Source organism: Trachemys scripta, chromosome 13 (genome assembly GCF_013100865.1).
Source record: "Trachemys scripta elegans isolate TJP31775 chromosome 13, CAS_Tse_1.0, whole genome shotgun sequence".
Classification (NCBI taxonomy): Eukaryota; Metazoa; Chordata; order Testudines; family Emydidae; genus Trachemys; species Trachemys scripta.
The window spans coordinates 26911450-26983538 of NC_048310.1; the positions used below are offsets into that span (position 1 = coordinate 26911450).

Sequence of the window (72089 nt, forward strand, 5' to 3'; positions counted from 1 at the left end):
CTATCCAGCTAGAGTCTTTAAAAGAGAAGATTAACTAAAAGGCATTCGTTTCCATAATGTGCTTGTAATGGATCTTGTATAGCTATTAAAATGTTATTTTACTCCTATAGCTACTACTATATTCCAAAACATGTTATCCTTAGTGCAACTTTAATTAACAATGATCAGTGCAAACAGAAGCAAACAGTTAGCAAACACATACTGCATCTTTGTTCTTCCATTACAGTGAATTTACAGAAAAAAAGTATATCATACTATACTGTTACCTTTTAAATGCTAAACACAGCAGGTCACATCCTGCCATGTTTACTCAGACGATTCATTCTCCCTAATATACATTGTCCCAGTGACTTGAGAGTGGCAGCAGGGAGAATGTACAGTCCTCTCTGCCACCTGCATGTCAGTGTGGGAATGACCTCATTTGGTCCTGTTAAAATCTTTAGTATACTGAGCAGGTTCAGAAGAGATCTTCTCCCAGACGCTTACGAGTGGTTTTAGTGCTTACTACTATGAGTAATCTCATGCATTTTTAAACTAAGTTAAAACAGACATAGAAGCACCAATCAGGTTAGACCCACTGACTTTAAATTTTAAAATAAATATCTGTTGCTTGAAATTTTCCAGCTGAACTAACATTGGCTATGATGTCAATGGGACTACTAATAGCAGTTAGCACTATGCATGGTAGTAAGCATTTGTAGGATTGGATCTCTAGCTAAAAGATTGTTCCTCATGGAGGACTAGCCACATTCTAAGTTTGAAATGTTTTTTGTTTAGTTATTTCTCAGTTATTAGTTAGCAAAAAAATAAAAGAAGAAACTGTATTTCCCACCTTCCCCCTCCACTCTCACATAATCAGGGTGAATAAACTTCACTCGACCTTTGGACCTAAGCATGGGAAATTTTGGCCTCAAAAAATGAAGCATTTTCAGAATGTTACAGACTGGTGTTAAGGTGTTTGAAGGGTACACTCTATATAACATTCATTACACCCAATTTAAAAGCAGAATGCTTGTTGTGAGTGTTTCATCTGTTTAAACATGACATTTATTGATTAATTAATGAGGGAATTCTTTGATGTAACTGCAGGCTAATTTAGTTAGATCTCTCTTCCTTTGCAGCAACAGTTCTCTAACCAGGGCCTGTGGAGTCTTTTCTGGTGGTCTACAGAATACAATGTTTTGAGAGCCACAAAGTGAGGGATAGGGACAGGAGGTGGGCCAATATTTCTCCTGCAAAGTTGTCAGCAGAATAAAAGCTGGAAAACCACTGAATTGGGTTCTTTGAGAAGCACTGATATCTAATAGTTTTAATCACTCCGATTTCATTTTAGCTGTGTAAAATGAGGCACAAGTAATACCTGATACTGTAGAAGCAGCCATGTATACAGTCATACAAGATAAATGTATTCACGACTTCTACACCAATATATATCACAATTGGCTTAAAAAAACCTGTTAGTATTGTGCAATATAACAAGACATACTAATATACCCATAAAACAACCTAGCCCAATATTTGTATTGCTGATTGCCCTCCAAGGCAGGGAGGATTAAATGAGTCTAGAATGCAATTAGAAGCTGTACTGAATCCAGAGCTCAGTAATTAAAATTGTATGCACTGGGAAGGGGTGTACTAGAAGAAGGCTTTTTGCATTTCTGATTTTTAAGATTGTATGATTATAACATTAAAATCAAGAAAGTTTACCATGCCCGCACAAACATCAGCCCTTCCTACACAGCCAAATGACGAGTGACTAGTCCATATATCCTAGCTACCTCTGAGAGATATGAAATTATCCTGGACATGCCTTAACAGATCCTACATTTTATTAGTATTAACAAATAACAAAAAACAAATACAAAGACAACAAGAGACACAGTCAATCCCAGCATTATTTCACACAGTTATCCACACAATGGGCTAGACACAATTATTTGATGCCACATTATAAGTGATCATCTCCTTTGTAAGCCCCTACGTCAACGTTGGTGCTTTACCCAAGTTCGGAAACTGTGTTTATACTGGATAGCCATCTGTCTTGGATGGTTTAGACACAACAAATCTTGCATCTTGGCAGAGGGTTAGGCTAGCTGTCCCTTGTGGTCCCTTGTTCTAACCCTATGATTCTATGAGTCTAGATTACACATGGTTCCAGCTAAAGCGTTTTCTGAGTATATCCGGCTAACAGACATACATGGGGTCAAACCAGCAGAGACAGTGTATGTCTTTACACCATCCCTACCTAGCCTATAATAGGACTCTTAAATGTGGTTCTACATAGTTTGGCCCCGTTGTAGAAACTGGGTTAGCTGGAATGAGGTTTTCAACTACCTTCTCAACTGTGGTCACAGGTCCAGCCTAGATACTTTCAGATTCTTTGCAGCTTCCCCGCCACAATGTCTGTGCTAGGGATGAAGTTTTGCAAATGAAGTTACAGCATCTCTCTGGACCCTGACTAGGGCCGGCTCTAATGTTTTTGCTGCCCCAAGCAGCGCGCGGAATTGCCACCGCGGACGGCAAGGGCAGTCCGTGTGCCGTTAGGGCGGCACGCGCGTTTCTGCGGCGGTGGCAATTCCATGGCAGCTTCTGTCTTCAGCCGGAATTGCCGCCGCAGGCAGCTGAACATAGAAACTGCCGCCAAATTGCCGCTGCCACGGAAATGCGCATGCCACCCTAACGGCACACGGACTGCCCCCACCGTCCACGGCGGCAATTCCGCACGCTGCTCGGGGCGGCAAAAACACACGGACTGCTGCCCCTTGCAGATTGCCGCCCCAAGTACCTGCTTGGAATGCTGGTGCCTGGAGCTGGCCCTGACCCTGGCTTAGGATTTTACTTATCTCCTTGAGCACAGAGGTCAGGCTCCTCTAGTCTCCTTTGAAAAAGGCAGTGGACTGCTTCACACTCAGTTCTGGCCTGATGTTTTGCTTTGGATGTTGGCATTCCCCAGATGATCAAAAGAGCATTTTGGCCATGTATCTTTACAGTTCCCTAAAAATTATTTAAAAAATTGAAGTTAAATAATAGATGGTTGATTAAACAGACCTCTGTGAAAGGTCTTTCTACCTAGAGCTCTAAATCTCCAGCTCTCAGACTGCTTTTCATTTGTTACTACATTTGAATCAATGCCAAGCAACGCAGACTGTTAGTTAAATTTCCTTTGAAACTTCAGGCAGTAACCTGGACAAATTGTGCAATCTTTTAAACTTTTGTCAAGACAAATTTGCATATGGCAAGACACTTTCAATAAAGCAGGTAAAATGTGATAATGTAACAACCTTACTAGGGGACAGATTTTGTAAAGGTACTTAGGCACCTACAGATGCAGAAAGGCACTTAGAGATAGATTCACAAGGTGAACATTTAGGCACCCTATCACCTAGTGGAATTCACAACCCTGAGTTGGGTGCCCAGGTTCCCTGTACAATGCATGAGGATAGTTAGGGATTCACAGAAACCAGCACACTGAGCAGGGAGCCACCTATGCTAGCCACTACAGAATGTGAGTGAGAAGAAGTGGGGTGCTTAACTCTGGACTGGAGGTAGTGGGAGATGCTTCCCTCCATCTGAGATTCTCAGGCATGAACCCCCTCCTGGGTTTAGTGACTAAGCTGGGTCAGCCCTTTCTCATGAATGCCCTAACACTCCCAGAGTAGTTGTTTTTGGACTCCTTTTCTCATTCGTGATTAGCGATTGCAGTTTATGGTGTGACCCGTGGTTTGTCTTTAAAGAGGCATTTGCTAAATCAAAGTGGGTCCAAATTTATCATTGGTGTAATTTCACTGCAGTCAATAAGTTATGTCAAGAATGATTTTGAGCCATACTGTTTGGGAAACTGGTCAAATGTTTTTCGATAGCAAGTGGTACGCACTTAATAAGAAGAACATTCAAAGTACTGTCAGTAGATACTATACATAAGTAAACTTGTTAGCTGTAGTCTATATCATGGATAAGCCAGGCTACTAATGGGCACAATGAAACATGGACAAATTCAGCCCCATTATAAGCTGATATCTCCACTGAGATGAATGAAGTTGCAGCTGCACCTGCTTCCACTAAGGCTGAATTTCCCTCATCACTCCAGTCCAAACCAACTTTCCAAAACTTCAAGCTTTTATTAAAGGCATAAGGATGATGTGTCTTGCTCTTTACACAACATGCATAATAGGAAGGAACCACACCGGCAGAATGGGATTAAAATATCCATGTTTACTATTTACAGCATGCATGGCCTAGCTACGTATACACACTGCTACTTTGGCACAGGTCTGGTGCCTTCTCAAGCCTAGAAGACAGGGATGGCCTCTCAAGTGCTCACAAATTATTTAAAGGGATGCTACTCAATTCCCATGCATGACATATAATAAAGAAGTAAATTACAAAGCTATACAGAATTGCTAACTTTAGTACACAATGAGAATGATCAAACTAATGTGGAATAGCACGGTTTCTGTTCTAGAATGAGTGCCTGGCATGCTGTTTGTGTAGCACTAACACAAAACCAACTGACCAGATAAGTATCCAATACCAATGTGATCACTTTGCATGGACATTACAGCCCTTTCTTTCCTTTGTTCTTTAAGTGTTTGATCTTTGAAGTCAATGGCAAATCTCCCATTGACTTCAGTGGTGCAATATAAGGCTCTAAACTGCATAAATAATAAATACAATAACATTTTCCTGGATTTATATTTGTTTCACATTTAAACAGAATTCCCCGAAATGTTGGTGAGACCTCATTTGGAGTACTGTGTGCAGTTCTGGTCTCCCATGTTTAAAAAAGATGAACTCAAACTGGAACGGGTGCAGAGAAGGGCCACTAGGATGATTAGAGGAATGGAAAACCTGTCGTATGAAAGGAGACTAGAGGAGCTTGGGTTGTTTAGTCTGACAAAGCGAAGGCTGGGGGGGGATATGATTGCTATCTTTAAATATATCAGAGGGATAAATACAAGGGAGGGAGAGGAATTATTCCAGCTTAGTACTAATGTGGACACGAGAACGAATGGATATAAACTGGCCATGGGGAAGTTCAGGCTTGAAATTAGACGACGGTTTCTGACCGTCAGAGGGGTGAAATATTGGAACGGCCTTCCGAGGGAAACGGTGGGGGCGACGGACCTGTCTGGTTTTAAGATTAAGTTAGATAAGTTTATGGAGGGAATGGTTTAATGGTGAAACATAGTAGTCAAGGAATACCAAGCAATGGTAGGTAAATAGTATAATGGCTAACAGGGGTCAGGCTAGAGACTCTTGCCTATATGCTCGGGTTCTTACTGATCGCCATATTTGGGGTCGGGAAGGAATTTTCCTCCAGGGTAGATTGGCTGAGCCTCTGGAGGTTTTTCGCCTTCCTCCGCAGCATGAGGCAGGGATCACTAGCAGGAGGGTCTCTGCTGATTGAAGTCACTAAAACACAGGATTGGGGACTTCAACAGCAGAGTCCAGGGAAGGGGTAGAGACGGTTTTATGGCCTGCAGCATGCAGGGGGTCAGACCAGATGATCATAATGGTCCCTTCTGACCTTAAAGTCTATGAGTCTATGAGTTGCCAAACTAAGGGTATGCGCAGCTTACTTTAATCACTTGCAACTCACAAGGTCCATTTACTCTTCCAGTTCATTTCAGCACACTGTAGATGTCATCTTCTTTATAATATTCATTTCCCAGTAGTGTAATTGATTTACCATAATCATCCAGCTAACCTGTCCCATAGAATTACAACTGGAGTTATTGATTAAGATAACCCACTTAAATGTCCTATCTTGTATGGGAATATGCATGGTGGACTATACTATGCAAAACTTATGACAAGATCACATTCTTAGGCCAGGATATTCTACAGTGCCTCAACATCAGCAAAAATTAGACATTTGTAATATGTAATACATTTGTAATACAAATTCATATTGACCCTGTTACTTTTGTTACTACTCTACAGTAGCTCTTGCAAGGCAAGTAGAATCTCTAAGCTTACCATATAGCATGACTCTTAAATAAAGGAACTCTTCATAGTATTAAAGTGCCAGACCAGTCTTTCAGCAGATGGAGTTAATTAACAAATGCAGCATACCAGGCCAGTAAAGAATGTCCCAAAACGGTACAAACTGAAAGCAGAACTTCATATGTGAAATATCAATTCCATACAATTTGCTAATTGTTTTCCCTTTAAAATCTTATCTTTCTCAGATTCACCTTGTTGACTACCCAAGCATATAATACGGGAAATTTATACTCACAAAGTGTGTATGGTGGGGAAGGTAGGGGAATCTGTAGCTTTTTGGTGGAAATTTTTTCCATGAGATTTCCTGTTGATTTGTTCTACTTAGGTATCTAGCTAGTTTTCATTGGCAGGATTTACTGCTGTTGAAGGGCTGGAATGCTGAAGGGTTTACACACACAGAGACACACACACAGAGACACACGCAGAAAGAGAGAGAGAGAGAGAGAGATCTCTGATTTACGTGCTTTGGCAATTCTAAAAATGCCAAATCTAAGTCAAATGCAGCACATGAGGAAGATTATTTCTCTTTCATAGCACATACCTTAGGTAAGTACTGTGTGTGTGTGTGTGTGTGTGTGTGTGTGTGTGTGTGTGTGTGTGTGTGTGAAATTCTATTTTATCTACTCTCCTACATAAAGGAGACCAACAGTACTTATAAAATAGTCTCCTGGAATGTTAATGGCCATAATAATCTGCTAAAAAAAAAGAAGATGCTTAATTATCTTAAGAAGCTACCTCCTGATACTGCAGGCATACAAAAGACTCATCTCACAGGTGATGAATCAGCTACATTAAAATAAAATTTGGACTGAAGAATATATTTTGCATCCTATCAAAGGAAAAAGCAAAGAGAAAATAGAAAACTCTTCATTCTAAATTATGCCATCCTTATCTGACAAAAAGAGTAGAGATGTACCTATATCTGGAAATATAAACAGACAAGGAACTATCAGATTTGTCACCTAAAAAGAATGGCTCAGGTGAGAGGATCTCTCCCACATCCTCTGCAGTGAAGGCAGATTCAAAGAATTCATTTAGCTTCTCTGCAAAGGCTCTGTCTTCCCTGAATGCTCTTTTAGCACCTGGATTGTACAGTGGCCCCACTGACTGTTTGGCAGGCTTCCTGCCTCTGGTGTTTTTCAAAATAATTTTGCTGTTAGTTTTTGTGTCTTTAGCTAGTTCCTTTTCACATTGTTTCTTGACCTGCCTTATTATACATTTTCACTTGACTTGCCAGAGTTTATGCTCCTTTCTACTTTCCTCACTGGCATTTGACTTCCAATTTTTAAAGGATGCCTTTACTGCCTCTTTTTCTCTGCTGTTTAGTCATGGTGGCATTTTTTGAGCCTATGTTTTTTTAATGATTTATTATTTTTGTTATTAATTATTAATTATTATCATTATTTGGGGTATACATTTAGTTTGAGCCTCTGTTATGGTGATTTTAAATAGTTTGACTGCAGTTTACAGGCATTTCACCTTTGTACTGTTCCTTTCATTTCCATTTAACTAGCTTCCTCATTTTTGTGTAATTCCCCTTTTTGAAGTTAAATGGTACTCTGGTGGGTTTCTTTGATATTTCCCCCCTTACAAGGATGTTTAATTAAATTACATTTTTGTCACTATTACTGAGCAGTTCAGCTACAGTAGAACCTCAGAGTTACCAACACCTCAGGAATAGAGTTTTTTTGTAACTTTGAAACGTTCATAACTCTGAACAAAACGTTATGGTTGTTCTTTCAAAACTTTACAATTGAACATCGACTTAATGCAGCTTTGAATCTTTACTATACAGAAGAAAAATGCTGTAAGAAGCATCTTTAATTATGACAACAATAGAGAACTGGACCTGATTAAAAAAGAAACTTGGAAAAATAATCAAGTTAACAATAGTTACCTCAACTACTGGAAAGCCTAATAATTGAGAAAGTAGCTTATCAGAAAATATTATATACTACTTTATTTCAGAGTTTATTCCACTGAGGAACATCAGGAATAGAAGGGATTTTTGTAATTTCCTTTTGTAATTGTTTCCAGCTGTGTAGTGTTTCAACAGAAAAAAAATGACATACAAATAACTCAAGACATAAAGGAATTGAAGACAGTTTTATTCCAGGATTCTCCATGGAAAGGAATAATAGGTAGAACAAAGTGAACAAAATAAGCTTTAAAGAATGGGGGGAAGTAGTTGACTTCTAAATATAAGAAGAATGTAATCAGATAATATGTACGGGATACCATGCTACTGCCTATAATTTGATGGGAACACCATATCACCTGTACATAGATTCTGTTCCTCTGCTTCCAGATAATAGGCTACGGAAATTACATTGTTGGAGAACCTGCAGTGGAGAAGGGAGCTTGGACCAAATTATATGGTACTGTCCCAAAATATATAGACATATTGCCAGAAACAGTACCTGTCACCAAAAATGAAAAGTATTGAGATCTCCCTGCTGGAAATAATGAGGAAAATATAATCCAGAAATAACAGATGCCAGAACACAGAAAGATGTACAAAGTTTTTCACTGAGAAACACACTACTGTCAGGACATGGAGGTTAGCACTTCCGCCTTCTTATAGAAAGTGGTTAAGAGTGGGTGGCAAGTGGCAACAGGTGGAAATGGAGTGCCACACATATTTGTTTCAAAACAAACTGAAGAAATGTAAAGCTGCATGATCTCCTTTCTTAAGTGACATGGCAGAGCATTCTTAGGTGTTGCAGCACAGGAGACAGAGACAAAAGGTCAATTTAAACTGAAATTGGACAGACCCAACTCAGCCTTTGTGAAGTATCAGAGATTTTCCAGGTGCCCTGTGTCAGTGGAGTATGGTGTACAACTATTATGGTATGCAGCTATTGGCTTTCAAATGTTTATAGAGCTAGATAGATCATGAGCTGTTGTTATGTAGGTGTAGGGGGAAAGAAAGGGAGAGAGCAAGAAACCTTCCTCAGCCCTTGAATCATCAACAAGATTTGCAGCCCCTGCACTTGGGGGAGGACAGAACTGCATCTGAGGCTAGGTCTACACTACCCGCCTGAATTGGCGGGTAGAAATCGACCTCTCGGGGATCGATTTATCGCGTCCCGTTGGGACGCGACAATCAATCCCCGAATCGACGCTCTTACTCCACCAGCGGAGGTGGGAGTAAGCGCCGTCGACAGAAAGCCGCAGAAGTCGATTTTGCCGCCGTCCTCACAGCGGGGTAAGTCGGCTGCGATACGTCGAATTCAGCTACGCTATTCACGTAGCTGAATTTGCGTATCTTAAATCGACTCCCCCCTGTAGTGTAGATGTACCCTAAGTTGTGCCCCACCAGGAGTAGACCACCACCGCCTGTGCCTACAGAGTTGTGAGGAGGTAACTATGCTGCACTTCTACATGTGGTAGAAGTGTCCATGCTCCCCCATGCACTAGAGAGCTCTGGGGGGCTTTCTGCCTATCATAGACTGAAGGGTCTTGGTGATCTTCCTGGAATGATATCCCACACCACCTCCAGCTCAGGGTTGTGCCTTAAAAGGCACAGTCTAGCCCATAGTGAGTATTAGACTTAAGATAGATCATAGAATATTTATCAATATTATATATTTGTATTACAGCAACACCTAGAAGACTCAACCAAGACTGGTACTCCATTGTGCTAGGTGCTGTACAAGCACAGTGAAAGACAGTTCATTCCCAGAAGAGCTTACAGTTTAAACAGACAATAAAACAAAGGTTTGGGGATGAGATATGAGTACAGGGAACAATGTGATGCTTGTAATATATTTAATGTTGTTTTTCCTTTGAGTTTTTGCTGTTTGTTATTTAATAGTTTTCTTTTTCTTTTTAGCTCTGTCTAATAGTTCCAGAGCAGGTGAGCTCAAAGGAAGAAAGGTTGAAGTCTCAAGTCAATGTACAGGTGTGATTATTCTAAGAATGTTTACTCACAGTATATTTTGTATCTGATTCTGATGTATTGACAAGACCTCAATAAAAAGCTACATTGAAAAGCCAAAACTTTGAACTCAGATTCTGAAAAAAAGAGAAATTACTCCTCATTTATAAGCACCAAAATCCTCTCCAGCATTACAAATATGACATACATATCTATCTTGCATCTTCAATAAAATATTACTAAAATTGTATACCTTGATATTTTATACAGAGCAGCAAGATAGTTACAACTAAAGACTTGTCTACATGGAGAAATTGACATAACTATTTTTATAATTGTTCCATGAAAACTCTGCTGGTATAACTCCCCAGGTAAGGACACTATTCCAGAATAAAACTGATTTTAGAACAAAAAGGACTTCAGTAGGTGGTAGGCATCTAGGCACTTCTGAATATCCCGTAGACATCTATCTGCATCTGTAGGCATCTAACGACCACTGACTAGCAATGAGGCTCCTAGGGCCCAGCTTCTCAAATGTATTTAGGCACCTAACTCCCATTGAAACCAACAGATGTTAGGAGCCTAAATACCTTCAATGATCTGGGCCTAAGTGCCTAAATCCCCTTTGAAAATGGGACTCAGGCTCCTAAGTCACTAGTTTTAAAAAAATTATTCTGTATCCCTTCACCACCACTGAACTTCAGGTACCTCTGGGACGGAAGGTGACTACAAACTATTCCACAACACTCTGCTTATGGAGCAAGGAGAATGGTGACTGAGGACATTGCAGAAAACCCTGCTTTTAGTAAAACTGAAAGCAATGAAACATTGAACCAGGTAAATTTATGTCTGTGTAATTCCCATGCTGGTAATCACTGATCTTGCCTGCATGTCTAAGGTATTAATTACACTTGGGAATATACTAGGTTCTTATCTTGCCAATAACTACTATAATAAAGTAGTGATCGCATGAATGTTCATGTGTTGATAAAGTAGTATCTGTTGTAGTAACTTGGCAAAAGGCATAACTGTTTTGCTATAAATTATTAAAAATCATTCTGAAAGGGCTGACATTCCCCTGCAGCACAATGGCTATGTGCATGATACACCAAATGGACGTTCTGGATGCCTGCCTGCTGCAGCCTAGCTGATTTGCCCCATAACATGTGAAGGTTTGATTGTATGTTGGTATGAAATCAATGCCTAATGGCCCAAAAGAGCTCCTGGCATACTTTCAAAACATTTCATGGTTTTTGCTTTCACAGTTGTTCCCAGGCCTTAGTTTATCCTCCACCAAAACTCCTGTTATGAATGTTGCCCTATAAGTGTTTACTTAAAACTTTTGTACACAAGCTATTTTTCAAAAAAGAATCTGTGGTTTTAAGAAAACATATACAGCAGGCAATGAACGCCTTACATAAAAGTGAAATAACGATCACAACATTTTTGGTATAACTGCCATGCAATTAATCTGCGTGCACTGACAGTTGTGAGGTAAGCCTCTTACAAGTGTTTGTCTCCTTAGGAATTCCTCTGTATTTAAATAGTGATGAAGAGATGACTGGTCTGTTTAACCACAGAGAATTCTGAGCAGCTGTCTCTGCAGTTATTAGCTCAGCCTCCTTGAACAAAAATTTACAATATGGTGGCATTACTCCCAACTTACACAAGTGTTTTGTTAAATCTTCCTTGTCCTGTGGAGAGTCATATATAAAATGATCATGCAGAAATACTAGCCTCTTTAAAGTTATTGAGTCAATTAATTAAGATGCTGTGACTGACAAACTTGCAATCAGAATATGGAACACATCAGTTCTTATAATTCATTAAATGAAATTATTTATGGACAAAAAACTAACGAGAGCCAATCTGCGAACTAGTGTAACACCCTGTGAAGTTTGGAGGTGCCACGTCTCTTATGCCAGATTTTGCAAGATTAATATATGACAGTCAGACAATTTGTTCCATTTACCTCATCAATTATATCTGGGATGTGTCCTTACCTGGGTTTTTATGTTATTGTAAAAATCATATAAAACAAATCTTCTAAGCCTAGGCCAGATGTCTATAGATTTCTACTGCTTCTGGCAAAGAAATCAAAGCACTGTGACAATATTGAAAAAAGATATGGAAAAACTCTCAGCTAACTCATCCTATTGCTGGCTGGCAGAGTCTGTATATATATATTTTTTTTAAATACCAGAGGTTCCATTAGTTGTTCCTATGGTCTTCAAAGATGCCATCTGCTGGACATGGGTTCACACACACTGGGTTAATCCAGAACTGTCACAGAGGGCATATGGTCAAGAGGAGAGAGAGCATATGGTTTGGGGAAGGGCATTTGCTTTAGCTGCTGAACCCTCCCCAGCTGGCTTATCTGTTGAGTAAGCCTAAGATTTCATTGAGGAAGACTGCCTGTCTGCCGGGGGTGGGGTGGGGGTGTCAATATAAAGTGTCCATGCTCAAGCCAACACGCTCAGATCAAACTGAAATCTATACACTGAGGTTGTTTTCTTTTTAGAATGGGTCAGAAAATAAGTAAAAACCTAGGTAAGAGAAAGCAGTCTCTGGAAGTAATTCAAATACAATTGAAATAGCTATCCATGAACTATGGCCCAGACTTCTAAATAGAGACTCATTAAAGATGTCTAATACACAATATAGTATTTGATTATCATACAGCTCAGCAGGAGCCCAACCTGCAGACTTTACTCAATTAACCTTAATGGGTCTATGCACTTGTCTAAAGAGCTGAAGAAGCAAGTCCCAAATGATTCCACATTCCTATTCTAATATCCTTGTGGGAGTGTTCAGTGAATCCCTGATGGTTGTGATGTATATTTGCTTTCTTTGGCCCTGATTCAGCAAAGCACTGATGTACCTGCTAAAGGGCTTTGGTGAGTCAGAGCCTTGATTATGACATTTAAAAAAAAATTGAAGGGAAAAAAGAGGAATGGATCAAAAAAGAGCTTGGATGGAAAAATCTACGTGGAAAACCAAGTCTTATATCTCCATCTCTGATCACCCAGAGGGGATGCAATGACTGAAATATAGACAGTACAAAGGTTGGTTGGTTCTCACAATTGTCTTAATTACCAATTCTATTTTCATTACATTCAACCAGAATTCAGCCAGGGAATCATTAGAGAGGGACAGTGTCCCATTTATTTATTTATTTGAGACAGACATTGTTTTCCCTCAGCTCTTTATACTCTAATCACCACCGATGGTGGGGGATGAGGGAGTGAATTTAAGGCAGTTTATAATGGAAAGAATTAGGAAACTCATGGCTTTGTTATGGCAAAAAAAAAAAATACCAAAGTAACATTCTAGTTTTTAAAGAATGGGTAATGGGAGGAGGCGGAGTGGTGAGGAAGGATGGTCTTTTGGTTAAGGCACTGGACTGGGACTCAGGAGATCTGAATTCCTAGCTCTGTCACAGACTTCTGGTATGACCTTGGGTAAGTCACTTAATTGTTCTTTGTCTCTGTAAAATAGGGATAATATTTTATTTTTCCTACCCTTGTCTGTCTTTTCTAATTAGGTATGGCTTGCCTCTGGTTGTACAGGAAGTTTATGGCAGAGCTGGGATTTTAACCCAGATCACCTAAATCTCAGTCCAATGCCTTAACAACAAACTGCAAAGGGACTTTAATGGGATTACATATGTGTAAAGTGAATCATGTGCATGTTTTCAGGATTGGGGTTCTATACCATATATATGGACACACACAGAGACTACCTAGTATGATGAGGCCCTGATGTTGGATGGGACCTTTAGGCACTATTACAAAGAAGAAGGTGAAATCATGACACAAAATCCTTTAATTGAAGTTACTTGTGTGAAATTATGAGAAACATCAAATAAAAAGATCTTTTATTTCACACTACAAATTATTCAAAGTCGGATAATATTTAGTTGCTATTTTTAAGCCATTTTAATAGCCACCATGAAATACATTGGACATGCCAACCCTGATCCTGCAGACAGTTAAGCATGTTCATAGCTTTACTCATGTGAGTATACCTAAGTAAAAGGGGCTACCCAATAGTTCCTTATATGCATAAATGTTTGCAGGATCAAGCCCTTAACAATGACAAATGTTGTCAAGCTGTGGTAAGCCAAGGAATCTGGTGACAAACACATTTGGCACTTCTAAAAATAGACTTTTGAGCTGTAACAAATACATCCTTTGTATTTGAAAAATGAGCCTAGTCTCTGTTCTGTTAGAAACACAATAAAAAAAACACTTCTTCAATTAACCAATTTCTTTTGGTTTGGACTAGACTCATGAAAGTTGTCAGGAGGAATAAGCACAGCTCTGGGCAGTGTATCTGCATGGATCGGAGATGGTCCACGACTGGGGCTCCTCAGCACTATGGTAATTCAAATAATATTGATCCCCACAAAAACAGATGCTATTTTCTGTTGCCTTTTCAGTGGTGAATGTTTTTTAAACTGGAGAATGTCTTCCAACAGCACACGTTTGAAGACAGATGAATGTGGGGCTTACACCACTTTACAGTTTGCTTTGAAACTAGAAACCATAAATATCTAATGACAGCATAGGTCCCACCCCTGCTCCTGCACAGGGAGCTGCTGGTGTGGAGCTCAGTTTAAACAAGAGATTCTCACCATTTATGTGAAGTGAGGTTCTATTCTGAAAAGTGACTGAATGACCAGTGCTTGTCTACAAGGTACATCAGATGCGGGTGTAAACGCCAATGTGCACCAGTGTAGACTCTGCTGGTGTGGGTTAAGGTAGTACTGTTTAATGTAGGACTACATTAATCCATAGTAGGGAACTTTTAATGCACACCAATAGGGTTCAGTCGGGCCAGTTAGTGCATAACACACTGGTGTGCATTGGAATTTACACTCCAGCTGGTGCAGACTAAGGCATCATGTAGACAAGACCTTTGTAAAAATAGCATCTTTTTACTCAAAGATGTGCTCTGGGTATACTCAATGTCCTATCTGTTCATTTTAGTGACAGAAATATGGCTTTGATCCCACAAGTTGTTCTGCAGGATTGCTGACTAGTGCCCTAATCCTGCAACAATTTATGCAGGTGCTTAACATTAAGCCCCTGATTAAGCATGAGTTAGTTTTCCTGTGTTTCCAATGGAACAGAAAGGATGCACATTAAGCACCACTGAGTTCCATTTATTATATGCATAAATGTTCAAGAGGGTCTACTCATGGTGTTTGAAGTTAAGCACATGGGTAAGTCTTTGCTGGCCTATGATAGCTCTGTAGGCCTATGGTTTTGCCTTTTACTCCTACGAGCCCTACACAGCCATCATAGATCAGACAGTGTGTGCTGGTAAGGGTGAGTCTGTGTTTTACCAGCAGGATTGTTGACTAATTCCAATACTGTACACCTGGGCAAACCTACTGAGGGACATAGGATTGCACAGGTGTTGCTGAGGGTGCCACCTGCAGAACCTTTTTTATTGGTGCAGAATCAGAAATAAGTACCCCACCTTAAATCCTAAGGTGAGTTTGCAGGGCTGACAATTAGGGAGGAGGAAATAATTTATCTTTTCTGTCATAAATGGAGCTGATTTGATAGGGGAAATAATTGCTATTGAACCTCATGACATGTCTAGAGAGGCTTTTTTTTTTTTCCAGAGGAACAAAGTACAAAGAAATGTTATCATTTACCTCATTTTTAATTGGCTTTTCCTAAAGGAAACATGAACTGTTTTTCTTTTAATTCATTATGGAGCTTCAGCAATACTAGTGCTTCCTCATGCTCCTCTGCAGAGAGGATCTTTGTGAGGAATCAGGACCCAGTATAATCAATGGTAGAAGGTTGTAACCATCTTTTTTTTTTTTTCCCCTCCCACCCTGTGTTACTATTGACTTCAGCTGGAGTAAAATGGGGATCTATCTTTTACTTAATATACTAGTTTATTCTTTGATGCTTATAGCAATGCTAAAGAAAACATTGAACTGCTTTTCTTATTCTGATATTAGATTGTAGAACTGTGTGTTTAGATTAAATAAAATGTTATCTAGGGAATTCACTTGTGGAGAAAGTACCTTACATTGAAAGGAACTGGATGGGGGACACCTTTGCTTTCTTTTAAGTGTTTTTGGAGAAAGCTTATATATAAGCTAGGCCATCTTTGTAGGTTTATATATTTAAAAAAAAACGTGTGTGTGTGTGTGTGTCGCCATGATTGCTACCAGGCCCCTGACTGTCTTCATTCTGCTGACCTGCTGCTTCCTCTGTGCTGCTGCTGACACCCAGATATCACTGTCTGCTGCTTTCCAGGGGAAGTTTTGGGGTGAGAGTGCCTCTGGGGCATGTGTGACCCACCTTTTGGGAAACACTTCTAATTCAAAGCCCTCTGTTGTAAACATTTCCTGTGGAAAGCTATTTATAAACCACAGCATATCCTCCTCCTCCTTCCCCTTCAAAGTCCTGCCAGTCTTGGATCTGACCTTCATGCTCTTCCAGTTTTTTCAGGCTCTTTGCAATTTCAGACTGATCATGGACCAAGACCCCATTGTGCTAGTCACTGTGCCAACACAGAACAAAAAGATGGTCCCTTCCCTAAACAGTTTACAATTTAAGTATAAGGGCAAAAGACATCCAATTGATACTGACCGTGCAATGCGGGAGCACAAAGAAACAATAGGACAAAGAAACAAACTTCTGTGTTAAGTCTGAGTAACTGTGCAAACGTTTGCTATGATCACACATCCCTATATAAGCGCACACCTTTATTCTTAATGGCTGAGAAATTGTAACTTTTCATCTCCTTCCGAAAGAACTGGTTACGGGTGCCCCCTGCAGTTACTTTAGTGCCATCAACACACAGATTTCCTAGTAGGGGATGTTTTAAAGGTACTATGGACTGTTTTCTGTCAGCTAATCATTTTAATAACATGTTCTTTTTTTCCTTTTGACCTGGAGTTTATGGATTTTTGGCTTTACAAGTGACAACTGGTTCTTCATCTATTAGAACGTGCTACCACTGTGCCTGCTAGTCTGTTTTTGTTTTTATTCACATGAAAACCTCATTTTATTTTCTTGCTGGACCGTGTTTTCTCTAACAACATATTTCATTATCAGTAGGGCCCTACCAAATTCATGATCCATTTTGGTCAATTTCACGGTCATGGGATTTTTAAAATCATAATTTCATGATTTTGGCTATTTAAATCTGAAATTTCACAGTGTTGTAATTGTAGGGGTCCTGACCCAAAAAGGCATTCTGGAGAGGTTGCAAGGTTATTGTATGGGGGATTGTGGTATTGCTACTCTTACTTCTGCACTGCTGTTGGCGGCAGCACTGCCTTCAGAGTTGTGGCTGCTGGCCGGGAGCCCCGCTCTGAAGGAAGAGCCGCTTCCAGCAGCAGTGCAGAAATAAGGATGGTCTGGTATGGTATTGCCACCCTTACTTCGCCTGCTGATGGCAGGGCGCTGCTTTCAGAGCTGGGCGCCCGGCCGACAGTCGCCACCCAGCTCTGTAGGCAGCTCAGAAGTAAGGGTGGCAATACTGTGACCTCCCTAAAATAACCTTGTGACCCCCCCTGCCCGCAACTCCCTTTTGGGTCAGGCCCCCTAATTTGAGAAATGCTGGTCTTCCCTGTGAAATCTGTATAGTATAGGGTAAAAACACACAAAAGACCAGATTTCACAGTCCATGACATGTTTTTCATGGCCGTGAATTTGGCTGGGCCCTAATGATCAGATTTATCGCTGGCATTGCAGGTTTTAAAAGACCCATCACCTTGAATGATGTACTTCCATTTATAAACTAGACAAGGGAACAACAGGTCACAGTGGGCTGATACTCAAAGGACTGGCTCACCTATTCTATCATTTGTGGTTGAGCACCAGAAATAAGGCCAATTGCTCAAGTGGTGTAAATTGGCACAGTTCCAATGCAGTTATTAGAACATAGTTTCCAGATTTTGATCATGATATAAGTAATTGCTTTTCTTTCAAAATGTGCCAGTTATTTGCTCCTGAGAAGCTATAAAATGTCACATGAACCTAAATGGAGTCTGTTTTCTGAAAATTTGGACCCTCTTGGCTCTAAAAGCGCTTTCTCTTAGATCATACTTGCCTAGAATTTGGAGTTTTAAAATATTTTATATTCACAAATTCAGTACAAGTCTTAATTAAAGAATTAGCAATATTTTACAGAGTTAAATTGAGACAATTTTATACTGACTATTCCTCACCCTTTGGAATGTGTGTTGTTTTTTTTTAATGGGGGAGACAGTGTCTTATTTTTGTAGTGATGATGCAATCATTTTAGATATAATGAAATCTTATGGGGTTTAATCAGTTGTAATTAAGGTAGTAAAACTAGTTGGTTTCCCTGAGAAGTCACGAGGATTGTAGTCTACATAGCTGCAATGTTTCAGGAAGAAGATGTAACCACATGTTTTGAGCATACGTATGGACACGTAGGTGAAACAATTTGTATGCACAAAACCCATTTGTGCGTGAACAGTTTATCAACTATGCCCAGGCATTATAGTATTTCAACTGTGTGCACAGATATTAGCATACCAAAATGCATATGCACAAAATTGTGCACACAGAGACCTGGAGGTCTGGTTGAGATTGCACTGAAAAATAGGTCAAACATCCTTGACAGCTCTGATGTACAGGTACAGGCCTGTTGGGTTTATGCCCTCTGCCAGCAGGTGGAAATGGGAACATACCAGATATGTGCCTAGTTTTATAAGCAGATTTTCCCACATATCAGAACCCCTCTAGCAATAGAATATGATAACTTACTCAGCTGACAGCACATTAGGAGGTCTTAAAAAAAACTTGCAGAATCAAATAGTTTTTTATTAAAAGAACATGTCATACTGCATACATCGCAGTAGAGGGAACTACAAGCTTCTCACAGAGGAGATCCATTCAGAACATAATCAGGCCTTCACCTAAAAATAGCACACAGTGCAGAAAAACATCACTGAGAGAGAGGCGTTCATATAAAATGCAGCCCTTGAGCTTGTGAACTAGAAGGAGATCACATCAGAGTCAATAAAAGCACTGTATGAGTCAATGTCCTTCCCCAGAAGGGCTGTTCAGACACATATGCCATTACCAGAAGCGCTCTTCCAAAAATTAACTAGAGACAGATTCCAGCAGCCTGAGTAAGGCACTGAATGAGAGGTGGAGATTTAGAGCCAGATTGTGATCCCATTACTTATGCTGGGTACTATATAATCTAACTCTTGGATCGTAAACTCTTCAGGACAGGTACCATGTTTTTTTGTCTGTTACACACAATATTACACAAATTTGTACTTCTCCTCAGCAACAACAGCAAGAACAAAAAAGCCAGGGTACAAAAAGCCAAGGCATTCAGCTACCATGGAGACGGGCATGCTATAAGACCCTAAACATGGTGCAGCAGACTATACAATACTCACTATCACCCACTATTTAGACAGGACTGTCTCTACTGTTTCCCACTCAAAGCACTGACTCAGGAGAGAAATCCTTAGCGGAGGAAGTCAGTGGTGTAGCCAGGTGGAGGGAAGAGGGGGAGTGGGGAGAAAAAAAAAGGTGCTACCCGCTGTGGCTCTTTTACTGATGGGGCATTGCTCTGGGACTTCGGCAGCACCTCGGCGGCAGGACCTTCACTCGCTCTGCAGGTCTTCGGCGGCATTTTGGCGATGAAGCTTCCGTGCCGCCGAAGACACCCGAAGTGAGTGAAGGTCCCGCCGCCGAGGTGCCGCCGAAGACCCGGAGCGCCGCCCCGTCAGTAAAAGCGCCGCAGGAGGTAGCACTTTTTTATTCGCTCCCAGGTGAATAAAATTAAAAAGGCGCTACTTGTGCTTGGTGGGGGAGCAGCTGTTCCCCCGCTCCCCCTCTAGCTACGCTACTGCGGTTATCTGAAATTTTCAGGCTGTTCAGATAAACAGGAGCGTACTGTATACACAGTTATGTACAGATGCAAAATAATATAACCCTTTCCTAATAGCTACTTGGATATTACAGGGAGGAGCACCCACCTACAGAAGGCTTCATCAGATGCTGATAGGATGTCCAGTTTGTAGAATCTGAAGGTGGTATGAATAAATGTCCAGCTGGTTACTTTACAAATGTCCTTGTATGAGGAATGTGATATTTCTGTCCATGGAGCTGCCACAGCTCTGAGGGAGTGAGCTCTAATATTGCAAGACAGAGTTACGTTTTTTGACTTTATGCTTCTGAGATACAATATCTCAGCCACCTGGAAATGGAAGTTTCGAAGTTCCTTTGATGCTGGAGAATAAAGAACAAAGAAAGCACTTGTCATGACTCCTCTTCTTCATCAGGGAGAGGCCATTAGGCAATGCAATTAAAAAACATTAAAAAAAATAATAAATTGAGAGGGACCATCCTTGAAATGCCATCCACCCATGTTAGCATTCAGGGGTGGCCAAACTTACAGACCCTCCAAGCTGCATACGACAATCTTCAAAAGTTTGAGAGCTGGAGCACGCCAGCCAGAGCTTGGGGCTTCAGCCCTGGGGTGGCGGGGTGAGGCTAGGGGCGCCTGCCCTCAGGGGAGGAGGGTCTCAGGGCTTCAGCCCCACAGGAGGCACCTGACAAGGCTCAGGGCGTCAGCCCTTTGGGGAGGGGTTCTTGGGGCTGAAGCCCTGGCAGGGACGCCCTGTAGGGCTGAAGCCTCAAGATCCCCCTCTCCGCTGGGCAGAAAGCACTAGCCCCATTCCCCTGCCACAGGGCAGAAGCCCTGAGCTCCCCCCATCTGGTAGGTGGAGAATGGTGGGTTTTTTTGGGGGGCTCCGCAAGCTACACTTTAATTGTAAAAGAGCCACATGCCCCTCGCGAGCTGCAGTTTGGCCCCCCTTTAGCATTGCTTGTGAAGGCGTGTGGGGGCAATAGGGTGTCAGATAACAGTTCTTTTTTGTTTGCTCTTCCTGGCCTGATGACCCCCATATTTATTTTCATGTGTGAAGGAGCGGGCTGAGATATGCTTACTTGGAATTGGCTACATGTCAAAGGCTATATAGTGAGGAGATCCCACATTTGATAAGTACTGCCAATGCCCCTGCGTGGGTTGGTGTTACAAGTGGTGGCCCGTATTAGTGTCTTGATTCTCTCCCCTTCTAGTTTATTTCCTTTGCTAAAAGAAGGTCTGAATGGTAAGTAGTTTGAGACCACTTACCTAATTAATGCATCATGATTCACACTTGCAAATAGAATATCTGTTACATTTTAGGGTTGATAAATTAGCGATATACATATTAGAGAACTTTAAGTCCTGCTTTCAGAATGTAGCTGAACAGCATGCAGCATCATATGTCAGGATGGGGGTCTTAGACAAAAATGAGCATTGTATGCAACAGAAGAGAAGTCAGCTCTGTCATTACATACAAGAAAATTCATATGTTTATGTAGCACTGCAATTAAAGAACAGGTGACATTTGCAAATAAGTATGAAATAACTAATCAGTGTTCGCTATTGGGCAACTAACAAGTAACCAGTATGTTTAGGGAGCACAGTGTTGTATAATCTCCTGGCACTAAAAAAATGTGTTGGAAGTATTTGTAATATTCCAAAAATCACCTTATAATGACAGTGCTTCTTTGCAAAAAAACATCAATGATTCATATAAGCAATGTCACAGTAAAAACAAGATGGGATTGGTTTATAGCCTTTTGCAAGAAACATGTCCCTGATCTCCCCCAGTCTCCCTGCAATTCCTTCTTCGATTCCCCTCCTTGGCCAACCACCCTCATTCTGGACCCCTTCCACTCTGCCCTCCCTCCCTTCTTCCCCCGCCTTCTGCTGGGCCAGCGATTCAGCCACTCTTCTTGGGGCCGTGGGAGGCATGTCCTCACAAGAGCTCCTCCTGCAGGCTCCAAAATCCTGTGACTTGCAAGTAATTTGCAAGAGCTGGCAATACTGCAGTCTGGGGGGAAGGGAGGGGTGGACCTTGTGGTTACTCTTTAGAGTAGTTTTCTTAAGGGGGAGTGGGTTGGGAAGACTGTGCTGGAGTAGATCCAGAAGTGTGTGCGCGTGTGGGAAGGATGCAGCATCCCACGTTTTGTTCAAGGGAGATTCTTGGACATGACCTGGACATAGGCTGACCTCCCCCCCCCCCCCCCCCCCAGGAGCTTTAGACGCCAACTGTGGTGGTTGTAAGGGAGTCCTTGGCTCAGGTGCTGCACTAGGACTCGGTGCAGAACAGATGGAGGGGGTGGACCCGAGGGCCTCTTACCAGGCTCTCGTTGGTGTCTCTGGGTCCCTGGCAGTAGCTCCCGGCCCCTGCAGCAGGGAGAAGGGCTGGGCAACTGCTTCACGGTCACTCAAATCTGCGAGTGCAGGCTCCAGTGGCTGGTTAGGAACAGGAAGAGTCCTTGAACCTTTGATTTTGGGTTTCAATCTATGTTCCCCCCTCCCGCCACGAGGGAACTGCCACTTGTACTAATCCCAGGGCCACTGCGTCTCCCTCTGCTAGGCCTGAGGGGACTGTGCTGCTGAGGAGCTGCCACTGCTTCCTGAGAGCACTTCCCAGGGAAGTCCTGGGAGGGAGGCTACAGGAAAGCCGGCCCCTGCCTGAGCACTTGAGAGGGGCCTGAGTCTCCACAGAACAGCATAGACAGATCTCCATGCAGCCCTCAGGCAGAGTGGGAAGTGTAGGAGCCATGGTGTCTGGCTTTCCCTCTCTTCTTCACTTTCTCTGCCATTCTGCACTCCTTGTGGGGGAGCATAGAGAGTCCCTGTGACTAGGTAATCCTCCCTGACACAAACAGCAGATCCTCACTGCCTAGAAATTTTAAGCTTTTTCTTCTTAAATTTTGCTCTACAGCAGAGAGTAGCTGGTCTCCCTATTTGAGCTGGAGAGTCAGACACAAGCAGGAGGTTTCTGAGGTGAAGTCACACCCCCTCTGCCTCTGACTGACAGCTGTGGTCTGCCTCCAAGGCTGTGCAGAGGAGAGCCCCCACTATCAAGGATCTGTGGGCCTCATTATGAAGAAATGAAATGTGGTCTACCCTGACCTGTTAGGGATGAGATTTTACATGCAATACAGGCAAGAATTTCACTATGGTTGCTATGGGAACCATAACATGGCCAAATTGCACACTCATTAAGCATTAGTTACCACACAGACCAAGACTACTATATATGTTCAAGTAGAATGAGTTACAGTTCACATGGCAGCCATAGTGAGATTTTTTGAGAATGTATATATAAAAATGTTATTTAAAAATGTTTCTCTTCTTATGCTTTTGAATTTACTCAGTTTTAGGAATATTTTATCCTGACTTGCTAAGTAGACTTTGCCTGGAGCTGCTAAGGACTGTGACTTTCTCTACATATTTATAATTCTTAGATCTGTATTCTTGGAGCATGTGAGCACCTCAGCTAATCCTGTAGCTGTAAGCAGGTGGTATATGCATTTTATGCCTGGGATTTATCAAGGTCAACAAGAAAACCCTGGTTAGGGTCAGGTGGGATGCTTTCTGAATCTTTCCATTTCAGTAAAAATACCATCAATAGACTAGAAACGGTTCTGCTCCTCCTAGGATTCTTCATTCTCCTCTCCCCATTCCAGGCTGGGGGTGCAGCTCCAACAATTCTTCACCCCTCGCAGGCCAAGAGCTGTAGAGAGGGGAGGAGTTACCCTGTCCTTGCTGCTCACAGGATGGAGCAGACTCAGCCTGAGTTGCTGGGCTCTTTAACTCTCCATTACAGCCCCACCTCTCTCAAGAATGGCTTTGGGTTGCTATGGGGAGAAGAGCACTCTGCCAGCAGAAGCTCTGATTGGTTATTCTGGCCCAGGAGATGGGCAAGTGGGGCAGGCAACCAGTCAGAGGGCTGGAGTTTCTCACATCACTCATCATAAATAAATAAAAATCTCAAGATTTGGCAACACTGCCCCCTTCTAGACTGCCAAATGTATAATTTTTAATAAATCATTGCACAATTTTCCTTCAGTTGATTCATGTAAATTTTAAAAAGCCTAGAAAAAAGTTATGTAAGCAAACTCCTTTTCTTCAGCTTTAACCAAACTGCTGCTGTGATGAGTAAGTAGAGCTACTGGTTCCAACAATGCTTTGAGGCTCAGTGTCCCCTCTGACAGCACCTGGTGGGCCTCCAGTTTAATGCATCTTGTGCAGCTCCTCTAGGACCAGCACACCAATCCAAATCAGCCCTCAGGTACTTGAGGGCCAAGATTTTATGAACACTCTCTTAGCTATGGGTAATTATGTATAGGATAGACGAATACAGCTTCATTTTCAGTAATGACGTTGAGATCACAGGACTAGCAACTAAAACTGAACAGGTAACTTATAAACAGCAAGTTTTATATGAAAAGCATTGGACAAAATAGTGTCAAGATTTTTTATTTTTGGGGGGGGGTCAAGAGACCCTTTCTGACCATTAAAAAAAAAATTTATATATATATAATCAGTTACCTGGCATCTTCAAACTGTGGTGGTGTTTTAAAAGCATTAGGAATTTTTCTGTTATACTGGCTTATGGATGTACATTTCTGTTTTAACAGTCCTTTGTGGAAATACCCTAAGGTATTAACCCCCAATCTGGATTAGTAGGGTGAGTGATTTTAGATTAAGAATGAAGTTATTTTAGAATTACCTGAGAACCAAAATCCCACCCATGTGTACAGACTAATGTTTATTTCCTGGGCTCCTGCAATAGCAGGAATAATAGAATAGAATTCTTTCCTGTAAGGTTTGTAAGTGAATTATGTAACACAATTATATTGTTTAAATTATGTTCAACAGCCCTCTCACTATTTATTCCCTAAATGGTGCCACAGTAGCACTGTCTCAGTCATCAATTTAGTTCTCTTTGCTTGTATGTTCTTTTGATTATATGAATTGGCATTTTGGAATTTCAGTTAGAAACCTTTTTCTTGGTCATTACAAACTAATGGATACAAGATGCCACCCAGTGGCATTACTTCTACAATACAGAGAAAATGTAATATTCTATAATAGTACAAGCAATTCCAACCCCATGGCAAAAAAACCAACAATTACCTGAAGGTGTGTACTTAAAGCTAATGAGAGTATGTGCACACATCTGGCAAATACATCCCCCAATGGTAAACTGTTTTAAAGGTGCCATTTTCAGTTTATATTTAAAAAAAATAATTCTAATCTGAGTATGTGTCAAACATGACCTTTTCCCCCTTAAGTATAATTAAGAAACGAGTACAAATACACTATTCTAAAGTGAACTGCTATTTCTTTAATAAACAATTCCAAGGAGGCAGAAGCAAAGTTTTGTTTTCTTTCACAGAAAATATTAATACAAATCTGTAATAGCAGCATAACTTAATTTACCAAAAAAGGTTGATGTTTGAAAGCCCTAGGAATATGCACACAAAAAAATAGTTCATATCTTTTTATACAAATAAAGGTATTTTCTGAATATGCATAAAGTGACATGACACAGAGCAACATGTTTCTTCACATTGATATTCAAAAAGTTTAGATGGATCAGTTGCAATGCAAGACCCCCATATCATATTCAGTCAAGCACCATGGCAGATAGTGCATTAAGGTCTCTCATGAATGGATGTTCAGATAGTATTCGATCAATCTTCTGTCTTTGCTCGGAATCAGGAAATATTTTTATCAGTGCTTCCCTTAGTTGTATTGTTTCTGTAGTAGATCTTTGTGGTGGAATTGTTAGACCAGTCTGTATGTTTGGCAAGTTTGGTTCAAATGGAAGCCTGGCAGATGGAGGACCACCATGTACTTGGTTCATAGGTTGTCTATTATTACTGCATGACTTGGGTATTGGCATGAAGTGTGAGGTCCCAGAAGAATGCAGTCCCCCAGTCGGTAGAGTTATTTGTGCTGGTGGAAAATCTCTATAGAACAAAAGTGAAATCTCTGGTAAATTAAGGAAGAGGTGATATTGTTCCGAGTATAAAAAGTGTAGGCAAAATAAAGCCTCTGAACCCCTACATTCTAGTATTCTTCAGATTGTTTTGGATTAAAGATGCAATTCACTTGATTCCATCAAAGTAATACAAAACAGGAAGTACAACAATCTAGCTAAGGGACTTCAAATCTGAAACCTAAGAGATGGTAACATGGATTAGCATTAGATATGACTGACTATGATGCACGTTTTAGACAGGTAAAGAGTGCTCAACATACAGTAAAACATTCAAGTAATCAGTTTAATATTTTTGCAAAATGCCATGTACTAATTTTAGTATTACTTAGTTATAGTAGAGATGGATTAAAAAAACAAACAAAAAAACCACTATTAAATCAACCAGTTCATTACATAAACTATCGTACATGATGGCTGAAAATCAGCCAACAACTATTTTTATCTTGATATCTCTAATGAAATAGTCATGTTTTTAAAGAGTTACGTGTTTATTATGATCGTCATCATTAATATAAACACTGTAGTATTTTCATTTCAAGCTTTAAGGTTAAGTGTCAAGAACCCCCAGATCAAGGCTCTTTCTATTCCAAATGCTGAAAATATTGCCACTACTTATCTGTTCAAGAAGCTCAGTCCCAGGTTTACAATGGCTCCAGTGGCTCTATGGAGCCAGACCTATGCTCAGAAGGGACTCCAGCTGCTCCGCTTACACTGCACCCCGAGACCCCGCTGGCTCCCACCACCCGCTCCTCTTGGCCTACCTGCCTGTTGCCTCCTTATCCCCACCCTCCTGCTCCTCTCTTCCCCCTGGCCGGACCCCAGTGCACCTCCAGCTCTGGGCGGTCTCTGCTTCCCACCACCTGTGGGACTCCACCTGTCTTCCCGGAGCTGAGCCGCCTAGGACTGGTGCAGAAGCCTGGACAGTCTCAGCCGGGGTCAGGGGTGGGGTGGGGGAAGGGGACAGTGCGGGGAGATTGGGTGGGCCCCTCCAGAGGAAGTGTGTCTGATCACACCACTTCCAAAGGACCAGAGCAATTCCCTGCTCTGGGACCAGCTCTGGCTGCACTGCCAGCTCAGCCTGGCAGACACAGTTGCCTCCCAGCAGGGCCAGTGACTGCAGCCGGGAGGCAGGGCATGGGGGAGTGGGTTTCTTGTGGGGTGCTGGGTTCTTGTGATGGGATAGGGAAAATGTGTATGTTGGGGCACTAGGGAATGGGGGTTCTGTGTGTGGGGGGGGTGCTAGGCAGTTGTGATGGGACTGTGGGGTGCTGGGCAGGCGTGGTGTTGTGCAGGGTGCTATGGATTTGAGTGGAGGGGGTTGGGTGGTGCTGGGCATAGGGAGTCAGGAGGATGTTGGGTGGGGGGGCTGTGTGGCGCGGTATGGGCCCACCCCCCGAGGGGAAGGGGCATGCTGGCAGCACAGGGCTGGGCGGACCACTGTGTGTCTGGCAACTGCTGGTTTGTAAATAGTGCCCTCGCACTGGGCTGGGCGGAGCAGGATTGCCCCTGCCATGCCATGCCCATTTGCCCCTGGCTGGCCCCTCGCTCTGGGGACTGACCTCCACGCGCCATGCTCCATTGCCTCCATGGGGCCCACAAATAAGTTTGGCGCCGGGCCCACAAAAGATTAATCCGGCCCTGCTGCATTCATTTCATTGATTTAGAGACTAGGAAAGTCATTATGTGGTGCAATGGAAAAAAACAAATGTTTGAACTCATGTCTTTGTAGGAATATAAAGGAAGATCTGATTTTTAAATATATTTCTAAATTATGGTAGTAAATTTAAATCTACACATTTTAAAACAAATTAAGATTAAAAATGAAATAGATTAAAAAGTCATTTAGTTCCAGAAGTCTTGGCAGGCACTGTTAATAGTATGATGTAGTAACCTGAGGGCAGCTTGGAAAATGAAAATAGAAATAGGAAAAAAGTTGTGCGTCTCCCATGTGCAGAAGATACCGTTAATTTGTCTATTTATCTTAGGTTTTTCTACAGTGCTCCTATCATCCAAATGCTGATCATCAGTAAGGGGTAATCAAGGATATATTTAAATGAACTGATTCTATTTCTTTTGAAACAGAGTCTCTAGTTACGCATCATAGGTTTGTGTAATACCAACATGCTATGTGGACCACCACATTTATGTCAACGCCACCACAATCAAACCTCAGAGGAAGTTACTGAGGCACTTGCCTTACTTATTGTGAGACCCTGGTTAGATCCATGTAACGTCACCATCACTTTTTGAACAGACTAAGGTAACAAAAAAAGAACATTTTTTCCTGTAAAGCTATTACATCTTTAGAGTTCGTGCTCTTAATATATTTTTCATACTGTACACTGTGACTTTGTTTAAGTAAATTGCTTCAGGTTTCAGTTAAAGCATTTATTGCCCCTTTTAAGCCTTGGCTCTCAAAGCAGAATGAAGAGACTGCTATACCTAGAACAGCATTCACTCCGAAGGAAGTCCTCTAATCTAGGTCCATTTCTTCCCAAAGGATCATCAGGAATCATGAATATGTCCCCAACAAATGTATATTGGAGCAACCTGCAACAGTAAATAATAATGAAATAGCTCTACCAATACAATTAGTTTTTTCAACCTCCCACTCCCAATATGTAGAATTAACTACCTCAGGATAGCCATCTAATTTCATAGCCAGAATCAGTGCAGTCTGATCAATGGACTTCTATTCTGCTATAGCTAAAAATGACATTCCCTTTCAAAATCATGAATTAATGGATGATTATATGGAAATGAAAATCCCGCCACTATTCCTGACTACAGTGGGCTCTTAAACTGGAAGGTCTGGGCCACTGCAAAACAAGTGAGAGAGAGAGAGAAAGGACTACAGAAGATTTTATTATATTATACTTGTTTAAACTCTCCTTCCTTGTCCGTATATTCAAATGATTACCTCAAGACTCCTACATCATCGCAAGCTGCACAACTGATTGGGATCTGTGACTAAAACACAATAGTGTCTCTCCAGGGGACAGGCACTAGATGCTGACTAGTCTTGTGTGAAGATATTTTTATTTAACGTTAGCTGGCTGCAAATCCTTAGCATTAAAGTAATCAGAAGTTCCCATGTTTATATATACTAAATACAAACTTGAAATACAATAGTGGAAGAGATTATTTCTGTACCATTTAAGCACCTTCTTCCTATTTAAATCCTTTAATAAAAACTACTTATTAGTATTTTGTCTTCTGAATAGACTATAGGGCCTGTTTCAAAGTCTGCTGAAGCCAGCTGGATTCTTTCCATTGACTTGGGATTAGACCCTAAATAATATAGAATAACTGGTGTGTCATTTAAATTTAATATGACACACCCAATTTTTAAGATTTTACATTTAGATTTTAAGACTTTGTTTACATAACTTTAAAAATCTAAAAGTTAATTGTTGAAGGAGGTTGTTTACAGGTAAACATGCAGGTGTACTGTACCTGCAATATGGCTTTTTTCCATGTCATTGGTTGGGACAGTTTGACAAAAAACAACATCATGTTCAGAATAGAAAGCCACTGAAAAAAAGTCTATGGGAAAAATTATCAATGAAGTGTTGGAATTAATAAATACCCATATGGCATTGGCCATTATATTTTTTTCATTAAAATGAGAAAGGTACAATATAGAAGCACCAAAATGGGTATTTACAATATGCCTTTGTCACTTCATGATTAAACTACTGCAGTGGACCCTACAAAAGGCTACTCCTTAAAACCACCCATAAACTAAAGATTCTGCAGCATGCAATGACCCAGCAGATAAATGGAGTATCTCAGTGTAAGAATCTGAGGTCAGTGCTCTGTGAAATTCCATCCAGAAACCAAGCTACTGGTTTTGACCAGCAAAGCCTTAAATTCTTAGGACCTACTTACTTATCTGACAAACTGCCTTGCTCTCTATGCCATAGCTGAGGTTAGCAAAGGTTCTCAAGCTTATGTAATTATGCATCTTCAATGGGAGGGGCTACTGGCAGGCTGTGGGGGGGTGGGGGAGAAGGAGAGAGGAGGGGAGGCACAGCTTTAAATTTTGTTCCCACCTCAGTCTAAAACAGCCCAAATAAGGATTACTTTCAGATGTGCCTTTTTGCTCCTCAGACATTTGAAAATGGGGATACATTGTTGGAGCAGGATGTCAGGTGAGGAGTTTTGTTGTATGGTATTGCTAAAGTTTATGTCACAGCAGTATTTTAAAATTTATATTAAGGGCATCTAGAGCATAAGGAAAGGACTCTCTTTTAGGGCGTGTATAAATCCACATAATTACCTTTTTTCAATAATCTCTCTCCAAGAAAGTGATTCCGTCACAAATTCTCTGAAATTATCATTGGTAACAATAATGCCTCCAGTTTTATCAGCAAGATGCAGCAAAAATCTACAACAACATTTATTTCAAAGACAGTTAAAATATTTTTTCAGTTTAGTTCTGGCCAAAGCCATTCACATCAGAAAACAAGCATCATAGTCATATAAGAGGAGCCTTCCCTAATTAGACAGCATAGTTCTGCTAATGAAAACACCTATTTTAAAAGTTTTTATAACGAGGGACTGGTTGACCTCAACCAACCAAAAAATGAATCCAAGCCTCAGCTGACTGCAAGCTGTACTGCTTACTCAGGCACGTTTTTAAGTTAAGTCTTTGGTGCTGATCATAGAAATGCTAACTAAGAACACTGAATTGCAGGTTTACAAAAAGCGTATGTAGAAGTAAATAAAGCTGCGTGTCCAAAATAAACCAGTAAAGTTGAAAGTACATTACACAATTCAACCTAAGTCCATTGCCAGACATTCTCTTCTGGTTAATCTGCTGTGTCCCCTTGTGCAGCAGGATAATTCTTCAGCCCCATTGCATTACTACCACTATGTTTGCCTGTTTCATCAGCTGTTTTATCAATGAGTAATATATCCTTTTCATAATCATATGATTAAAATTAATGCAAGTTTTTATTATTGATCTAGTAATACAAGAAATACAGGGACCACCTTGAAAGTACAAAGTTGTTTATTCCTCTGGAAATAAACAATCCCACTTTTTGCTATTTAAAAATACCAATTGTGAACTATTTTGGATGTACACAGTTTAAAAAGAATAAATTATTCTCAAAGAGTTTTGCTTACATGAACCGTGAACACAGATTCAATGTAAACACAATGTGATACTCTGATTTCCACAGCAATCAGAAGTCTTTCCACTGAAAGTATACAGCATTTTGTATTATAATAAATGCTGTTCTATTTTAAGGCATAAGTTTAGAAGTATGTGAGATGGTAGAACATAAAAACTACAGTGGGAACAACTATGGATTGCCTACATTTTGTATCTTTTAATTTTCTGACACAACATTGCATTAATGAAGGGGTTTGGGGGTATTTATTTTTAAGAACTACTAAAATGTGCTAGTGCATTTACTTCTATTTTCATGTTAAATGAGTACATGATGGTTAGACTGCATATTCAACATCAGGCATGCACTATGTGCAAGAACATGCCATCTCCTTAGTCAGTAGGAAAACAAGAAGGTGGATTGCTTACCAGCTGGGAGGGAGGGAGGGAGATGCAGCAAAAAAAGCTAGCTTCCGGATGGCTAGTTCAGAGCTTCAGCTGCTTGTCTTTGCCAACTTTTAAAGGGTTAGCTGATAAAAGAAACTTTTCTAGCATGCTCTTCTAACTAGTGGCCTTGCATTGGGAGACTTTAGTAGTAATCATTCAATGATTAAGAAAGCTGACTGTGGAAAGAAACTCCCCACTTGCGATGAGTGAGACAGATCTGTTGAAAGACTTCCCCAGAACTTCAAGGTTGGGGGTGGGATTTAAAATAACTACGGTATTTTGTTGACGTGTTTCTAAATAAAACTGGGATGCAAGTCTGACATTAACTGCCTTTCTGTATAGTTTACCACCATATGGCACACTAGGGCTACGATCACCTTGAGTGCAGCAAGTCTTAGAGAGTCAATATTTGAACATATGCAACCTATGGAACTCAAGCACAAGGTAACAATCTCTTGTCTCTTCCACACTGTCTTAGAGGCTGGAAGGTAGAAAAAGGGTCAGGCAAAAACTCCCTCTTTAGTTCCTCTTAAGTAGTTTACATGTTATTTCAATGAGCACAGATCCAGATACATGGGTGTATTCAATCTCCACAACTCAGTGGGTTATAAGTTAGTAAACCTCAGCAAGTGATTTATACAAAACTTGTCAAAGACACTTGTCCTCAGTGAGGACTAAAATCCATGATAAGTTTTAATGAGAGAAGCTACCAAATTATACAGACTACCCATGTCATGCAAGGATGAATGATGATAGTTTAAAGTTACTAAGATTTTGGCTACATATAATGCCATTAAAAATGCTGGCCTTACTGACATTCTGAAAGCAGAATGTGTACAAGGGAGTGAAGGTCATTTAAATAATGATCCCTGATAGGACAGATACACTGCAGTTGCACACAAAGATATGGAACACCTCTTAGACATGACATTGGTGCTTGGCTCTCCAGGTTAATGGCTATCTCACAATATCAGTCATGAGGTGTGACACAGTCATTGTGTATCTTTTAAAAGGTTTAACTCCCATCTTTCATACCTGTCATCATGAGCAGCAATTGTTGCTCCCAATACCATCCTTGCAGGAGTTAGAGACAATATTCCAACATCCTGGAGCTGTGTTAAAAAATGCTGCTCTGTTAAAAGGGTAAAACAAACATTCAGTTTTAAAGGCAAGGCTTTCTTCTTTAAAGTGTTTACTTACAGAATTTACATCTAGTCCACATAACATACAAAACAGCTTATCTTCTCTGAGAACAGTACATACTGATCTGCACAGGTGGCACACTGCATCTTAGAAATGGACTACCGCGGGTAAGACGTGGATGGAGCCAATGGCCCGCAAGTTCCTAAATTCTAACCTGCCTCTAAAACCCATCTCCACCTGTGGTAGGTCAGTTAGACTAAAAATATTTCAAACTAGAATGCTTAAAGTTAAGCACCTAAACAGGTAGCTTGATTTTCAGTGATGGTGAGCACCCAAAAGTCCCATTAACTGAGTGTTTTATTTTTCTAATTAAAGTGAAGCTATTGCATCTTTACTTCACAGAACTGTCACAAGGATGAACTAACTCAGTCTTATAAATAACTTTAAAAACTTAAAGTTATCCAAGAGGTGAGAATGATTTTAAAAGAAATTAAAAATAGCAGAGGAAAGGTAAAGCTGTGAGTTTAAGGACTTGTAAGCATTAAGGCCTTACCTTCACTAGGAAGAAGATGTGTTAACTTACATTAGCTACCACGAGTTAAAAACCTAGTGAAGACAAGGCAGTTTGTAGTTTTCACACAAGTTAGGTCAAGTTAAAGACTATGGGAGCACCTAAGGTTTAACTCAACCTGCTAACTCATATGAACCTACAAACTGCCTAGGGTTTTACCCTATGTTAGCTAACTCGAGGTAAGAATACATTTTTTATGATAAAGATGCACCCTCAGTGTCTTCATGATAGTTAAATAAATATCAGCTCTTCAAAGAATGGTCTTCAACACTGTTGAGCAAACCTGGAAAGGTTTCTCTAAATACCCAAATGTTAAAGTAAAGTATATAACAAACACCTAACTGGATATTGTCAATTGATTCAATAAAATTCAGAGAAATGTAAAAAAACTTAATAGAAATGTCAATTACTTAGCAATTCAAAATTAGGTTATTTATCAATTACATTTTTGTGAAAGGTCCCAAATATCAAGAGCTGAACTTGGAAAGAGTTAATTAGATTGAATGCAAAAGAAAATAAAGCAGGACATTATTTGCCTCACCTTTGATGTTAGGATGACGTTTTGTTCTCCACTGTGGAACAAACACAGTAATACTTCTGTGGCCACGTTTCCAAAAGTAATCAACAGCTATTGCAATTCCTCGACAGGAGAAGAACTTCTGTAGACCATGACTATAAAAAACAAGTGAGATTGGTTCATGCTGAGTTGTGCAACTATGAACACTGAAGAAATTCAAAGTGTTTGGTGACATTATATCTTACACTATAAATACAATACCATAAAAAAAAAAAAAAATAAAGGTAGGGGAATGCTTATTGCTCTAGTTACATACAAGGTGCTCCATACAAGGAAGAGAGTTTAGCACAAAAAAAGGGAGAAGTGTCTCTTCTGCCATATTACCAGACTCCTCCCTCTCAAAGCAAGGCAGATACACAGATTAGCTCGCTTCAGGTTTTGTAGACAGAACTACAGCCATCAGTCATGGCAGGGACCAGGCCCTTGTGAAGAGCCCACCAGCTGAGAACTTCCGAAGTTGAAGCATATTCTAGTTTTATGATTAGCTATCAATTACACATTAAAATGATCCATATCCAATTATAATGAAAATAAGTTTTGTGCTGCAAATCACCAAACCCACCTTCTCTCCAGTTCGCACCGAAACATATTTCACCAGGAGGGCCAGATGTTAGGACCTGCCTTGTTAGATTCCTTAGAATAGCAGATATTGAGTTTGGGAAACAGAAGGCCCTTCACTGCTTTCCTATCCGTTATTTTGGGCCAGAAATTTTTATTAAGATCAATGGGTGATGTAATACCTCTGAGGCTAAGCTTCCTGAATTTTTTGCACTTCAGATAAACTACAACAGGAATAAAGTGGTAACACCTTCCTATTTTTGTGACCTAGCGAGTGGCTCTAATAAAGGAAAGCAAATCAAGAAAGCATGGAACTAGCCTAACATGGAAGATACAGGTCAATTTACCAGAAGTTAAGACGTCTTGTTACACAGCAAGATTTGATGGAAGTTAAGAAATGAAAATAGACAGGTAAGAATTTGATTCCCAAATCAGTGGGTAAATCCTTCAACTACAAACGTTTAAAGTATTTAATAACTGTATGAATCATAGAATATCAGGGTTGGAAGGGACCTCAGGAGGTCATCTAGCCCTGCTCAAAGCAGGACCAATCTCCAACTAAATCATTCCAGCCTGGGCTTTGTCAAGCCTGACCTTAAAAACCTCTAAGGAAGGAGATTCCACCACCTCCCTAGGTAACCCATTCCAGTACTTCACCACCCTCCTAGTGAAAAAGTTTTTCCTAATATCCAACCTAAACCTCCCCCACTGCAACCTGAGATCATTACTCCTTGTTCCATCATCAGGTATCACGGAGAACAATCTAGATCCATCCTCTTTGGAACCCCCTTTCAGGTAGTTGAAAGCAGCTATCAAATCCCCCCTCATTCTACTCTTCTGCAGACTAAACAATCCCAGTTCCCTCAGCCTCTCCTCATAAGTCATGTGCTCCAGCCCCTAATAATTTTTGTTGCCTTCCCCTGGACTCTTTCCAATTTGTCTACATCCTTCTTGTAGTGTGGGGCCCAAAACTGGACACAGTACTCCAGATGTGGCCTCACCAATGTTGAATAGAGGGGAATGATCACGTCCCTCGATCTGCTGGCAATGCCCCTACTTATACAGCCCAAAATGCCGATAGCCTTCTTGGCAACAAGGGCACACTGTTGACTCATATCCAGCTTCTCGTCCACTGTAACCCCTAGGTCCTTTTCTGCTGAACTGCTTCCTAGCCATTCGGTCCCTAGTCTGTAACAGTGGATGGGATTCTTCCGTCCTAAGTGCAGGGCTCTGCACATGTCCTTGTTGATTATAGTCCTGAGGAATATTACTTATTACAGACTTTAACAAGGGTTAGTGATAATACACAGCAATTACATTGTGGATTATAAAAGTGGCTACAATTAAAATAAATATTGAGCCCTGAGCGTACTAGTCCAATACTTCAATTTTTATCTCCTACTAAAGTTACTTTTGAAAATTATTAGACTCAGCTGTTCAAAAAATTCCAACTAGGAACGGGATGTAAATAGATAGGAATGATCATGCTTTTATATGCAAAAGAAACCAATGCAGTTCAGCAAAAATGAATGGAACGGTATTCAGTACAAGTAAAATTGGCAAATATTGAATAGAATTTAAGTTTTTATTCCAGAAACCATGATTTCCAGGATCCAACTTCCCAAATGAAAAAGCTGCATAGGCCAATTAGCAGTCCACCCAATTTCAAGAACTGAACTAAAAAGAGAATTGGGCAAAGGGAAGACTTAAATAGCAGCAGGTAGAGCGAGATCTCCTTATATAACAAAACAAAACCTCACTGAAAGTTTATGAAACAGATTAAACAAGACTAACACCAGTTTAAATTTTAAAAATCACTATGTTTCATATCCTTGTACAGATCAGAAGCCAGACTTATAGGAGGAGAGTCACACACAGAGTGGAGACAGCAGGTTAGATTATAACAGGTTCAACAGAATTTAAATCAACAGGAAAGCAACTTACTGAAACATTGCTGTGAATAGAAAGGAGGGTAGCAGGTTTCAGCACACATTTCATGTTTTCTAATCAGGTAGATACCAAGAGAATGTAAAGTTATCTGCACAGTGCAAGAACTAAACACATTGTGGAGCATATGCATTTCAGATCAGGGAGCTCAGAAATAAGGCAGTAGGCCTGCATTATTCAGTACTTTAGGATATGTCTACACTGCAATTGGGAGGTGTGATGCAGCACACGTAGGCACACCTGAGCTAGCTTTGATCTAGTTATCTCACTAAAAATACCAGTGAAGCATGGGCAACGAAATGGACTAGCTGCCTGAATATATACTGAAAGTCCCAGAGGAACTTCACTCAAGTGGCTAGTGCCAACTTAGCTACTATGTCACTAGATCTAGCGAGAAAATACGTGTCAAAGTGACCAGTGACAAATCTAGCAAGTTTCACTGCCAATTACAGTGACATTCAGAGAAAGAATGTCACCAATATGTATAGTCACAAAATCATTCACAAGCAGCTCAATAGCGTTAATAAAATCCATTCCATGCTGTCCTTACTACATTCTGTTGCACACCAAGTCAATGACATTATGTCTCAATTCAGCATGTCCTTGGAAAGAATCACATTCCAGGGCTTTGTGGGCTGAGATCACTATAATCTGCAGGTGAGGAAAAGAAGTTTGTGGAGGCTAATTAAAAAGGTTGCTAAAGCCAGGCACACTTTGGAGAAAGCAGCACATTTGCCAGGGCTTATTTTTACCCAAATGTGTTCTTTCTCACTGCTCCGTAATAGGTAGCACACCCTGTGATGCAGGAAAATACGGCTAATGAATCAGCATACTGGGTGGAGGAGACAGGTTAGCCAGTGAGGAGAGCTGCAAGGATGGAAGATGGGGTGGGATGAGACAGGGCCATGTGCCCCATTGGGGCACGGGGAAGAGGGGCACTGGGCCTCCAGGGATGAAACCCTTACTACAGGATCAAAGGTGCAGCTAGCTTGATTTAGGTTTCCCTTTACTCCTTTCCTTGGCCTGGCCTGGGGTTAGATGCCTAACTGTTTTCAGGGGGGGGGGCGGGGGGGGGGGGGGGGGGGGGGGGGGGGGAGGAAGAAGGGAGAGAAGGGCTCCGGCTAGCGGATTTTTGTTTTTAAGTCTACTTTCTTGGCTCCCTGCAGTGCTGAGCTCAGGTCAGAGGAATGCCCTCTTCCCCTGGTTCTGGGATCTCCCTTTCATTAACCTGTAGACTCAAATCCAAGCTGGCAAGAAAGTGAGGCTCAGCTGAATTTAACCAACTGCAGCTAACCTGGACTGCAGTGTACAGAACGCACTTCTCAATGAGCAGAGGGCGCCCTCCTGATGATAGTGTACTGTTGTAGTTGCTTCTGGTGTGCAACAGAATGTAGTAAGAACAGCATGGAATGGATTTTAACAACACTATTGAGCTGCTTGTGAATTATTTTGTGACTATACTCGCGTGTGTGTGTGTGTGTGTGTGTGTGTGTTTATTTATTTTTGACTCCTTTTGAGCTTAAACAACTATATCTAGTGACTTTTCAGGGTTTGTCTAGGGACTTCCTGCTATGTGGAGATGGCAACATTGCGCACCTCCATGGCTTCATTGCTATTTTTAGCAAGCTAGCTAGATCAAAGCTACCTTGGGTATGCCTGTGTGTACTGTAATCACACCTCCGGGCTGCAGCATGGACATACCCTAAATGTTCTGAAGTCTACACTTATTCCTTGAACAGCTAGTTTAGAGACTTTAGATCAACTAAATAACCAACTTCTAAAATACGATCTGCTAGCAGACGTCCTAATTTAAATGTCTGTACCACACTTTAATCCCCAGTAATCCCTTTTTTTAAATCCTCTTTTTCTAAATTTCTTCCTTGCTTTATATTTTTGTTGCCACCTACTTCAATCTGAGATCAGATTCTCTGAGTGGGGCTAGAGGGGAAGGGGAAGGATAGACAGACCACTAATTATATTTGAACTGAAATGTCCCCATTTATGTAACACATGATTGTACAACACTTTTTCCTGATAGAAATAGTACTGTGTGTGCTTCACACAACAAACATCAACATTTAAATAAAGTAATGCAGTTGTCAAAGAGTTAGCGCTCACAGAAAACCCTTACCTTCTACACTCTACCCTGCAACCTTTTTTTTTTTTTTTTTAAGAAACAAATACCTATGCTTGATAATTCAGCACCTGAATAGTCTTGGTTGGCTTTTGACATTCAGATCTTTGCTACGGATTCTTGTTTTGCAGAAAACTTTGCTATCAAAGAACACATTAGTTCACATTATGATTGTATTTTTGTAAAAGGGTAATTTTTATTTAGAAGAGTGTAGAATTTCGAGGGCACAGAAAGCAACAGAACTGGCAGTGGCTCCTAAAACTGTAAGTTATGCCTCTCCTGCCGTCTCTCTTGTTGCAAGGCTTTAAAAAAAAGTGACACAAATGAATGTTTTTGCCACCTGCATTTGAACAACAGACTTACAATCTCTCTCATGCAATCAAACTGTCCAGGCAGAAGCCTTAGAGCAGCAGCTCTTGACCCTCAAGACTCATGGAGCTGGCAGGCAGGCAAAATGTGCAGTGATAAAGAGAGTGTGTCTTCCTTAAAGGTGATCTGCATGGGCAAAAAGAGGGGAGGGGCATTTTTGCTGCTTTATTATGTATAAAGAAGGTAGGATTGGGTCAGGGAGTCTAAGGTTATCAATTTATAATTCATGGCAAGAGAAAACTGATAAAGAATTTAAACTGCTTGTGTTCTACCCCCTTCCCCACCTTGCATCTGTCTTGGCTGTTGAGACTATGTTCTTCAAGGCAGGTACAGTTGAGTAGTGGATTTGTATAATGCCTAGCACAATGCTCTCTCCTCCCCCCCACTCTTAGTAATAAACATTAATAATAATGAAATAAAGCCTGGGTAAACGGGGCACTGCTAAACAAGCTGAACTGTGAAATGTGGTACTTGAGCTAGGTAGGCCTTTAAAAGACAGCAAGTAATTGTTGTTAAAGACTCATCTTATTCTCAGTTGCTCACGTCCTCTGGAATGCAGCGTTTCCCAACTTGTGTATTTACAACTGGTGTGGGTCCATAGCAAGGAGAAGAGAATAAGCAGCATAACATAGCAGCAGCAGGATAATGTCAGAGACAGCATTTGCTTTCTAGAACATGTAAGGGTTTTTTTTTTTCCTATAACTAAGAAAAGAGAAGCAAGCTTGGCTGGGCTTTTCCAAAGAATCCAGATGAGATGTTATTTTTTATGCCGCTCTTATTTTTCTCTCTTATTTTAATAAATATTGTTTTAATGTTGCATGGATGTTTCCCACAGTCCACCTGAAAGGCCTTCTCTTCATTAAGGAAAAAAAGGTATATTTTTAAACACAAATTAGCTGGTTAAGGTAAACTCTAAACTGACTGAAGTAACACTCCCCTAGGGTTCACCTGAACTAAGTGTTAAAACTACAACTTGCCTAAAGCAGGATTTTACACATTAAGATGACAGACACACACCTCTTGTTCCCTATATAGACAGAACCTAAAAGAATAAAGTTCTTCACTCTCCCAGGAGGGGTACAAAAGGCAAAAGGTGTGTTAGAGCCTGATGCCCACTCAGTTTCAGTTTAACAGGCATGGACAGAGATTTTCCCTCCCGAAGAGGTGTGTTGCATGTGTGGGAGGGGTGTGGGTGCAGCTCAGGGTAGAAGCCAAAATGACACAGAGGAGGCGTGATTTGGTGGCGGTGCAGATGACAGTTTCAAAACCCCCACTTTGAAGTACATAGAAAGCTGTGGATTTAAACAAAACCAAAAAACCTCAGGCCTTTCCTATACACAACAAGGCTGCAATAAACAAATCAAGGGCACAACCTTGACAAAAGATCAGGTGATTATTCAGTAAAGCATTTAAACTTCTTGATGGTTCTGTTACTTCAAGCTAACTTTCCTCACCCTCATGTTTTGTAATCAAAGTTTTCAGCTGACTGAACAAGGAGGCAGGTGTCATTATGAATAGGTTTAGGGAAAGCACTTCAGGGTATGTTTACAGGGGTTCTCAAACTTCACTGCACTGCACTTCTGACAACAAAAATGACTACATGACCCCAGCAGGGGAGACCGAAGCCTGAGCCCACCCGAGCCCCATCACCCTGGGCAGGGGGGCCAAAGCCAAAACCCAAGCCCTGTCACCCAGGGCTGAAGCCCTTGAGCTTTGGCCCCTGGCAGTGGGGCATGAGCTTTGGCCCTGGGTGCCAGCAAGTCTAATGCCAGCCCTGGCAACCCCATTACAATGCGATCCCAATCCAAAGTTTGAGAACTGCTAGTCTACACTGCATCTGGGAGCAAGCCTCCCACCCTGGATCCACAGACTTGTAGTGGTGAGGCTCAGACTAGTGGGTGCTAAAAAGAGCTGTGTTGCTTTGATTTAGGCTTGAGAGCCTGAGCCAGAATGTCTACATAGCTATTTTTAGCACAAGCCCCACCACAAGTCTGTCCACCATGGTTGGGAGGCTTGCTCCCAGATACAGTGTAGATCTTCTGTAGGGTTTTGTCTTCACTGCAAGTTATCTTGTTACTCTACTTGAGCTAGTCTAGCTCTAGTGAGAGCAACCATACTGCGAAACACTCAAAACAAAAACAAAAGCTGCCCAGAGCGATCAGATAAGCAGCATAGAGTGATCTGATTAATAGCTGATAAGTTGTAACTCCAGCTGCTGCATCCCCACAACATTACTAAGGCCATGTCTACACTACTACTTATAATCGGCAAAACTTCGGTCACTCAGGGGGGTGAAAAAAAATACACCCGAGTGACAGTTTTGCTGGCATAAGTGGTAGTGTGCACAGCACTATGTCAGTGGAAGAGCTTCTCCTGCCGACATAATTAAACCACCCCCAACGAGTGGCAATAGCTATGTCGACGGGAGAGCTCTCTCCCATCGGCATACAGCGGCTAGATGAGAGATCTTACAACGGTGCAGCTGCGCCATTGTAAGCTCTCTAGTGTAGACATAGCCTAAACTTGAGTATCAGAAAGCACACAGGCTTCAACCTGTACCACTCCCTCGACCAGCCAGCTTGAGCTTAAAGGACCACTCAGCTCAAGCTAGAGAGCTGTTTGTGTGGATGGGAGTTGGGTTAGAGGCAAAACTCACGTTATAGCTTGAGCTAACAATGTAACAAAAACAAGCCTGTATGGAAGTGAAACTTTAGGCAATGGCTTAAGAATGCTTTAAGGTATTTTCTTTTTAATTCACTATCTGTTAATTGAGTGGTCATTTCAGAGTTTTTACCCCGAGCATGATACATCCAGACATTTATTTTTTGAAGCATCCAATACCTTCATGAGTGCTAGGAAGAACAATGCACATTATATCTTCTGACAGAATTTTGAGCTCATACTATTCTATTACATAAAACCCCATTCTCTTTCTCCAGAAAAATGCTCCTTTTGTAAAAAGTAAATATTAAAGAGGATGTGGTGGATTTGTTACTTTGTACATAACCCCAGCAATTTGCATTTCTTTTCCATTAATATAAGTTTGGGAAATCGGTCTAAAAAGGTTAAGATAAATTATGACTCATAATTGTGACTTGCAGTTTGCATGACTATTTTCTAAAGAACAAAATCTGAACAATGAGGAAATAGCTTCACAAATGAACTATTTACAGTAATGAAAACACTGTACTTTTATTCAAGTAATGTCATACAGTTGTGGGTCATAAAGAATTTCCCCGTAAGAGCTACCAGGACTGCAACAGTCAAGTGACAGGAAGTGTTAATCAAGTACTTCAGTTAACCCTTATAATGCTGGCATTTTCAAGACTGGTATCCAAATTAATTCTTCAGAGGATATACCTATGGATCCTTAAACTGAAGTTAGAATAATAGCTATCAAATTATCTCCTTTAGTTAATAACCATCATACTTTAAGGAAGGTAACACACTGTATTTGAAAGCTTCCTATTGACCATTCATGATATGCCACAAGCAAAAAGAGGCCAATTTCCTCAGATTGATTAATTTACTCAAAACTTGCTTTTCTGACTCCTTCCCCCCCTTTTAGAAAAAAAATCTTTCTGGACCGATTACAAAGAGGTCCATGAGAGCATTATTAGATCTTTGCTCTTTAAAATGGATTAATTGTATTTGGCCAGTGAAAGTAAGATTTGTTCTCTGACTGCAAGAGTGTGCAACTACTTTCAGCATGAATATTTGGCACCTGTGAATTTAAAGCCCGTCAGTGAAGTAGGTGCTCAGACATTATGGTGCTGGAGGCTACAAACACCTTTTGAGATAAGGTACAATAAGAAACCTTAAGAATACCCGTAGAGATATGCCAGAAAGCACTGAACCTCTGACCATGGGTAAGGTTCCAAGAGATGAGATATGAGGATAGCAGCCAGTTCTGGAAACACTCCCAGGTCTATTCAACTATCAGCAAATATAAGTGGCCTGAAACAGAAGTCATCAGGCTAACACTAGGGGAAAAAGAAAAACAGAAACCGGTCACAAAGTAGATGGAATACAAGAGTGAAGGAAAAGATCAGAGAGTTTTTGTAATGCACTTAGTACTGTGATATCTGAGCAACCTTGAAAGAATCTACACTTTTGGGAATGTAGCTATATTTTACTGTTCTTTATCATAGAATATCAGGGTTGGAAGGGACCTCAGGAGGTCATCTAGTCCAGCCCCTTGCTCAAAGCAGGACCAATCCCCAGACAGATTTTTACCCCAGTTCCCTAAAAGGCCCCCCTCAAGGATTGAACTCACAACCCTGGGTTTAGCAGGTCAATTCTCAAACCACTGATCACTAGTTAGACCATTTTTTAAACTATTTTTAAAATACTGACAATAGATTAATAGGATGTTCTAACTAGAAAACATTGCACCCCACAAAGTAACATCTCTCAGACACCAAACAAATCAGTCCATGACATTTATGTTAGTAACCTATTTTAATTCTACTGAGGGCTAAAGAATTAGTCACTATTAATGTTTTGTATTCTAGATTTCAGTCTAAATTGAAATACAGTTAAGAGCTACAATATGAACTCCTAAAGTAACATACTTCGTTAGGAATCTGACACATACCCTTAACTACCGTACTAACAGGTGCTGCTGTTTTAAGACAAATTGCTTTCTTTTAATCTCTCTTCTGAGAAGCTTTCAGGCTTTAAGGATGATCTGTAGGAGTCCAGGGAACATCTGATGAGACCAGCACCTGTTGAGATCAAATTTCTGCTGAAAGCCCTAACTGATTTAACATCATGAAATTTCAACTCAACATCTAGAGATGCAGAATTTTTTTTCTTCAATTTTGAATTTCTTTCGTGGCTCTAACAGCTATGACATAAATTTCTTCCTGAGTAATGGAACTTTAGCACCTGAATGTTTATTCGCATGCAACAAAACAAAAACGTCCAGCTCAAAAGGGATGTGAAGGATCCAGGCCAAGCTGTCACTAAAATATCCAATGCAAGAAAGGTATCTTTCTTAAAGTCTTGAAGGAACGAAATAAAGTTCAAATCTCCTATTCCCAGCAAAATAAGGGAAAAGCTACCTTTACAGTAGGTAAGTACACTCTGAAGATATGACTGGAAGTGGGGATACCTAGGACTAATTGTGCAGCTTAACAGTAGAAGATACTTCACAAACAACCATGATCTGCATCTGAATTGCAGAAAATTTTGACTTTTTATAAGCCATTATAAAAGTAAAATGAGAGGAGATTTCAAAACCAGAAGCACAATGCACTACAAAATAATCCACAGTTAAGAGTTCCATAGAATATATATTAAGTCATAAATACTTTGGTAAAACAAAGATAGTTTTGTGCTAAATATTATTCTGTTGTATACAAGCATTCATGACATCCTCTGCACTCTCACATTTTCTATGACTGAGCAAGCCTCTTTTCAAGTCCTTCATCCTTTTCACTGGATCCAGATGTTGATATCTATCAGGCTCTTTTAGTGTCAAAATGAAACTGGGGCTTGGAGAGTGGGGATGTCAGGTTGGGTAAGGAGCTGGAGGAATTTGTGGAAGTTATGTTCTCCCTAACAACTAAGGAAATTTGTCCACTGTTTGTTAACAAGATTCACAATTTAGTGAACTGTAAGTTGTGGGTTGGGTGGCTAAATCCATGGCTGCTTCTAGATGTACAAGGTGTAGTAGTTAAGAGTCCATTTTTCTATCCTCATCTAGCCAAAAGTTTGCAGACTTTTTAAAAAAAATAATTCACATATGCATGTATGTATATACAAAAACATACATATTTACAGATACCGATGGGAAACTACATTCCAGCTTTTTAACAGCACAAAGAAACACTAAATGTTTAGGGCAGGAAATAAAGAATGCTGTAAATTGATATTGCAGGGAAAATTTACATATTCTGAGAAATATTAAACTAAAGTTCGTTTGTTTAGGACACAGATTTAAAATAATTCTATTTAACAGCATCTTGGATCGAATGGCTACAAGTGAATAAGACCTGCTGTATATCTCATCCAGTTGAGAGCATTTCCTGCAGCATAGGATACTTTCTTGAATTACCCTTACAGGCAGCACTCTGGCCTACTCTCTGAAGTGACCCATTCAAACACTGACCTCAATCACCACTTGGAAGTTTTATGTCTATAATTAGGTCCTTCATATCACTTCAGTTAATATTTCCTGCTTTTAAAGCAATATATTTAAAATAAAGGGTCTGTTTTAAAGGAGGACATGAAGTCTAGCTTATTCCCTTCCTAGCCAATCAGGAGTAAATTAATCCATAGAGGGTTTTTGTTTGTTTGTTTTGGTTTGATTTTATTTTTGCTGTAAGTAATCAATTTTTACTTTTTGCTGGTGAGTTTTCAGATGAGACACTTATTTTCATATTAGACAGTTTCTTTGTTTTCATTGCAGAGGAACTCAAAGCACGACAGGGTTACTTCTTATCTTAGCATTAGTCAGTGGAGCAACAGGAAGCTCAATTAGTCTATTCCTGGAAAACAGCACTTCCCCAAAAAAGAAATGAAATGTTCCTAGATTATCACACTTTCACATTCCATTTTTTGAAGAATTCTCAAGCAAGTAATCACTCTACTACTCATTTGCTTGCAAACTCCATAGTTTGAGGTGCATGAGATCAACTAAAGGAGAGGACAATTTAGAAGTCCCATCTCAGGACTCGTCTATACTTACAGTACTGCTGCAATCGATGCAGTAGTGTCAATTTAGTGAGTCTGGTGAAGACAAGCTAAGTCAATGGAACAGCGCTCTCCTGTCAATGTCTGTACTCCACCTCCCTGAGAGGCGGAAGGTAAGTTAGCGGGAGAGCATCTCCCGTCAACACATTGTGGCACAGGCACTATTGTAAGTCGACCTAAGTTACGTCTACTTCAGTTATATAACTTACATAACTGAAGTAGCGCAACTTAGGTTGACTTACAGCTTTAGTGTAGACCAGCCCTCAGTCTCACTCTTAACAAGTATAGGTAAAAACTGCGAGCACCTAAAATTAGTATAACTGAAAGGTAGAAGTCTATTTTCTGTAAGTTTACTTTGTATACTGTCCTTTGCACTGTTTCCTCTGTTTGTTAGTCTTTCACACAGCATCCAGTAGGCGTCAAACAAAATACACAACGCCCCTTAGTGGAAGTCAAATCTTTAAGGGTACCACAGAATAACATTTAAAATATATAAACTTAGAATTAGGACAACTATTAGTATGTACTAAATTTTTCAATTGACTTACAAATATTAAAAATTATAGTTAAACTCACACCTATTTTATCAAATACTAAAAACTTTAAGCTTTAATAAACAGACAGTAGCTCTATTTAGCATGAGGTCAAAGTCCTCACCCACCCAAACATACACACTCTTCTCTGGGAATTGCTTCACACATGACAGAAATGGGACTGCTATTCTTATACCACGCACATCAGCACAGTATTTGAGCATCATCTCTGAGGTATGTATCTAGAAGAATTTCTAAAGCACTTAAGTGGAACATGGCAACCATTAAACAGTAACACCATACATGTTTAGAATAGAAACTGGAGAATACAGGTATTAAACTGTGATTTTTTTCTACAGTTTAAATAGGCAATTAAATGAGGTTCATGTTGCTCATTTAGCTTGCAATGGACAGAATTCAGCACTATACACCTTACCAAATTAGCCCATTATTACAAAATTGCTGGGGAACTCTGTTGGAGTAGTAAATAAATAGCTGGTCACATGGAGGCCAGTTAACAAGAATTTTTGACAAGACAGGCTTTTATACCCAGGCTGTGCTCACTCCTCCCAGTTTCACTTTGAAATTCATTGACACTTAATAAAGAGAAGTAGCACAAACTAGCAATACTTACGAAATTGCAACGTTGCTTCCATCTATAATGATGTGTTTTAAATATGCTCTCCCAGGTTCATTTTTCAACTCCAGATTATACGGCTTTTTAAGAGAATCCATAAACCTTTGAACCCCAGTAACTGAGGCATCTGTATGATGACTGTACGGTCCCACTGTCTTCCTCTCTAGATTTGGAGCATGCACTTGGGATGGAAACACAGAAGTTGGAAGAGGACGTTCAATGGGTTTTGGGATATCAAAAGAGGGTTGGTGGAGGAGTCTAAACTGGGAAGGATTGCAATGTCCTGGTCTCTGCACATGAACAGGTTGATTATTCTGCGTATTCGAGGGCCCTGCAGATTTTTGCTGAACTACAGTTTCAGTCTGAACTGATGCATGCTCTCGGTCTGAGCTCCCTCTTGCTACAAAGTCAACATCTTTTAGTGCTCCATATTTCTTTAATTCTTGTGCAGTGTTAAAAGACGGTATGAGACCATCAGTTTCTATATCATTTGTCCTGGAATTGGGACTCTGATCAGAAGAATTCAAATGTACTTGTTTACAATGCTCTGTTGAATTTTTAGTGGAAGGAAGAGCAGATTTATTTTTATAGTCTGTCACATGCATTTTGTCTTCTGCCCGGAGCGGTGCACGTGGTGAATTCGCTCTTTTTTGTTTTACATTTTTTGTCTCCTTTAAAGTATGACTGGGTTTAAGTTGATTTTTACTGATAGAACCTCTGTCTTTCAGAGTCTGTGAAAGATCTGCATTACCACCTGAATGCACACTTACAGTTCTAGATATCTGCGGTGACTGTTCCTTTTCCTTCTGAAACTTTGTACTTTCCTTTTCTATTGCTTCCAGGAGCATTAATGGTTCCATTGATTGTCCCAGTTCACTAATAACTTTCTCTACAATTTTTTGGGAATATCCCATGGTCCTGAAAAAGTTTACAAGAATCTTGTATTCCATTTCCTCACTAATGTCATCACAGTCTGTAATAGAGAAGCGTGGATCATCCGACTCATTGCAGCTATCAGAAACCAGATCAATAACTGCATCCCTATCTGGATCTTTACTGCATGGTGTAGGCCTGCCCTCCTGATCACTTTCTAATGAAAACTGTTTCTTAGGAAGCCTTTCCTCAGCATCAGAACACCTCCTTTTACATGACTGTCTCTCTTTGGAAACAGATGCCTCAAGTGGAGTCACACCATTAATAGGAACAAAACACTTTCCTGGTGCATTGGAAAACACAGTGTCCATTTGTTTTGTAAGCTCTGTTACAGGGGTTCCAGCTTTTTTTCTTGCTTCCTCTCCAATTGTTCTTCCATCTCCACTCATTACAGTTAGTTTTGGGGTTTTGTTTTGTGAAAACTCTGGTGTACTTTCAGAATCTGTAGTAAGATCTATAATATTGCCATCTGCTTCACAGCAATCACTTTGTGTAAGATTCAGAAGTTCTCTTTTAAGAGAGCTAGGCAAGATCAACAAGTCCATTGTATATTTATCTGCATGTGCTTCCACAAATTGTTTAAATTGCTTTTTTATGTTTGATTCCTTGTCACTTAATAAGCCTTCATTGTTTTCAAAGAGCATCACAAACTGCTGAATATGACTTCTAGCCATCACAACAGCCTCCGCACCACCCTTAATACTAAGTAATCCTATTTCCTGCACTGTTATATCAGCACAGGTATCCTGAATAAGACAGTTAAGAAACAGGCTCTGTGCTCCAACAAAAATGCAGTGCATATCCTTTGGATAACATTCCTTTTCTTCTAGTTCAGGTTCACAGAGTCCCTTAATATACTCCTATAAAGGGGGACGGGGGGAGGGAGGGAGAGAGAGAGAGAGAGAGAACATAGTGAACAACTTTTTACAAATCAAAAGTGTCTATACAATTTCAATATTTTTTGTTTAGGCCAATGATAAGCCACTATAATAGACAGTAAAGCCAGTTTATTATGATGTATGACGTTATTAACTAGAGGAAGATATCCAAGGTAAGTGTAAACATTGCATTTCAAATGTCTGTTATGGGTTTCCCAGGAGACTACAGTCTAAGGCAGAGGTTCTCAAACTGTGGCGTGTGCCCCCAAGTGGAACGTTTCAGGGGGGAGGGAGGGAGGGGAAGACACGGAGGAGCCCAGGCCAGCCCCGATGGGGGGGGGGGGGGGGGGGGGGGGGGAGCTGGGAGGGAGCGCCACAAAGCCCCCAGCTCTGCTGCGGCCCCAGCTCCTGGCCCTATCCCCAACCTTGGCTCCATTCTCGGCTCAGGGCTGAGGCTGGGGGTGGGAGCGGAGCTACACCTGGCTGCGGGCCCAGCTGCGGACTCCCATCACAGCCTGGCTACAGCTCTGCTCCCACCCCCAGCCTTGGCCCCTGGCCCCGGCTCCATCCTCAGCCCCACTCCTGGACCCAGACCCACCCCCAGCTGCGGCCTTGGCCCCCTTACCCTGTCTGACCCCCCGGAGCTCTAGCCCGCTCCCAGCCCCGGCGGTGGGGGAGGGGGGGAAAGGGGCATGGACAGGGGTAAGGAGGTGCACAACCCTTAAAAGTTTGGGGATCACTGTCTAAGGTTTGTCAAAGTGATAAGCTTTGCATAGAAGCATTTACATGCATAGAAAGTGCGGCTATCAAGGTTTCTAGACCTGCCTCAAAACCCTGAAATCTATGCCAAGTTAAAATAGTTATTCCCAATATTCATACAGTATGTAATTAGGTCTTATTTTCTTTTGGGATACAGATTGCTGAATGCATACACAGTCGGATTTAAAAAAAAAAATCAGATTTGTAAGAATAGAAACAGTTTTGATTTATTATGCTTGGCTATGCTATCAGCTAACTCATTTGAAACAAACATTTATTTCTTATGTTTTTTATAGCTGAAGTTGACATGGTTGTTGATTGATTCTCTTAAAAAAAAAAAAGACAGTATAAGGATGCATTTTACCAATATTAGTCAGAGAAGAGACATGCTCTTCTGAAGTTGACTCAACAATGTCATAAGGTAATTCTGGTTCATAAATAACATGCTGGAACAAAAAAGCGGCTTGCACAAGACTATTTTCAAGGGATATTCTTATGGCAATTTCCCTATAGTTATGAATAATAAATCAAGTTCATCTGTGACATGCAGTCCTGCAAGGTGGTCTGATATAACTAATGTCGCAGTGTCAGCTACAAAGATATTCTGCAGAAAATTGATGCTGAAATGATGCATGTTTTTACCGGAGGGGTGAGGTTTAGCCCACAAATTTATCTCCGTTTAAAAAAAGATTACAGTATTCCAACACCAAAAATAAAGAAAATTAACAAATGATTTAAAAATATTGCAATAGGTATAATTAGTAATATCAATTCTTTACAGTTATATTTTATGCTAGCACTGTTTAATTATTCACTCAAGATCAGTATTTAAACTTCAGAATGCATACATCAAGCTACAAAAACATTTTTAACATAAAGCTAGTTTCAGTACCAATCCTAATATAGGTAGTTATTTCCGTTAAGAAACCAACCAAACACCCCCCACCCCATGGTATCCAGATGCCAACAATTATAGATTCTTCCATTACCTGAATAAAATATTCATTACATTATTTTAAACTGCAACTCCATTAGTCAGTCACGTATTTAGAACAGGTAGTTATACTTAAAGAAAGCCACACATACACAAAAAATCATCCACACTTTTTATAATTCAGTTTTAAAGAATAAGATTCTAAAAGGACAGATTCTGGTAGGAAATGGAAGAGTGACTGAATGACAGAACTCCACAATCCAATCATTTCTATATCTAAACAAGGAAAACAAGAAAAGTTATTCCAAGTATGTTTGTTCCTTTATAGACACATTTCTGTTGTCATCACAATACAGGTGGCACAGCTAGTAGTACCTATAGACAGGCAAAAACTTTCCAAAGCTTTGTTTTCAGTTGCTTATAACTTTGCCAAACTAATCGTTTGGGCTGAAGTTTTCCATGCCGGCTGTCTGTGTCTAGATGCATTTTTTTTTTTTGGAAAGTTTCAGCTAACATGGTTCAGCCATCTCTGAGAATGAGGTTAGGGAAAATTATGTTTTGGCTATTTAAAAAAAAAAATCCTGTAATTATTTCACTGAGATGATCTAGTGCCTCCATGTTTTGGAGTAAGGACTTGAAATTTGGAGAGATGATTGTTTTGATATCAGGGATAGAATTTTCATGAAAATTCACCCAAATCTGGCCAAGCTATAAACACAAAAAAAAACCCCAAACCAAAACCCGGTTTGTACATGCTCAGTAGAAACTTGTTAGAACTGACAGCTAAGTTCTCTGAAGTCCATGTGCACTGCGCAGGCTTCATCCTCAGTTCCAATATAAAAACCTGAAAAGATTTGTGCTAGTCCTACACAGCAACTGAATGCTCCATTCCGGGGCTGCAAGGGCAGAGCAGGATTTTCCCTGTAAATACTCCTCCCCTCTGCCAGGGGCCACTGCTGTGGCAGGCAATGGAACCAAGAGCAACAATGCTGTCTCTCAATGCTCTCACTCAGACAGCAAGGTGAAGGAGGAGAGCAGCTTGACTTGAATACAAAGAATGGGGGTGGGATGGAGCGATGGAGGAAAAAGAGACAGGAGCAAGTATCAGGATGAAGACCATGGGAGAGGAAAAGGGAAACAGTTAAGATAAGGGGACACAGGCAGAAGCTGAGGGAGGGAGATGGGGACAGGGGAAGGCAGGGCAAAAGTCAGGCATAGGATGGTAGAATGGGCAAGAGGGGACAAGGCAGAGGGATCGAAGCACAGAGTGCTGAACACAAAACTTTTAATGGTCTTTTCACAGGGTTTTTTGGATATAATTCTGTTTCAGAAAAATGAATGGCATCCATTAAAGAGGCAATGGGGGAGAGAAGAGCTACGCAGAGCTCTCAAAAACTTGTCTCTTTCACCAACAGAAGTTGGTCCAATAAAAGATATTACCTCACCCACCTTCTGTCTTTAATATCCTGGGACCAACATGGCTACAACACCACTGCAAATGACATCCATTAAAGTTAGTTTTAAATCTTACAATGGCAATAAAGCAAGTCTCACAATGGACTGACAAAACTATCTTTTATTTATTTATAAATAGTACCTTGCATTAACCTTGCCAATGTAGCTGGGTGTTTTGCAATGTCGGTTTTAAAGAATGAAGCAATACAGTAAATTTTGGGGTTTCTCTTTTCTTTTCTCGTCAGACAATAGGGTATGAATCAAAGTGGTGACATGTCTTATTAATTCTCTATCTTCCACAGAGGTGTTTAAATATAATTTCTATGTAGCAGACATGCATTTGTTTCTTTCTAGTACATAATTATCTTTCCTTTTTTCAGCCAGTACACAACCCAGGCCTCTACTATACTGATCTTGGCCTTTGTGGCTCCCTACCTAGTCTTGAACTATATTTTATGCTAATAATTAGTACTAAAGATAGACATTTATCTTATTTCACAGCAGTGGTTCGAGACCATTTAATAAGAAAAGTCTTACCCTTCCATTTTTCACAGACCACCTCTTTTAACCTCCCAAAGTACAATTGCCTGATTTTTCAAAATATCTAGTATTGAAGACCACTAAGAAACGTTTCATAGCTCATAGTGTGGGAATCAGTTTTTAGAGACTTGGTGTTCAAGCCATTTTCTTAAACATCCATCATTGGAGCTGCGATTATGGATTATAACCTGTAAAATAGTGCTTAGTAGAGAGCCATAGGAGGTGAAATGTCCATTGGCATCTTCAGAAAAGCAGGTCTAATTTTTATTTTCAGCTTATTGCAGCTTTCAAAATAAAAGTGGAAGTGCTCATATACAAAATTAGTTTAGTATCCAGATAGTCATAGTAAACACCACAGTTGCATCTATCGCTGGAGATAAATGATTTTTGGCATCTCCTCCTCCTTAACTGCTGCATTTATTTGAAAATTCTTGCGTAACTTGGAAAGTCGAGCATGTATTTGGATCGCAGACAATATCACAGACAAGAATTTAGACAACCTTGTTCTAAACACGTAAAAGCCACCAAGGAAACTCCTGTTTCTACAGTTAACTTTCTATCATGCCAAGAAGCCAGTTTCTAAACTACTGAAGTCAGCATACCTATAGGCTCCAAAACATCATGTATTAACTCTACACATTAACATGATTAATGGTATTCCACCAAGATTCAAATCAACGACCTCCAGCTTCAAAACTAGATCATGTAACTGGAACAAAATATATTGGCAATGCAGTCTGCAGCAGCGTTGGTGATTTTAAAGGCCATTTGTGATTTACTGGTTTGCAACACTCTTACAACAAAACAAAAAACAAATAAAAAGAGCAAACATCCAACCAATTTTGTTCTCTATCTCCACTTCGGAAAAAACTGTCTTTTGAATGGAACTGAAAATAAATATTATGTGATGGACACTGCTTTGTGCCATCTTTGATTCTCATCAACAGTCTTAAGGATTGGATGTTGCAAGACTACACAGTAGTACAAACTGCTGCTGTAACATAAGCTGAAGGAGGCAAGTAGTTTTTCTGACACACACACACACACACACACACACACACAGTCCCCTCCCCCATAAAAATAGCAATAAAATGGTAGTGAAAGAGAGACTTTCAGTATCTGGAAAATTTCTTAAAAGTCATATATAGTAGTGAAAATGCTTTCTGAAGTGACTTTATTGCTTGTGATTGACAGACCTGGAGTCTGAAGTTTTGTTTTTATAAGGCAATGGCAATGTACAGTTACACACACAGCCCAGCCAATATCCTTTCAAATCTTGACCTGGAGGGATCTACAAGGCTCATTCAGATGCTTAGCTTCTCACAGAGACTGCTAACATCTGTGTCAATTATAACCACTAACTGATTCCCCACGGGCCATCAAATAGTATTTTTGTTGTCACCTACCTGGGCTAGGTTCTATTATCCATTTCAATTTTTTAAGTCATCTGATCAAATAAATAACAATTTTCAGGTTAGTTATTTAATGGATACTGTAAATATGCAAAATGTCAGTCATTTCTGATTATACTAGCCATCTGTGATTATTAAACACTTGAAATTGTAAACCCAGTTTTATTCTACATTTTTGCTCTAGCCAATGCAGAAGTAACTTTTCAAGTTGTTGCAGAAGGCTATCATAGTGGAACTCTTAACATTTTATTCCCTGATTAGTTTTACCATGAACCTAAAATGAGCAGACAAATTCACACATACATTACCTAGTAGTCAGGCAGTGTATCAGAGCTAAAACCCAGCATTACTCTATGCATACTCACTTTGTATGCACTGTATCTATGTATAGTCTACTCATAAGGTTCATGATCAATAGGTAAATTCAACATTTGGGTTGAAAAGAGTCCTTCCTCTATCATGTTTTGTAATATCGGTTACTCAGAATTGAGCAAGACGCTTAATGGGTTTCCATTGCAGCTCAGCTTCCCTTAACAAAAGTATTTCTGTTGCTATACCTATAAATCTCAGCAACATATCAATTAGTCATGAATACAGCTCTTAACACTGGACACGTCCACCTATAAAGAGCTGGTCAAATTCTTCCAAAACAAACTAGAACGCTCTCTCTTTTAAATATAAATGGCAGATTCTTTTCATGGACTCCATGAACTAGGAGGTACAAATTAATTTTCAATGGTTACAGCTAATAATAATTGAAAATCAATACCATCAGCTCTGTGGCTGTATCTCAACGTCTCAAGTACTACCAGAGTCCACCAAATGACAGAGTTTTAACCATTGTGTCATCTAACCCTGCCTAGAAGGGGCCTAGGCAACTTTGTGGTTAAAATGTTGACAATTTGTTTAAGTAAGAATTAAAAGGGGACCCCCAAATAACATCTACAGCCACAATGGGCACTTTTTTTGGTAGTCTCCATAGAGAAGCCAAGGATTTATTTGCAGCAGTGATACTCAGACTGAGGTTTGAGAGTCACAAATGGCTCTTTGCAGCACATAATTAAAAAACTGTGTGATTTAATTATTAACCTAAGTTATTAACTAATCAGGATGCTTTTACCATGTTATTAACCAATTGTAGTTGATAAAATCATAATACATGGTCAATCATTTTGCTGTGAGAATAATATAAACTAAATATTTCCCCTTCATACTGTTTAAATATGAATATATAGTACTATAGTAAATTAAAGGAAGAATTCACACTACTGCAACTCTTTTGGGTAATGTTGATGGCTAATTCGGTTCCTGAACCACAAAGATTTGAGTTTCACTGCTTTAGAGGTATGAAGTAGGGGATAATTATCATGCTCAAGTGAAGGCACATTAGTACGACCATTGGCTTTTCCCCTGCATGTGTTTTACTTATTCTGTAAATAACTAGAGCAGTTCAATTTCTAGTGCTATGACTAGCACATTTACAAGCACAACAAATTATCTTTTTCTTGAAAGCAGTGTTTACAGAATGACTAGCTCATCCACAATGTTCAAAGAAAACTCAATTTTTCTAAAAACACATTTTAAAGTTTCCTGCCACTTTCCACAAACCTTGCTGTTAGGAAAAGAAATACTTATTCAGTTGTAATGGAAGCTCTTTGGAGAGGGGAAACTTCTTTGTGTGTGTTTGTACAGCACATGGGACAATGAGATGCTGATCCTGTTAGGGTTTCTGTTATATAAATAATAGTAAAAACTTTAAGCTTCTGAGAGTTGGTGGCTTTTTCAATCTAGAAATCATTCATAGATTTAACTGAAATAAATTATTCTGCAGTTCCACAGCTAAAGAATCAAACCTTAACAACTAAAATGCAAAGATAGAATTATTATTGAATTAGGCTTAGGAATAGGTGCTAAGAATCTCTACTAATACAAGGAGGAGAGACACAACAGGAATTACTTTTTGCAGACTGGTTCCTAAACAAATTATGATGCTCAATCTGCCATTCTCCCCACATGCCTCAAATGGGCTACAGTTGCCACGTCATTAACTATTGGAGTAACACCAATTGTAACATTGTAGTTGGACCCCCAAAAAGTTAGCCAAAGAAATTTGATTACAAAACCACTCTTAGGACATTGTTTCACATCAGTTACTGTCACACCCAACACTCCAAAATATCAGACAATGTAAGAACAGGAAAGACTAGCTAGCCTTTTCCTGGCTTAGTATAACTCATTTTTTTTGCTTTTTAATTGGATAAATTGCCACCTATTCCAAGAACTAAGCTGATGAAATCATGTAGGCTCTGTCTGCTCTGATGCTGAAGAGGTATTAGCAATGTCAAACTGTTAGCATTCTTCGAGGAAGAACCGTGTTAAAACCATTCAATGCAATGATAAACAGAGCCTTAGGCTACAAAAATGTGATGAAAATAGACATGTTTAAAAATTGTATAACATGGCTGGGGCACAACCACTTCTTAACAGATTTTTCTAGACTGTGCAGGCAGGAAAAACAAAACAAGAACTATATTCTAATCACATTAAGAAAATATGTTTTAGTTAACATACTTTTTACCATCCATACAGCCCTCAAGAAGAAACCAAATTATTATGGTTGCAGCCTGACTGTAAGATAGCTCTCAAGGAGAAATCAAGTTGCGTGCATGGTAAAAACCATGCTGACTAAAACATTTCTTAACATGATTAGAATATGGTTCTTGTTTTGTTTTTCCTGCCTGCACAGTCTAGAAGAAACTGATATAAAATGCTTAGGACACAGCCATTTTTCACAATTGTGTGACAGCAGGGCTACACTTTAGTGTTGACAGAACCTTATAATGTTTGGTTCCTTATTTCTCATGCTTATAAACAATGGCACAAAAAACAATACACTGGCAATCTGAACACCAACTTGTTAGGACAAGTCAGTGCCTGACTTGGAGTTCTTTTTATACGGATGTATTTTATTTCTCTCTCTTCCGCCTCCTCCCTTCACACACAAATACTCAATCTAAAGCTATCTGAGGTAGGGTAGGGCTGATCCATAGCTGTTTATGTTACACCAATACAAACATACACTAAGGCCACGTCTATACTATTGGGACTATAGTAGCATAGCTATGGCACCATAGCTATATGCCAGCATAACTCCATAGTTAAATTATTATTATTATTTACTGATTTTCATCTGAATTTTGGACGAACAGAAGTACATGAAAATACTGATTATGTTAAGAAAATCCAAGTCATTGGATTGGGTAGATGTGTTTATGTTAATAAATTAGTCTAGATGCAACATGAGGCTGTCTGTTAAAGTAAGGCAACACATGCCTGCACACATGTGTATGTACTGTTAACATAAAGTTAATTAAGTGACAGCATTAAACTCCTTTTACTTTTAATACTCTTACTCTGTTGCTTTTTTCTATCTTCCTATCCCTGAATATTTCACCCAGAAAACTTAATTTTTTGTACTGAATTACGCCCATTTTTTAAATTCCCAGGAAACTTAATAAAAACTGAAAATGGAGGGCCTTACCCATAGTTTAGATCCAGCTTACAGCGATGAAGGGATTTTTTGTGGCTTTAGGATCACTACCTGCCTGAGCAATGGTAACCAGGTGGACAGAAGCATTCAACCTAGCTGCATCTACACTGGGGGTTAGGTCATCATAACTACAGAGTTCAGGGCATGGATTTTTTCACACCCCTGAGAGACATAGCTATATTGACCTACATTTCAAATGTAGATCAGGCCTTAGATCAAGAATCAGTTTTATCCTCCATAAGACTGACAGAGGTTCTCAACTATTGGAATATACCCCAATATCTGAACCTCATGTTCCCACTCCCTGCATACAGCCCACATTACAATCAGACACCACCTTCCTTCCAGGCCCACTTCAAAAATAACCAAGCTCAGCAACCACGTGTAAATCAAAACCGGCCCTGGTCTGTGCGAAGTGCCAAGTGTGCCCCCCCGCCCCGTGTGGCCAGCAGGGACTCAGCATAAGTATCATCGTTATTTGTTAGGCGCTGATAACGTGCTCAGCGCTGTACAGGGCCCCTCTCCCGCCAGCCAGAGCGTGGCTGTGAGCCAGACTTGTTCTCACCCTGGGTCCAGCCCGGCACGGGGCCCTGTCAGGAGCCGGGGGGGGGGGGGGGGGGTAAGAAGGAGGAAGCTGTGGGCGGGAAAGGACAGGACAGGTGAGGAGAGTTCCCGGGGGGCGGGACCCCGGCTGGGAGCATCCAGGGGGCCGATGTACCTGAAGAACCGACCCGACCCGCCCCTTGTTACCTTGGCGCTGCGCACAGTCTCCTTGTCCCCGGAGAGCCGCAGCCAGATCCGGTCAGTGGCCGGGCCCGAGCCAGGGGTCCGTCCCGAGGGGCACCAGTCTCCCGGCGCCTCCAGCACGGCGAGTCGCACCCCGAACAGGCTCTGAATGCGGCCTCGACTCTTCTCCAGGAAGCGGCTCTTCTCCGCCGGAGCCGTGAACTCGTCCAGCACCGGCACGGGGCCGTCGGCCGCTCCGGCCGCCGCCATCAGAGCCGGCCAGGGAGCCCTGCGCTATTGCCTCCCATAGTTCCGGACCCCAGGGACAACAACACCAGCGGGGAAACCCCTGCTGCCCTCATCACGGCGGGACAGGTACGTCATCCGTCTGCGACACATGTTCGGCGCAGGGTGCCCTGACTCCGCCCCATCAAACAACCGCCATCCACGTTATGGGGATGGGCCACCCGCTGCCCCTCCGAGAAAAAGACGCGTGGCGACCATCTTTGTTATGGGCAAGACGTCTAGCTGCCATCTTTACTGAGGGCAAAACAAGCGCCCTGCCCTACGCTGTATCGATATGAGCCATGTTTCCTGGGGGTAACGCCCTTCCCCGGCCCTTCAGAGGAACGCGAAACGCGAGATAGAAACGTCACCAGGAACTGTCTCAAAAATTCCCTTGCTCATTTCAATAGGAGCTCAACCCTGTCCTGCACTTCCCTTCCCTTCAGCATCTGCTCAGAGTGACTTGGGGGAAAATCCTTCCTGGAGCAGATGACAAACCCCTCTACAGCCGCCTTGCCTTGCACTTGGGCTGCAAATAGTTCGACGCTGGCTCGGGCCGGTGAGAGGGGCATGGAAATTGCCTTATGAAGGAGAGCGATTACGAAGCATTGCTTGTTTGTGAGCGCAGGGGAGCCTTTTCTGGAAAAGTAACCAGTGGTTCAATTCCCCTCGTATATTCTGAGACTCACCATATTTGGTGGGTTTCTTCCTCCCCCTTCTCTCAAAGTCTCAGTTCCTGGAATCATGTTATTACCTCAGAATCTCAGCTTTCATTTAAGAGAAAAGTAAGTTCCTGCCCCTTGTTACAGAGAACTGCTTGTGATTTGTAAACCAGCTCTCATGATTTTTTGAGACATGATGGGTGAGGTAATATTTTTTTATTGGACCAAGTTCTGTTGGTGAGAGAGAGAAGCTGCTTCTTCGGCAGAGCTCTCTGTAAGCTCCAAAGCTTGAGCCAACAGCCTATGGCTTGGCAAAAAAATAAAAAAGTGTGTGAAACCAGAGCGCCTTTTTTGTCAGACTTTGAGCAGATAAATGAGGTAATTCCTACCACAAACAGACCATGCTAAATATGAAATTCTAGTCTCCTGAACACAGACTATTTCCAAGGGGATTCTCCTTTCCTTTAGCTTGCATAGTTGCATTTTGTTTTCCATCATGATGCTACTTTTTGTAACAAACAAACCTAGACTATACCTAGTACATCTCTGGCTGATTTCTTGTGATGATTGGTGCCATCTGTTGTTGAAATGCAGCTAGTGCAAGCTCTGGTAATCCCGAGTGGAAAGTAGGAAGTTTTATATTATGGATACAAATTTACAAGCAGATGAGATAAAGAACATCATTACAAATCCAGAAGCAAATGTTTTGAGATCTAGCTGTGCAGTCTGCTGTACATTTTGTAGATGATTCAGCACAACCAAAAGCGTAAGTAGAACAGGAGTACTTGTGGCACCTTAGAGACTAATAAATTTATTAGAGCATAAGCTTTCGTGGACTACAGCCCACTTCTTCGGATGCATATAGAGTGAAACATATATTGAGGAGACATCTAATAAATCTAATAAATTTGTTAGTCTCTAAGGTGCCACAAGTACTCCTGTTCTTTTTGCGGATACAGACTAACACAGCTGCTACTCTGAAAGGCGTAAGTGTTTCATAAACAAAGTGGCCCCTTCTTGAGACTTTATTAATTTATTTCTTTGTGGTATGTTTTGTCATATTGTGTTTCTCAATGCTTTTCATTTGTAAGTCTTGATCCAAGGGTTGAATGGACAATACATTAAAATAGTAAATATTATTATATTAAATGTGGTTTGTAGCATACAATGATCTGAGCCTTCTTACTGAAGCCAATGCAAGCTTGTAATAAAGTTTTCAGAGAACATGGCCCTGCTCATTAAAATTAAGTAGCACGTGAGATTATAATGCTCAGGACAAGCAGAAATTTCATTTGGTTTTTTTTGTTTTTAATTTCTAGTCTAAAATAGCATATGAAATTAGAGGCTTAGGCTGTGATCCTGCGAACAGTTATGCATATGCTTAATTTTACACAGACGTGTAAGGGTATGGTTACACTGTAAAGAAAAACCCATGGCACTGAGTATCAGAGCGAGGGTCAAATAGACTTGGGCTTGCAGGGCTTGGACTGTAGGGCTAAAGATAGCAGTGTAGATCTTTGGGCTTGGGCTCTGAAACCCAGCAAGCGTGGAGGGTCTGTCAGCTCAGGCTCCTGCCCAAGCCTGAACATCTACATTGCTATTTTTAACCCCACAGCCTGAGCCCAAGTCAGCTGACCTGGTCTCTGAGACTTGGTGTCACAGGTTTTGTCTTTGCAATGTAGACATACCGTAAGTGTCTGAAGGAGCAGAGATTTAGTTTTAGGGGCCATCACAAATTGAAATGAAAGCTAGATTTGTCAAAAGGTCTGCTGAGGTTTGCAAACATGCGTCAAGTGTGAGGCAAATCTGGGTTGATTTATGACTTTAGATGGAACCTAGAGGAACTTTTTTTCACATGGCTGTGACTCAAAGCTAGACAAAACCTGTAGGTTACAGCAGAGCTTTATTTTCCATTCACTTGAAATTATAGCTCACAACTAATCTCCCTTGTAATTTGGAGAATCACAGAATAATAGGACTGGAAGGGACTTCGAGAGGTCATCTAGTCCAGTCCCCTGCACTCGTGGCAGGACTAAGTATTATCTTCACCATTCTGGACAGGTGTTTGTCTAACCTGCTCTTAAAAATCTGCAATGATGGAGATTCCACAACCTCCGTAGGCAATTTATTCCAGTGCTTAACCACCCAGACAGTTAGGAAGTTTTTCCTAATGTTCAACCTAAACCACCCTTGCTGCAATTTAAGCCCATTGTTTCTTCTCCTATCCACAGAGGTTAAGAAGAACAATTTTTCTTCCTCCTCCTTGTAACAACCTTTTATGTATTTGATAACTGTTATCATGTCCCCTCTCAGCCTTCTCTTTTCCAGACTAAACAAATCTGTTTTTTTCAGTCTTCCCTCATAGGTCATGCTTTCTAGACTTTTAATCATTTTTGTTGCTCTTCTCTGGATTTTCCAATTTGTCCACATCTTTCCTGAAATGTGACACCCAGAACTGGACACAATACTCCAGTTGAGGCCTAATCAGCGTGGAGTAGAGCCGAAGAATTACTTCTCATTTCTTGCTTACAACACTCCTGCTAATACATCCCAGAATGATGTTCGCTTTTTTTTGCAACAGCGTTACACTTTTGATTCATATTTAGCTTATGGTCCACTATGATCCGCAGATCCCTTTCGCAGTACTCACTACAAAAAGTAATTGTCCCTCTGCTGATCCTCACCCCTTTTTGTCAACTGTTGAGAATAGGCTGACGTTCACCTTAATTGAATTGGCCTCGTTAGCACTGACCTTCCCACTTGGTAAGGCAACTCCCATCTTTTCATGTGCTGTATATATACTGCTTACTGTATTTTTCACTCCATGCATCTGATGAAGTGGGTTTTAATCCACAAAAGTTTATGCCCAAATAAATTTGTTAGTCTCTAAGGTGCCACAAAGACTCCTCATTGTTCTTCCTAGGCAGTCATTTCCCATTTTGTATGTGTGCAACTTATTGTTCCTGCCTAAATGGAGTATTTTGCATTTGTCCTTATTGAATTTCATCCTATTTACTTCAGACCATTTCTCCAGTTTATCCAGATCATTTTGAATTTTAATCCTATCCTCCAAAGCACTTGCAATCTCTCCCAGCTTGGGATCGTCCGCACACTTTATAAGTGTACTCTCTATGCCATTATCTAAATCATTGATAAAGATATTGAACAGAACCGGACCCTGAACTGATCCCTGTGGAACCCCACTTTCTATGTCCTTCCAGCATGACTGTGAACCACTGATGATTACTTTCTGGGAATGGTTTTCCAACCAGTTTTGCACCCACCTTGTAATAGCTCCATCTAGGTTGTATTTCCCTAGTTTGTTTATGAGAAAGTCATGTGAGTCAGTATCAAAAGCTTTACTAAAGTCAAGATATTCCATGTCTACCGCTTCCCCCCATCCACAAGGCTTGTTACCCTGTCAAAAAAAGCTACCAGGTTGGTTTGACACAATTTGTTCTTGACAAATCCATGCTGACTGTTACTTATTATCTTCTAGTTTCAGAGTAGCAGCCGTGTTAGTCTGTATCCGCAAAAAGAAGAACAGGAGTACTTGTGGCACCTTAGAGACTAACAAATGTATTAGAGCATAAGCTTTCGGTGCCACAAGTACTCCTGTTCTTCTTATTATCTTCTAGATGTTTGCAAAATTGATTGCTTAATTATTTGCTCCATTATCTTTCTGGGTACAGAAGTTAAGCTGATTGATCTGTAATTCCCCAGGTTGTCCTTATTTCCCTTTTTATAGATTGGCACTATATTTGCTCTTTTCCAGTCTTCTGGAATTACTCCCGTCTTCCATGACTTTTCAAAGATAATCACTAATGGCTCAGCTATCTCCTCAGTCAGCTCCTTGAGTATTCTAGGATGCATTTCATTAGGCCCTGGTGACTTGAAGACATCTAACTTGTCTAAGTAATTTTTGACTTGTTCTTTCACTATTTTAGCCTCTGATCTTACCTTATTTTCACTGACATTCACTATATTAGATGTCCAATCGCCACCAACCTTCTTGGTGAAAACCGAAACAAAGAAGTCATTAAGCAATTCTGCCATTTCTCGATTTTCTGTTGTTATTCTCTGCCCCGCCCCCCAGCTCCTTCCCCCCCATTGAGTAACAGGCCTTCCCTGTCCTTGGTCTTCCTCTGATCTCGTTTTGTGCCTTGGCCTTTCTAACTTTGTCCCTACATACGTTTGTTATTTGTTTATATTCATCCTTTGTAATTTGACCTAGTTTCCACTTTTTGTAGGACTCTTTTGATTTTTAGATCATTGAAGATCTCCTGGTTAAGCCAAGGTGGTCTCTTGCCATACTTCCTATCTTTCCTACACAGTGGGAAAGTTTGCTCTCGTGCTCTTAGTTATGTCTCTCTGAAAAACTGCCAAATGTCTTCAATTGTTTTTCCCCTTAGACTTGCTTCCCATGGCATCTTACCTACCAACTCCTTAAGCTTGCCAAAGTCTGCCTTCTTGAAATCCATTGTCTTTATTTTGCTGTTCTTCCTCCTACCATTCTTTAGAATCATGAACTCTATCATTTCATAATCACTTTCACCCAAGCTACCTTCCACTTTCAAATTCTCAGCCAGTTCCTCCCTATTTGTCAAAATCAAATCTAGAACAGCCACTCCCATAGTAGCTTTCTCTACCTTCTGAAATAAAAAATTGTCTCCAATACATTCCAAGAATTTGTTGGATAAGCTATGCCCTGCTGTATTATTTTCCCAGCAGATGTCTGGGTAGTTGAAGTCCTCCATCACTACCAAGTCCTGTGCTTTGGATGATTTTGTTAGTTGTTTCAAAAAAGCCTCATCCACCTCTTCTTCCTGGTTAGGTGGTCTGTAGTAGACCCCTACCATGACAGAGAAGTCTGAACTGGGATCTTAACTTCCTATCTCAGGCCCAGAACTGTTCTTGAACCAGATTCAGAATTTGAGCAAATTTTTGTATTACTTTACTTTATTAACAATGAACATTTGCTGAGGAAGTAAGGAATAAATGATAAAGGCGTTCCACAGTAAACTCTCATCATTGAGGGGGCTGTTAGCAAGAGGGGAACTTCCCTGTCTCTGTAACTGCATCCCATAGGTTTGAGGGAGGGAGCCCTCTAGTTAGTTAGTTAGTTAGTTATTATCTGTCAACAGTTAGTAGAGGAGACCAACCATATCCTTCTCCTGCTCCTGGATTTCCACATGGAGTACCAGAAGGAGCTTGTACCCCTAGGACATTTTAGGAATTATCCAAAAGCAGGAATATATGTGAGATGAATACCAAGTTATCAATTATCAATTATCAGTTATCAATTATTTATATTAGAGCTGGGAAAATACCACAAAACATTTTTGACCTATATTTGCTCAAACTGAAAAAATTAACTAGCTTCAACCATGCTACATGCCTGTGTACTTCCCATGGACATTCCAGTAACTGAGTTTTGATTGCTCAAATGACCATGAAAAATAAACTTTAAGCTCTCATCCTGAAATATTGACACCTCAGAGATATACTTCATACAGGATGGGCTACTGCTTGACACAGCATGGAGTAGAGACTCACTCCCAAAATCACCCTTTAGAGCCTTGACAGAAGAGCTGTTCAATGAGCCAGTCAAGATTTGATGATACCCTTAACAAATACTGCCCGGATCCTGGCAAACACTTACACATGAACATATAACTTTATGCATGTGGATAGTGTCACTGACTCGAATAGGACTATTCATGTGCATAAAGTTAAACAGATATGTAAGTGTTTGCAGGATCAGGGCCTAAAACACAAATACGTACACAATTACTTTGTATGACTGTGCTGAGAGGAAACTAAGATTAAATCTGCACCAATCCAATAAGTATTACAGTGGCCCAATTTTTCTGGGAATGATACATCAGGATTGACGATCCATGTGGCCCAGAAATGAAAAATTTAGACTTTTCTAACACTCTCCAATTCTGATTATCTGCTACCTCTCCCTAAGACATACACACTTCCAATGGCTCTGTCAAGTCCTCCTTGGGAGGTTCTGAGGACTTGTATTAATTGATTATAGAAATAAAAAAAGCTAAAAGCAAAAATAGATTTTAAAAAAGACTGAGGTGGATTCACAGAGCTGCGTGAAGAAGCCTGCATTGTTCAAGTTTCCAATCATGTCCACACTGAGCTTACTGCTGACCTGTATGCTCATGTGGAGATGGTTGGTTTGTAGGCAAGGAGATGTTGCCTGCATGGAGCTTATTGCTAGAGCTAGACTGTAGTGACCCTAGTGTATAATATGCTCTGCTCTAGACAGTGATGTTACTTCTTTGATTCCAAGAGCACAAGTTTATATAAATAATTCAACATGAAGTGTAGGTTTAGTACCGGTAATTAGGACAGTTCTTTTGACTAAGCTGAGTTTGTCCCTTCCGTTTCAAAAGCAGTTGATTTATTACCTCTCTCCGCCCCCCCCCCAGCAGATTTTTTTTTTTTTTTTAAATCACTGAATTTTCAGAAAGGGAGTAAAAGAAGCACATTTTCCAATTACAGACTCAGCGATTGCTGAAGCTGGTGTTAGCTTTTTTAATTGATGGAGTCTGCATCTGTTTTTGAGGCATTTTTGAATGTGTTTGCTGGAGTTCCTTAATTAGTTACAAAAAGCTGCAGGTGTGCTGGCAAAGACTATTAGTGAGACTGGGAAGTATTCCAGAAGAGAGTTTTTTAATGTAAATATTTAGCTGTATGATTATGAGTCATTTAAAGTTTTCAACACTATTTGGTCTATGCACTGTGGTGTTTTAAAATATTCTGGCTTCATTTGAATGGTTGACAAATAAATGATAATGGAGGAATATAATCTTCATTACGAGAGAATTAAACACGATTAAATTACTTGCAAGAATGACAAGTGATGTTCTTGGGTTGTCACTGTAATACAAATCTCTTGTCTTTTAGGAGTAGCTGCCCCAAATTTAGCTGAAATGTTACACACAAATATTATGAACTTAATTACTACACTATACATGAGTTTAAAAGGAGTACACTTTGTTGCAGTTTCAGAAACTGTCAGCAAAGGAAATATTCTTGCTGAAGTTGTAATGTGGGAAGTTCAAAACTTTGAAATATTATTGTGCTTATAGCTTATTCAAATCTAGACTTAGAATAGTAAACGCTTGTTTTTCCACTTTTACAGCTCAAATGGGATTTTTTTCTCAAATAGGCTGAGGTTAGGAATTAATTCCTGTTCGGAAAGTATCCAAGTATCTGGCCCAATAACTGGGCTGTAGTTAGTTACTTAGTGGTGTATTGTTGATGGAATCTGACCTTAGGTCTGCAGTATCCTGCCCTAAGAGGATCATTCCAGTATAGGCAAGCTGGTGTAGGGGGCATGCTTGGAAGACAGGGGACTTTGTTCTGGAAGCCTATATGCTACACTGATCTCTGGCTGTGATTTTGGCACTTTGGGGCCATGAGAAGCAGTTAGGGTCTATGGACCGGCCCAACATGCAGCAACTCCAGGGTCAGAGGAATCCAAAGATGAGCTTGACACTGCTTTTTCATCTACTTACCTTTGGTCAGAATTGTATGCAATTCAGCTGGACCACGTCATCATTATGTGGAAGTATTGTGTTGATACAACTTATATAATTCTTATGAATTAAATATAGTGTCCAGGAGGGGAAGGAGGGCTGACTGACCCCTACCTTCATGATAGTAGCTAGGGAGAAAGACATAGCTCCAAATAAAAAATGTGGTTGAATAGGAGGTGCTGGGATGTTGATTCATCTCAGTTTTTAACCAGTTAAAAGATTGGTTGGTTAGTTCTCACGCTGTTACTTGGACAGCATAGAGGCCACCAAACACGTAATGTAGCTAGCTCCATGATGTTCTGTCCTGAGCCAAAACTGGTGCGTTATGGAGTAGGATCCTTCTGAGGGATAAGTGCATGTTAACACCATCTAGCGATCATGTTTTAGGTCTTTGGAGGGGGTCAGGTGTGTTGTATTAATTTAGATGGAATATATGGGTTAAAAGTGTTAACATAAACCAGTCATGGTTTAACATTAAACAGGGTTCAACAAGATCTGTGGTTTGATATAAAGAAACTTTAGCCTGCTTTGTACTGTAGCAAACACTGTATTAATTTTTAACCATTTATTAAAGATGATGAAAAGAAGGAAAAACATTTAAAGCATTTGAAATGTAAAGTAGTAAATAAGGCCTTCATTTTAACAACATTTTACTTCCTTAATTTTCCTTTTGGAAGGAAAACCCTGCTGTTTGACAGTATCTTAGGTGGTATTAAAAATGGTAATAATTGTCCTTTTGGGGAAAAGAGAAGAAGTTAGTAGAGATGGGCTGAAACTGTCGTAGCTGTTGTTAAAGTCTGATCCCACTTCCAAGAGGCAAAACAAGGCAAACACACACACACACCAAAGAAGAGCAAAGGAAGAAAATGCAGCTTCTGTCTCTGGTATTAACTCTCACTTGCAGCCTTACTGCTGAAAAATACTGGCCCAGCACACAGTCTTATCAGCCACCTCGAGATTTGGAAACTTGTACTAGCTGTGATGCTGTAGGAATGAAACATGACCATTTATATCATTAATATTGCCACTGTTAGACAATTGCAACAAATCTTTTACAAAGTATGTCATGTAAGGTGTCAATGGAAAAAATTATGATTGGCTGAGTATGATTATCCTGTTTATATGCATATATTATTTTTGTATCTGAAGTTATAAATATTGACTATATACTGGTATCCTACCTCTGTGCGGTATTCCTGGGCAACACCTATAGAGTAGTTTATATCCAGTCTAGCCAGCCATTGTGAATGGACTATTCAAGCTTGATGGTCCATTGAAGGCAATTAAATCTCATAATGGGCTATAGAAGAAATTCATCCCGCTCAGTGAGCCTTCCTGTGGATACCATTGCCAGAATATGGGTAATGGCTGCTCCTGTGAATCATCAAAGCATGTAAAGGCATATGATTTGCTCATGTGACCCTGGACTCCATCTTGTGCCTGAAAGTTTCCACAAACTAAGACTAAGAGCATTCCCTCCATGGGAGAAGGTATAAAGGACCCTGGAAGCATCTCCATTTTGCCTCCTTCCTGCTCTGATCAGAATCGTAACTAGGTATTTTTGCGCCCGAGGCAAGAATTTAAAATTGCGCCCTCCCCCAGGGGCGGCTTTTCGGCGGCAATTCGGCGGTGGGTACCTCAGTCCCTCTCGGGACAATTGCCGCCGAGGAATGAATGAAGTGGCGGTGGTAGAGCCCGTGATTTTGGGGGGTCAACTCATGATTTTTGACTTCTTGGGCTGGTAATGGTGCTTCCAAGATGGTCTTTGGTTCCAGTCCAGTTCCAATCCAGAGAGGGACTCACAGGTTAAGGGAGGAGGGAGGTGCTGGATATCAGCAGTGGTCACTAGGGATCAGCATGTGTCCTGAGAATGCTGGGAGTTCAGGTTTGCAGGGCCGGATCAGGGGTGGCAGGTTTGTAGAAATTTTGGTAGTGCCCAGAACCCGCCCCTGCCCAAACTCCACCCCCCACCTGCCCAAGGCTCTGGGAGGGAGTTTGGGTGAGGGAGGAGGTCTGGGGTGCAGGCCCTAGGCTGGGGCAGGGGATTGGGGTGCAGGCTCTGGGAGGGAGTTTGGGGATGGGAGGGGTGCAGAGGGATGGGGTGCAGGGGTGAGGGCAGTGGGTTGTGGCTGCAGATGAGGGGTTTGGAATGTGGGAGGGGCAGAGGGCGCGACTAGGAGTGTGGGGGGTAAGGGCTCTGGGACTGGGAATGGGAGGTTTGGGGTGTGGGAGGGGCTCAGGGCTGGGGCAGAGGGTTGGGGTGTGGTGGGTGAGGGCTCTGGCTGGGACTGGGGATGAGGTGTTTGGGGTGCTGGAGGGGCTCGGGCAGAGGGTTGAAGGTGCGGTGGGGGGGTCGAAGCTCTGACTGGGGGTGTGGGCTCTGGGGTGGGGCAGGGCTGGGGATGAGTTTGGGGTGCAGGCAGGCTGCTCCAGGACAGGGGCCAGAGAGGAGGACTCCCCCAGCCCTTTCCTGCCCCCCCAACAGCATACTCACCCCCACCACTGTCACTGCATGTGCTCCTAGGGCCCCTCTCAGGTCCAGGAATCACCCTCACCTCCCCTGTGGTGGGTGCCGGGAGGTGGTGGGTGCCGGGAGGTGCTGTGTGCGCCTCCTCCCCTGTTGTTGCCCCTGACTGTCGGTTCAGTGGGGGTGAGGGATGGGGTTGCCTCCTTGCCCAGCATGGGGCAGGAGCGGTGACTGTGGGCAGGGGGCCCCCTGGGCTGCTGGAGGGTCCCATTGGAAAATGAAAGGGTCTGAGGGGGAAGGGCAGGCTCAGAGTCAGTCTGCCCTGGCAGTTGAGATGGGGGGCACTAGGACCCTACGGCAGGGAGGCAGCATGGAGCTACTCTGCTCGGGGCTGGGAACGGGGGAGCAAGTCGGGGCCGGGGGACACTTGGGGGAAGGCACGGGGGGGGGGGGGAGGGGGGGGCCCGGGGGGGGAGCCCCCCGGTTAAAAATATATCTCTGTGCCTGCCAGCAGTTTTTTTTTTTTTTTTCCCCACCACATTCTGCGTCCCCCGGCTTTGTGTGCCCAAGGCAAGTGCCTCGCTTGCCTCGCCCTTGTTACAGCACTGGCTCTGATCTCTGGACTATGGATTTACACTAAACGGAGCATTCCAATCAATGGACTGAGAACCTTCCAATATTTTGGAAGTTGCTAGCAGCCTGTAACATCACTGCTACAAACCTGATCCAAGAACTTTGCAATGATTGTATGTATATGATTTCTTTGACCATGGTAATGCTCTCCTTTTTCTTTTCTCTTATAAATAAACCTTTAGATATTAGATACTAAAGGATTGGCAACAGCGTGAGTCTGCCCTTTTTCTCAGCATCGGGCTGTTAAGGGCACTGCTTTTAGCTGCCTCTTTCTGGTCACAGGCTTACAGCAGTGTTTCAAAAAATGCAGTCTTGTCTGGCTAAGCCAGACGTATTAGAAAAGAAAAAGGAGAAGGCTAGGAAAGAGAAGAAATAAGGTGGAGAAGTAAAAGGATACATAGGGCTAGGTGGTATTCAGGACTCGGAGGTGGCAGTGTCATCTGCATCCCTCCCTCTGGCCCAGTCTGGTCAAGACATTTCTCAGGATCAGGATGACAAAGACCCAGAGTCCTAGGAAACAATGGAGGTAGCAGCCATGTTAGTGAAGCTTGCTCTAGTAGCAATTTTTTCTCCCAAAGTCTCTTTCTTTAAGAACACCAAAATGTTGCCAACTCCACATAGCAGAAAGTCACTGGGCAAACCCTGAAAAGTCGTTAGATGCAGCTGTTTAAGCACTCAAAAGGAGTAAAAAATTCACTAAACAAAGTTTCCAGAGAATTCAACAGAGAATTTTATATTTTTTATTTTCACATATATATATATATATATATATATATACACACACACACAACCATGTGAGTATAGTCACAAAATCATTCACAAGCAGCTCAATAGTGTTAATAAAATCCATTCTATGTTCTTCTTACTATATTCTGCTGGACACCAAGTCAATATCATTACGTCTCAATTGAGCATGTCTTTGGAAGGAATCGCCTTCCAGGGCTTCTTGAGCTGAGATCACTATAAACTGCTGGTGAGGAAAAGAAATTTGTGGGGGCTAATTACGGTAAATATTTTGCTAAAGCCAGGCACATTTTGGAGAGAGCAGCACATTAGCCAGGGCTTGTTTTTAGCCAAATGTGATCTTTCTCGCTGCTATGTAGTAGATAGCATACCCTGTGATGCAGGGAAATCTGGCTAATGAAGTGGACAGGGTGCAGGAGGCAGGTTAGTCAGCGAGGATAGCCGCACGGATGGAAGGTGGGGTGGGATGAGAAAGGACCAAGTGCCCCAATGGAGTGGAGGGCACTGCGCCTCCAGGCAAGAAGCCCCAAATAGGATTGCCAACTCTGACTGAAGCTATTCCGGGAGATTTCCCCCCTCCCAACATGACATCATAATGTTATTTTCTTAAAATATCCTATTAAAATCTCCTGGATTGCTTTCAATAGTCACCAGGAGATGGATGCCAATTCCGGGAGACTCCAGGCCAATCCTGGAGGGTTGGGAACCCTATTACTACAGAATCAAAGATGGAGCTAGCTTGATTTTGGCTCCCCTTTACTTCTTCCCCTGGCTTGGCCTGGAAGCGGGGGGAAGGGGTCCGGCTAGTGGATTTTTGTTTTTAAATCTCCTTTCTTGGTTCCCTAAAGTGCCAAGCTCAGATCAGATGAATGCCCTCTTCCCTCTAGCTCTGGGCCCTCCCTTTCACTAACCTGTTGGCTCAAATCCAGGTTGGCAAGAGAATAGCCCATCTCCTCATTATTCTATCCACCGATTAGGCGTAATATCTGACATACCAATTTTAATTTATTGATTTTTTTAGTCTCTCACTGTTCTTGTTTACTAAGCTTGATTGTAATACAATTCTTGAATTATATCAGTAGACCTTTTTGTTCAGTTTTTCTGCCTCCCTTTTGTAACCTTTTCCCAGCAACTTTTGCTATTAAAGGTTATTGTGACCTTTTATAAACTTTCTCTCACTTTTTACAGTTGAGCTCATAATTAGGGTAAATTTGTTGGCCCATTATCACAGCAGGTCTTTTGCATCCTGCTTTCATTGAGTCAAAGTCAAAGATCATTCTTGCAGCAAAGTTGATAGGCATTCCGAGCAGAAGACCATACCACCTTAGAGAGCATTGGGCATCTGATTGAGAGAGTGGGATATTTTTAGTTAGAAAATGGATCTCTTCATTTGACTTGAATTCATACCATTTGATGGTTTTGATCGGTTGGAGATGATTTATCTGTATGGTGTCCAATTGCTTTTCAATCTCAACAGTGAGGGGCCATGTGTCAGTCCTCTAGATCACAATATTGACAAAACATTTTATATCCTAGGTTTTGTCTCGCTACTTATCGTGGTGTTAGGTTTGTGAAAGATATTCTCAATGAGGTGCTCCATGACTGACAACACTTTTGCAGTGCAGGCTTCAAGTTCATTCTTGACGCTGCCTATGCTATCAACGACAGAGCTAAGGCAAGAGAAACCACCCTGTGTGTTTGCCGACTAACATGCTAGAGCCCTCAGGGTGTTCAGAATCACTGACTAGAAGAATTTTGGTTTTACCCCAATTAACTTTCAGGCCACCATTTGCCACTTCGCTTTCCAGGACTTTAAGTGCTGCAACAAGCTCATCCATTGATTCACCGACTAGTCCTATATTATCAGCAAAATCGACATTGTTGAGATTCTTATCACCAAGGCATATGCCTAAAATTCATTTGCTTAGGCCAGCGTTTCTCCAACTGGGATCCGCAGAACCCCGGGGGTCCAGGCGAGTGCTCCAGGGGGTCCGCGGACCCCGCTGATCAACTCCTCCCCATCCCTCCCAGTGCTTCCTTCACCCC

At 41.1% G+C, this 72089-nt stretch overlaps 1 protein-coding gene and 1 long non-coding RNA gene across 2 annotated transcripts in view; one reads left to right on the forward strand and one right to left on the reverse strand.

Annotated features, from left to right (window-relative positions):
- LOC117886851 overlaps positions 1–19963 on the forward strand; it is a 20999-nt gene extending 1036 nt beyond the window's left edge. The window contains exons 2-5 of the long non-coding RNA XR_004648068.1: positions 9842–9910; positions 10591–10723; positions 14174–14268; positions 19876–19963. This is a non-coding gene — a long non-coding RNA (uncharacterized LOC117886851). The remainder of the gene's footprint in view (positions 1–9841; positions 9911–10590; positions 10724–14173; positions 14269–19875) is intronic.
- Positions 19964–25072: 5109 nt separating this feature from the next.
- N4BP1 (NEDD4 binding protein 1) lies at positions 25073–58077 on the reverse strand. Its single transcript, XM_034788370.1, has 7 exons — positions 57715–58077; positions 46501–48296; positions 33591–33721; positions 32371–32467; positions 30052–30159; positions 28212–28319; positions 25073–25737 (listed from the first exon to the last, which is right to left on the reverse strand). Exons 1-7 carry the CDS (start codon positions 57958–57960, stop codon positions 25392–25394), a joined length of 2832 nt encoding a protein of 943 aa, XP_034644261.1. The 5' UTR covers positions 57961–58077; the 3' UTR covers positions 25073–25391.
- Positions 58078–72089: the final 14012 nt, after the last annotated feature.

Excerpts from the sequence above, each read along its gene's own strand:
- N4BP1 (XM_034788370.1), bottom strand. The coding sequence starts at position 57,960 with ATGGCGGCGGCCGGAGCGGCCGACGGCCCCGTGCCGGTGCTGGACGAG. Across the intron at positions 33,722-46,500 it reads GGAAGCAACGTTGCAATTTC|TCATGGTCTACAGAAGTTCT; the intron begins GTAAGTATTGCT and ends TGTTTTTTATAG. Across the intron at positions 30,160-32,370 it reads ATTGCTGCTCATGATGACAG|ATTTTTGCTGCATCTTGCTG; the intron begins GTATGAAAGATG and ends ATGTTGTTGTAG.